We start from the raw sequence: 59081 nt of genomic DNA on the forward strand, positions 1-59081 counted from the left end.
GATAGAAATTGTGTAAAAATATGAAAGCGACAAGACTCGTACAATACCAACCACGGATCGAGGGATAGGGGGGAGCGGGTTATTGTGAAATGATGATATATCGAGAAACAGACAAATAAATTGTAAATATCAAGGGAATATGACAGACCTGTACCGTGCAAGACATACGTGAAGTTGAATGAATATGCAGTTGGTATAAAATCAAAGAATATAATTGAACGAAGACATTTATTAATAAAGTTTTTTCGTTTTGCAATCATTAGTTTCGATAACACGAAACACTTCAGTGTACAGAAATAAGGTAAGAGCACATTTTTTAACATTTTTTTTGTCCCAAAATTTGATTTAAAAAAAAGGGGGGGGGGGGTTCCTCAAAAACACCAAAAAAAATAAGGGGGGTCGACACCCAACCCCCCCCCCCCCGTCCCCCCTGCGTACGCGCCTGTTATGAATGCATGCATACATACAAACATAAATAAATACATAATTGTACATACTTTAGGCCTTCATAATATAATGGACAGAAACATAAACGGATGGAGATAGATGGATAAATAGATAGATTGATAGATGGATTGATAGATCGATAGATACGGGGAGAATCAGAATACCAACATCAAGATCAAACAAAATAAATGAAATGCATGTATGTCAGAAAACAAAATAGAGTGAGAAAGAGAAATATAGAGGATAAGGAAAAGAAAGGAGGAATGAAGAGAGAAGCGAGATTAAAATTAACTAACCTTTCATTCGAGTCGCCAACTCGGAGAAGCTTGATCCTGTAGATACATTCATCCTCACTCGTTCCTCCCATCCTCCTGCTTGACTATCACGAAGAAGAAAACTTTCACCTGGTTTCAAAGATCACGCCTTTCTTTCACGAATAATGTGCATCATGGATTATTGCTCGATGCAGTCTGATCCTTAATCTGAAGTATTGGCTTAAAATGTCTTCCTCATGTTTTGTATCGTATTTGTTTAATCACGGTAAAAAAAAAATCGCAAAAAAGCTTCTATTCAGCAATGCCGTGAATAAAGTTTACAAAATTAGTCTTAAGGTAATTACCTAAACATGAAGCATTCTCGTTAGATGATCATTGTTGTTTACTTTCCTGTATAGCAAAAATGTATTCCTTTGTCGTCGCGAACAATCTACAGATGAATCGTACATAAGCATATTCTCATCATCTATTCCATTATAAGATTCAATTTCCAGGATTCACGTACATGTATTCGACTTTCTCTTTGAAGATGACAATGCCTCGGGCGCTACATCGAAGTCTTACAATAATGAGCATGACTATCAGTCAGATGATACGATATTCCATGCATTAACACTAGCATCGCCAAGACAATGCTTCATTCAAACATATTATGCGAAACGGAGGGAGAAGAGAAGTACACCGCGGATACACCAAGAGAGATGTGAGTTGGTCTAGTGGTATATTACGCTCAGCTCTCTGCCTTCGTCCGCAAACTGAATCTGATGGACCTCGGTTCAAAACTGAGTCACATTTTTCGGATGGTGACGCTAATTCTCGCTCGTTATCATAATTGCATGTAGGTGATTGATACACGTCTGTAAACATCCATTCACAACTTACACAAAATATATGCACACCCACAAAATAATGAGGCAACATTAACAAAGCTCACTGTTAGTGGATCATCGGGAGTGGAAGACTTGGTTTCCGTTGAGGCTTCTGGATCAATTATGGATCTATGAGATTAAAATCAGTGGCTAGTAGGGGCGGCTCCGGGGTTTTATTAAAGAGGGAGTGGGTCCTATTAAAAATGAGGGGGGTCATCCGGTTTGGGGATGTTGACTTGAATGTCATCAGGTTGAAATATATAGAAATCCAACAAAGGGGGGGGGGGGGGAGGGGGTTCAGGAGACAAAATGATGACGAGCAAAAACAAAAGGGGGTAGTAGATACTGACGACTGTGATCGCCCACACTCGTGATCCTCCCCTTGGCGGTGTTTCATCAACTAAAATTGATTTCGATTTTAATTTTTTTAAATGGTTTTAAGGCCCAATCGATTTTTCTTAAAACTGATGCTTGTGAGCTGTATCAACATATCAATTCATCTTCAACGCAGAATATAATAATAATATTTCAAGATTAGAAACACCGACATGTTCCATAAACATTATAGTGTTCTAAGAAAAGAAGAGCAACCTTTGGCTTAGTCCTTGAAGTAAATTTAGTACCTGTAATCTTATCAATTTTTGCAATGAAATAAAGTAACAATGGTGCAATGGTATACACCTATAGTAACATCAACATTGAATAGCAAAAGTTATCCGCTATTAATAGCAATTTTTCTGTTGTTATGATTCTCCAAACAAATACGCAATTTCTGAGTCCATTGTGATTTGTTACCTGGTAACCATTTGAACATACTACATATACTGTAGGTTCAAATAATCCTCATGTAATTGAACTATAATAAATGGTTAGAATGTTTAGCGCCATCTCCAACAATCCAAAAGAGATCGAGTTTGTATTGGGCGATCATTTTTAGGACGATTCAAACCTCAATCTGCTTGTCTGTCAAAGGTTGCTGGGAATTCCCAGTCCCCAAAATAGATCGGCAAACGAAATACAAAAATGTATATACTACTTATGATCAGTGCACCACTACATCGAGAAGGCAAGGAGTATACATGTACATGTTTACTAATTTCATATAACCTAGGCCGATACGTGTAGTTACGGAAAAAGAAGTGAGTGTATTACAATGTCACTGCCATTTCCAAGAGAAATTTGGTAACATTTTTCATTATATTAGGCAAGCTCCCAAACACCTTTGAGGCATAGTTTGTATCTGGTTTATAAAATCATCATTTTCCTTCGACTGAAAAAAATACACTAGATCTAGCTCTAAATCACTGAAGTTTTCGCTTCATGGTATAAACATGAAATATAATTTCTCATTGCTAATGTAAATGTGACGATTTGGTATGCTACTGTGAGGCGAATATTGAATTTGTCACGAATGATTATTCTTACATGTTAATATGAATGCACAGGGTAAACATTTTAGTTAATAAGTGATTAACATTGGTGTCGTAGTAGTGAAGGTATAATAAAGTGGTTCATTCACTTGACTCTCAATCCAAGCGTTGACGTTTCGAATCTCAACCGCTAATTCTCGTGCACTAACATCATTTAGAAAATTGTGTATTGTGTGTGTGTGTGGGGGGGGGGGGTATAGAACATACATCCATTCAGACGCTTGACACACCGAGAATGAGGTTTTATTGGGCGATCTCAATCTGTTTGTCTGTCAAAGGTTGATGGGAATTCCTAATTATAAAAATAGACATTGTAAAGGCAAAACATACATGTTTTTTTTTAATTTGATATAACACCTAGACTGATATAATATAGTGATGAAAAGAAGAAATGTGGTGACATTTTTTGATATTTTCTTCTTATCGTTTCGGGATAGCCATACAATCAATTGTATGTGTGCGTATGTGTGTGTGTGTGTACGCTTACTTAAACGATACGTCGTGTAAAGAAACGTATATATAAACTAAACTAGGATATGGGCATCGTTTCGAAGTAGAACTCCATATTCACAGAATGTTTTGTGTCTGGACATTTTTTTTTTTTGGGGGGGGAGGGGGGGGGGACTGACAAAAAAAAAATCCGCATCACCCCCACTCTTACATGCAGGCCCTGCTGAACGTATTTCAAAGTGGGGTCTAGGGGCAAAGGGGGGTCAAGGGGTATGGGCATCAGTGGCGGATCCAGGAATTTCTTACCGGGGGGGGGCACAAAAGGGCATGAGGTGAAATATATGTAAGACGATGAAGCGACAGAGCGAGGCTTTAGCGGTGAGGGAGCGGAGCGACCAAGCGGGGATGGGTCTGGTCTCCCAGAGTAGGAAGCATTTGCAATATCAGAACCACATTGGACGCATTTTCAGGCACTTCCTGGAGTAATATAACGTAACATTTCTTTCTCCTACCCCCTCCAAGAGTAGGGATCTTTTGCAATTTGAGAACCACATTTGGCGCATTAATGTCCACCGGCACTTCCTGGAAAAAACGAGGCTTTCTGATTGGTTAGATGTTAGAGAAAAGTGATCTTCCACGTCGTGAGACGTTGTATAATTATGCTTCGTTGCTGCACAATGCGCAAAGACGGTGGTCCGGTACTTCACCAGTAGTACTTGCAAAAATTATCCCGAGTGTATAAACTGTTTTGTTATCAGGGGCGTCGTTAGACCTTTTTCAGTGAGGGAGGGGGAGGGGATGTAGAGGCCATCGATTACCGACAAAACGAGCCACCAATTACCAACAAATATATTTATGCCAATGTCTCAATGTCTACAAACTTAACCCTATAAACCCGGGGCCAGGAACTAAGTTATTTTTCAACACCAGCAGAAAGTTCTCAAGGATGTTAAGATTCGTGACATAGGGTTCATCTCTGATGATCGGCATGTTATACTTGATGGCTCAAACTATATTACAATGTACACACTAAAGTACACACAGTTGAATGTAATGTTTGAGACACTGAGTAACGATGAAGGTGGATATGCTCGATCAGCTCAATGTCCCAATGTCTACAAACTTAACCCTATAAACCCGGGGCCAGGAACTAAGTTATTTTTTCAGTTTTCCCTCTCCCGCGCGGAACGCGGAAGCTTTGACATTTCATTAAATTGTTAGAGAAAGAAGACGATCTGTTGTATCGTTCTCGACTCTTAATTCTTGTCTGAATTAAGTTGACCCCTCCCGCGCGAAGCGCGGAAGCTTTGCCGCTTCATTAAATTATTAGAGAAAGAAGACGATTCGTTGTATCGTATCCTTGTCTGAATTCAGTTTCCCTCCCCTCCCGCGCGAAGCGCGAAAGCTTTGACGTTTCATTTAATTATTACTCTTAATCCTTGTCTGAAATCATTTTCGCCCACGCTAACTGAGTTATTTTTCAGTTTTCCCTCTCCCGCGCGGAACGCGGAAGCTTGGCCGCTTCATTAAATTATTAGAGAAAGTAGACGATTCGTTGTACCGTTCTCTACTCTTAATCCTTGTTTGAATTCAGTTTCCCCACTGGGCCCCTTAACGGTACATGTGCAGTGTAATACATGATGTACGTATGGAACGTTCGTTCGCAAATCTGTGCATGAACAGCACGATTGGTCGAAGTAGCTTCTGGAAAGGGATTGTGTTACTAGCAAGCGCGCCGGAAGCAGTTTGGGATGGGGGGGGGGGGGGGGCAAACATTCCAGGGGGCTCACCTTCCAGGGGCAGTGACGTAATGAGAAAAAACGTTAGGAAGGGGGGGGGGCAGACGAAAAATCTGCATCACCAGAGCCTCGGCAGGGGGTCAATGGGCTGAGCCCCGGAAGCTCAGGGGTTTTAGGTATTTAATTACGGTTAGATGAGCATCCAGGGGCCCTCTTTAAGGCCATTGACGTGTTCCAGGGGAGGGGGAGCCCCCAGAAGCTCAGAGGTTTTAATAATTAACAACGGTCAAATGAGCATCCAGGGGCCGCCTTAGGGCCCTTGGTGGGATCCAGGGGGCAGACCCCCCGGAAGCTCGGGGGTTTTAGGTATTTAATTACGATCAGATGAGCATTCAGGGGCCCGCCTTAGGGCCCTTGGTGGGGTCCAGGGGGCAGAGCCCCGGAAGCTGAGGGGTTTTCTGTATTTAATTACGGTCGGATGAGCATCCAGGGGCCCGCCTTAGATCCCTTGGTGGGGTCCAGGGGGCAGAGCACCCGGAAGCTCAGGGGTTTTCTGTATTTAATTACGGTCAGATGAGCATCCAGGGGCCCGCCTTAGGGCCCTTGGTGGGGTCCAGGGGGCATAACCCCGGAAGCTCTGGTTTTTTAGGTATAATTACGGTCAGATGAGCATCCAGGGGCGAGGGGTTTTCTGTATTTAATTACGTTCGTAATGGCGTTATCACAGTTTTTCCTTCATAATCATTTTTGCCTTCGGCGTAGACTAGAAGGGATGAGATTGACGGCAGCGAGAGTTTAACACGGCTTGCAAGATTTTCAACATGGATGTCGATTTTGACCCATAATTTCCTTAAAAGGGACCATTAAACGGATTATTTCAATCAAGTTAGTAAGTGGAACCGATGTATTATAGCCTAGGCCTAATGTAAAATTGGATATGCACGAGGTAAAATGACATTTTGGGGGATTTTGGGGGCATAACAATACGGCCGTGGCAAGTTTGTTCATGTTTGTGGGAGGGGCCTAACGGCTAAAATCTAGCCGTGATATCTTCAACATAGGCTGGCATAGGCGATCGTTCAGTCTCTATAAACCGGAGGCGAATTTTTTTTCCGTACTCGAGAGAGCAAAAATCCCATGTGCGCATGCGCGTGGACTTATGATTTCTCTGCTACTTCCCATACGAAATGTACATGTATTCGCATGTACTGTGCACGATTCGCGTTCTACGAGTAAACGATGGCATAGTAGTCTTCAAACACAGACTCTGATTTGCCAGTTTGACAAATCAATATGCGTATGTGTCGCGATGTGCTTATTCAAGTCTGTGTAGTTGTATGATTCAGACCCAGTAGTGCATATGGAAATACATTGCAACTTGTATAGAATGGTATAGTAGTCTGCAAGCACAGACGCTAATCTGACAGTTTGACAACATACTAGTAGTGTGCTGAGAAGTACTTTATTCAAGTCGCCAACTTGTATAGAATGGTATAGTAGTCTGCAAGCACAGACGCTAATCTGACAGTTTGACAACATACTAGTAGTGTGCTGAGAAGTACTTTATTCAAGTCTGCGTAGATGTATGATTCAGACCCTACTGGTGCGTGCGTTAGAAATGCATCTCAATGTGTAGAGTGTAGTATAGTAGTCTGCAAGGACTACACAATATATTATTATGTCCTTGCAGACTACTATACTACACTCTACACATTGAGATGCATTTCTAACGCACGCACCAGTAGGGTCTGAATCATACATCTACGCAGACTTGAATAAAGTACTTCTCAGCACACTACTAGTATGTTGTCAAACTGTCAGATTAGCGTCTGTGCTTGCAGACTACTATACCATTCTATACAAGTTGGCGACTTGAATAAAGTACTTCTCAGCACACTACTAGTATGTTGTCAAACTGTCAGATTAGCGTCTGTGCTTGCAGACTACTATACCATTCTATACAAGTTGCAATGTATTTCCATATGCACTACTGGGTCTGAATCATACAACTACACAGACTTGAATAAGCACATCGCGACACATACGCATATTGATTTGTCAAACTGGCAAATCAGAGTCTGTGTTTGAAGACTACTATGCCATCGTTTACTCGTAGAACGCGAATCGTGCACAGTACATGCGAATACATGTACATTTCGTATGGGAAGTAGCAGAGAAATCATAAGTCCACGCGCATGCGCACATGGGATTTTTGCTCTCTCGAGTACGGAAAAAAAATTCGCAAACCGGAGGTCTAGTGGAACCAGACGTAGTCTCAGTGGAACAACCGACGGTATAGAGACTGAAGCTTTCGGTCTAGAAAAGGTATGACTTACAAAAAATGGAGAAAAAATACCGGAAAATCATGTCATAACAGCAACATTTGTAAATCACTGGTATCGAATAAGAAATACACCCCCATTAGTACGCCAGCGTTCAGGGGCTCATGTCTTCTCACCCCTATAACAAAAAAACAGACACGCTTTCCCACTCTCGCAAAATATGTCCACGATATGCGAGTATCGCTATTATATAGACCTCCATTGATAAATACCGTATAGGTGGCATGCGCAATGTTTATGAAATTTGATTCCTGTGAACTTTCCTTTTCTTTGAATGGAATTGTAAATGTGATTTAATTCAGGTTTTTATTATTGTTATGTTCTTCTGGGTTAAAAATACAAACCATGTTTACTCCTTTACTGCTTTTTTTTTTTTGGAGGGGGGGGGGGGCGTCTTTTTTTTTGGGGGGGGGAGGCAAACAAGCGTTTTATTGGTGGCCACTACAAGGTCCATTAGTGACTATAAAAAAACATACGCTCTTCCTGGCTAATTGGGAATGTTTGCAACAGAAATGGAGAAACTCGCATTTTGTTGAAAATCATGTGATATTCTGAGACTCATGTCTATTTTGTGTTGTTTTGAGTTCCACGGTGTACCTTTAACCACGGACTTCAACTGATGCAATGTAGTATGACTTACGTCAGAGATTTACAAAACTTTTGCTAGCATGACTAGTTGCTATACATGATAGATGTGTTGTGTTCTATTTTAGTGGATAGGTTGCTTGATTGTAAGTCACATGGTTCGCGGTTCGAGTCCCACCCCGGCACTTTGGTGAGACAGTTCGCTACCTTTGTCCCCGGCCTTTGTCACTCTCCTCCCATCCCAGGTATATATAGTGACAGTGAATGCTTATATGAGCACATTATCATGGTAGGTTGGCTATAAAAGCAAGTGTAGTAATAAGATTGCTGGGCCCTTGGGGACAACAGTATGTCTATTGATGAGGACTGGGTAAATAAGGCATCGTCATTATTATGATGATTTATACTTATTTTCTTGATATAAATATTATTATTATCATTATTATCATTATTTATATTTATTATCATCATCGTCATTTCCCCCTCATTATAGTTTATATAGACTAAAGAGCGACAAAGGAAACAGTTTAATTTTTTTAATTCATTTTTCACTTAATACCTCCTTCAGTTGATGAATGATATAAATCAATTTTGAACAAGATATAACGGAATATCATATTTTGTACGCGTTATATTCTGTAAGGAAAAGGCGTGAAGAAAATGATAAACATTCCTCTTTAACACGTTCAGATGAATCTTTATGTTTTTCCTTTTCTTTTGTCTCGTATTCCTGTAGAATTCGAATCATGGCTGATGCATTAAAGAATGTCATTGCTCAGAGTTTAGAGTGTCCTGTATGTCTGGAAACCTTCACCGATCCCAAGATCCTGTCTTGTTCTCACACCTACTGCAAGGCCTGCCTGGACAACCTCTTGGAATGCCATGGTAACGACCAGACGCTCCAATGCCCTGTCTGCAGAGCTGAAACCCAGGTCCCAAACCAAGAAGTCAGCAAATTACCAGCAAGTCTAGCTTTGAAGTCTCTCATAGAGGACATGAAGAATCAATCTCAGTTTTGCACGAATTGTAAATCCGAGGACAAGCCCCAAGCTGCTGTCTACTGTCAAGACTGTAGCAAGTATTTCTGTAGCACTTGCCATAACAAACACTCTCAGTGGCCAGACTTCATCAGTCATCAGGTCTTAGCCATGAGTGAGATCGTATCAGACGAGGTGTCACTACGTAGATACCGTAAATGCAGGAAACACCCCAAAGAGGATGAAGAGTGCTTCTGTTCCGACTGCAGAAGATTTGCCTGCTTCAGGTGTGTTGTCATGGAGCATAAAGACGAAGGACATCGGATCATTGAGGCAGCTGTTTATAAAAGCCGCCATTTGAAGAGTATCGAGGACCTCAAATCCAAGGCGGACAAGAAATGCCTTTGCTTTCAGAAATACGTTGATTTCATTAATGAACAGAAGGAGCATGTGAGCAATGTTCAGATGCAGTGTACACATGATATCAACAAAGCATTTGAAGAATCAGTCCAGCAGTTGACAGAGAGGAAAGAACTCCTTATTGTTGAAGTCAAGGGTAAGACCGAAGGAGTAGAGAAGGAACTGGACGAAATGAAGAATTCAGCTCAGGAGCACATCACTCACTTGACCACCATAGCTGACATGGTAACCAACAGGACAAAGGTACCGTCAGATATGGATGCTTTGGCTGCCCATGACACTCTATGTCAAGACTTACAGGATGCTTTGAAACAAGAAGATCCTGACTACAAGCAGCCAATCCAATCGAGCAGGAAGGGAAAAGGTGTCAGTTTTAAGGAGAACGTTGGAATGAACGAGCTAACTCTTGGTAAGATCGTAAATGCAGTTGCAAAGAACATCGCTTTGCCTACTAAAAATAGCATGGATGCCATGGTTATTACACCAGACGGTAGGATGGCAGTGGGATGTCACACAGGTGGCGTGGAGATCTTCTCTGCTGATGGTCAGCACCAGCAGAAAGTTTTGAAGGATGTTAAGATTCGTGGAGTAGGGTTCCTCTCAGATGATCGGTATGTTATACTTGATCACTCAAACAATGTCACACTGTACACACTAGAGTACTCAAAGTTGAATGTAATGTTTGAGACTCTTAGTGACGGTGAAGGTGGATTTGCTAAGCTCACTGTAGACGGGAATGATCAGATCTATGTAAGCTACTGGACAGCCAAGAAGATCCAGGTATTCTCACCAGCCGGTGGGAAGGCGATCAGGGAGATACCATGTGATAGGTATAAACCTTTGGAAATTATTAGTTATAATGATTATTTGATCACCGCATCTGGTGATAAAATACGATTGATTGACAAACAAGGTGTTGTAAAATATGAATTAAGGGGACTGGGTTATTTCCCATACGCCGCTGTGTCTCAAGGGAATACAATACTGATAGCCAAGGTGAAACACGGTGTAGGTTTGGTCAGCATTGATGAGTACACTAACGAGCTGAAGCATGTCCAGAACCTCGTCATTGATTACAAGATTGAGAAGCCTGGGAGAAACTGGTACTATCTCCAGCAGTACCGATCAGGAGAGATCGCTTTCTGCACTCCTGATAGACTCTATATATTCCACTGAAAATAATGGATGACTCCCATTTCTTGCACTGTATGGTATCACTATATCCAGGCCCGTATGGTGAGCGGGGGGGGGGGGATGAAATGTGCGACCGGACCCCTTTTATCTCGGTTAAACAGGCACCCTGACGAATTTAGAGTAACATGTTTTTAAAAAGGGGACCGCTCCCCAACCCCTTTTTTTAGGCTGGTTTTGCTATGACCTCAGTAAGGAAATATAGCATCCAGTGTATAAGTTGTATTTAGTAGTTGTACATGTGAATCTGAATTGTTGGTAACTGTTGTAAATGATGTAGACACAATTCAATTGTGAACTAAACGATTGTTTTACAGTAGGAGATAATCATCATAGTAAGAGACTCTCTATGTATTGCCTTTCAATATAATGAATATTTTTTCCTTCATTTTCTACGATGCGTTTCAGATCTCTTTCTGATTATTCAAACTATTTTGTTATATTTTACCAAGAATCATGAGAGGAAATGCCAATTTTTCATAATTATTGTTACTTCTTACAATTTCTCGAGTTGTGTATTAAGGATGTTAAGTTTTTTTAAACTCGACCTATTGATTGTAGTATAGTAAAACCAATCTTCAAAATGAGGGTTAATTTTTTTTTATCTGAAGGACTGTGATATCTTATTTCCTGTTTTCTATGTTTACTTTCCATCTGGCAAAGACAGTACATGGGAGAAATAGCATGGAACTTGTCGGATATACCCAATTAATTTATTGACTTTTAGGAGGTATTTAGTTTTGTCTGTTTCCATTTGTTTCAGTTTCTGTGCTTATTATAATGTTGGTAGACATTTGTGTCAATCCTATCGAAGTCCATAAAAATAAAATAGTTTGTATTAGAAAGGAATCTCACTAACTTTAACGAATGCAGAAAAAAGAGAGAAAGTGGTCTTTATAAGTTTGAGAAAAATATACTCTATCTTCGCTTTATACCAAAGATTTCATTAAACATCACCCAGCAATTTTTCTTGTCATAGCTATGGCCGAAATATAAAATTATAAACATATTCTTATATAAGTCCTGTGTTCAAAACGAATACTCTATCATCAAAACTTTATTTTTAAAGAAGATATTTTGGGAATATTTTCCATATAAAATAAACGGAGAGGCTGTCGCATTCAGAGTTGCCTATCTATAATGGGCTTACAAGTTCTACAATTACATTTTAAAAATTAAATTAATTTATTTATTCCCCCGTTTCTTACGTTTTTTCATCAATGTGATGGCATGTTTACTTTCCATTTTATTATGCATCCATGTTATTTTGATCATGACGTAATACATGAACATGTATTTGATTCTTAATATAAGGCATCTGAATAATTTGGAAAAACTGAAATTTGCTATAAACAAATATAATTAAGAAATGCTGACTGTTGTATTCAACCATTGATTATTACTAAGCAATGACATCTGTATTGGCAGTTGATTTTTTTTTTGTTTTGTCAATAATAAAATCCTTTACTTCCGTTCCATTATAAAGAGTTGCCCTGCATGGGCGACCTATGTTTCAATGTTGTCAATTCATTAGCTGACCCTCAAATAGTCACACCTCCGAACCGACTCCAAAACAACCTCACAGACCTTTCCAATTCGACCATTTCTTTTCCATTTTGTGTCTTAATGTCAATTCTCGTTCGGTCTCTTGTAGGTCTGGGTATCGTTTCACGAGACCGTTATAAGTACAAGTTCACCGACATCTCCTTGAACGCCTTTTTAATTGTAATACACGCATTTCAACTGGATTTCGGTGAACTTGTGCTAATGACGGTTTAACGAAACGTTGACCCGGATTTTCGTTTCATCTGCGCAATGGAGAGGAGTCTGTGTGTATGGTGTAATAACTTCGATTTTCCGACACGGTTAGATATTTTATCAACAGTAACAAAAGAAGTATGTTTAAGAAAGTTATCTTAGAGGGTTTATCAACTCAGATTCAAACCAAGATAATGACAATATCAAGATTTAAAACTGAGTACCAAAAGAAACATAACAAGTAATTAAAACATAAACAACATAAAGTTATTCTTGCAAATTATGAATCTTTATTTGAACCTTTATCTTCATTTCATTGATCTGTAATATTATGTCATGCACTGTGATGTGTATTTTCTTGTGGTAGTAATGTTGTGTTTTGTCGTCATTATAATCTGGTACAAATATTTAATTTTTAAGTATATGGCCACTTATAAAGGTCACCTCCTTTCTGGCTGCTACTTACCAAGCAATTTTGATATTTTTATACCAATGCATATACATATATTATATTATTGGTGGGTAACAGTGTTTTATTTTATGTATACGTATGTATGTTATTCTTTAATTTCAACATGATGAATTGAATTGGCTTGAAAAAAATATAGTTATTAATACGACATTCTATATAGTACAAATTATTATTTGTGATGTTTACATGTATTTAAAAAAACATAACATGACATATGTGTTGTCTACGGGATTATTTGCAGTTTGCAGGGGAGGGGGCGTGCAAGTGTGTATAACAGGGGGCAGCAGTTTTTACGCTAGATGGAGCTTGTACTGTGCAACATAATAGTTGTACCACTGTAATATATGAATGTGTACTCTGGTTTCTTATGCAGGTATAATGTCTTCTGTGATCGAGTTGTTATTCAATCTTTCTCAAAATTTAAACCTTTCTCCTAAAGCAATACGGTAGACACCAAAACTCTTATGAGGTATTGTAAATACTTTTATTTTGATTTCCAAATAAATTTTGATTCACATCGAATTCAGTCTAAATGTTACATCAATTTCATACATCGCACAGTTGAAAAAGTTGTCGTGCAATAGAGTCGCATTAAATCCACGCTATTTTCAGTCGAAATAGGTAACCCCAGACTATACCTGATTGGATACGATGTCTCCTCCTTTACGGATTAGCATCGCTTTCCCAAAGCCCCGGACTATTTTTACTTCTGTTCTCAATAATGGAGCGCCTAGCACCGCATTCCAAGAGTTAACACCCCAATGCTAACACTGCTTTTCCGGGGCCAAATAATCCTGTATAAGTATGTGTATTTTCGGTGGGGCTACCCCACTTTGGTAACACCGAGTGTGAAAACGAAGTGGACTAAGGAAAAGTTTACCAGTGTAAAAAAACTTCTCTCTCTCTCTCTCTCTCACTTTCTCTATCTCTCTCTCCCCTCTCTCTCTCCCCTCTCTCTCTCTCTTTCTCTCTCTCTCTCTCTCTCTTTCCCCCTCTCTCTCTCTCTCTCTCTCTCTCTCTTTCCCTCTCTCTCTTTCCCTCTCTCCAATGTTTCCCTTATTCCCTCCTTTTCCAGTTCAGTGAATATTATATTTTATTTCACTCAGATCTGTCACGTTATTCACCACCGAATGAATGACGTTTTTCTTCATCCCGAAACAATGCTACAATGCCTTCATCTTTAGGGCATAGTAATCGTTATAGTCTAACATTTTCATTCTCGTTCAAAATTATGGTATTGAAGGTTTCAAACGGTTTATTTAGAAATGTGATTGACCCTTTTAAATAAGTTGCATCGTAAACAGAGATCAGTAATATAAAAGCAAAAAGAACTGCTTCTAGAGAAAGAGGGAGATGAAAAAAGGAAATTTAATACAGTTTTGAAAGGAGATAAAATATGTACAGTTATACCAAAAATTGAATTATGTCTGAATGAAATCAAATCATGGTCCGCAATGAATGGTCTTAAGATTAACGAGGAAATGACTGAGTTGTGGCGTATATCATCACATTTTAGAACCAGAAGTCAGCTGCCACCTATAACGTTCAATGGACCTCCTCTTGAACCTTCAAGCTATGCCAGAAATTTGGGAATCATGGTTGATGATCAACTAACATTGAAAAGACATGTTGGCAATATTATGTGTCGGTCAGCTTCTAATGCAATTCACAAAATTGGCAAATTGAGACGTTACCTTGATCAAGCCACAACAGAAAAACTAGTTCATGCATTTGTTATGAGTCGTATTGACAATTGTAACAGTTTGTTGTTTGGTTTGCCAGATTCTCTCATAGACAAGGTCCAAAGAGTTCAAAATTGTGCAGTTAGAATTGTCTCACGTAAACGTAAACGAGATCACATTACTCCCGTGTTGTATGATTTAAATTGGTTACCTGTAAGAGATAAAATCATCTTTAAACTCTTAACAATTGCATATAAATGTAAACACAATGATACTCCCATGTATTTGCAAAATATTATTTCAAGTCATCTACCAACTCGCAATCTCCGTTCATCTTCAAAACACACCTTTAGTCACATCCACCAAAACATATGGGCACCGTGCTTTCCAGTATGCCACACCAGAACTATGGAACAATCTTCAAGAGTCTCTAAAACGTTGTCCTTCACTACATCAGTTTAAATCCGACTTAAAAACATATCTGTTTCAATCATGCCAGTCTTAAATTTAAATAGTAAACATGTGAATTTTGTAATTGATTTGATAATTGTAATTGCTAAACGGTGAAAGCTCAATATTCTTCATGTCTTTTCTCTCCTCTCTCTCTCTCTCTCTCTCTCTCTCTCTCTCTCTCTCTCTCGTATCTTAGCGCATAGAGACAATTTTGTAATATGCGCTATATAAGAATTGAACATTATTATTATTATTAAGAGAAAGAGAGAGGATGAGAGAGATTGCAGACGGACAGAGATATCCGCATACAGCAAGAGAGAGAGAGAGAGATTAGTATAACTGTAATCAAATTTGTATGCAAACATTTTCTCTTAAAGTAAATATTCATGAATTTATTAACTAATTTTATGTTCATTATTGCAAAGTTGAAACTTTGATTGGACAACGTTATCAGAATTCATGCTTGGAAACATTCGAATTAATGATTATTATAAATTACAAAACGCTTGTATAAAGCCCCGGCATAACACCTGAAGAGCTCTCCGAACGCTGCTGAGATGTGTGAGATCACAGTATGGACACGATTTGCACAAGAGTAGACGATGTCCCATGACATCTCACACATTTTCAGTGCCTGTGTTTTCATCTTTTCTTGAGTTCTTTCTCTTACTTCACTACCGTTAGGCTAAATGTATAATCTTATTGCCTCACTCTGAACCCCGCGCTTGGTTTTATTTTGATGACAAATGCAGCGATACAAAAATAAAGGAATCTGTCGCTTGTAAACAAAAAAAGAAGCCATTGTATATTCAGCTGGACACACCGCGTTATGTTCGGCGTTCCAAGAGGGAATAAATGCCGTCCTTAGTATCATTTCGGGGGGTTTTCAATTTGAAAGTCTATCCTGTGTATTTACAAGCAAAAGATTATAGTTATCAGAATCGGGTCATATCCCCATTTGAATGGTTTGACACGCCATTACATTTATATACATTAAACTCATTATAATTTGACAAATAATAGCTTTGCAATTATGTTCATTCTTTATGGGATGTCGTCTGATTGGGCAGGATTGGTCCATATAGTGACGTGATTAAAACATCGGGGGTTTTTCCGGCGAATCTCTCGTATATCCCATCTGCTATGGAGGTGGTTGTATTTTTATTAATCACCCGATATGTAGTTGACCTAAAACTTTTACGATGGCCATTCGTTAGCTTACCATTTTCTAGTGATACATTAGTTGACAATTTTCTTTGAATTTTCCTTTTAAGCTCTTACCTATAATAACAACATGTGATACTGCATGGGTCGCATTAATTGGCGGATGTTGTGGGCTGATTGTACGAGAAAAAACCTTTCCTTCCTTCCGCCTTTCAAAATATCATTCCGTATAATAAACCTAAAGAGACAGATCCCGACAATGAATAGCGACAAAAACGTAGTATCCACCATTCTCATTACCATGGTAACAGGGGCGTAAATCCGTACCGAGGAGTGGGGGGGGGGGGGGGATGATCTGCGATAGCCATCACATACTAGCAGGAGCACACGCCCACACTAATTTACGCAAGCGCGCGCGATCGCGCACGCACAAACACAACACACACACACACACACACACGCACACACACGCTCGCTCATTAGGGGTGTGTGGGTGATAGGCCTACCGCGCGAAGCGCGGAAGCTAAGACGTTTCCTTAAATTATTACTAAAAGAAGACGATTTGCTGTACCGTTCTCGACTGTAAATCCTTGTCTGAATTCAGTTCCCCCCTCCCGCGCGGAAGTTTTGGCGTTTCATTAAATTATAAGAGAAAGTAGACGATTTGTTAAACCGTGCTCGACTCTTAATCTTTGTCTGAATTCGGTTTACCCCTCCCGCGCAAAGCGCGGAAGTTTTGACGTTTCATTAGATTATTAGAGAAAGCAGACGATTCGTTGTTCCGTTTTCGACTCTTAATAAGCCCTATTTATCTGAATTCAGTTTCACCCTCTCGCGCGAAGCGCGGAAGCCTTGACGTTTCCTTAAATTATTAGAGAAAGCAGACGATTGGGTGTACTGTTCTCGACTCTTAATTCTCGTCTGAATTTAGTTTCCCCTTCCCGCGCGAAGCGCGAAAATTTAAGCTTAGACGTTTGATTTAATTATTATAGGAAGAAGACGATTCGTTGTTCCGTTTTCGACTCTTAATAAGCCCTATTTATCTGAATTCAGTTTCCCCCTCTCGCGCGAAGCGCGGAAGCCTAGTCGTTTCCTCAAATTATTAGAGAAAGCAGACGATTGGGTGTACTGTTCTCGACTCTTAATTCTCGTCTGAATTCAGTTTCCCCTTCCCGCGCGAAGCGCGAAAAGCTTAGACGTTTGATTTAATTATTATAGAAAGAAGACGATTCGTTGCACCGTTTTCGACTCTAAATAAGCCCTATTTATCTGAATTCAGTTTCCCCCTCTCGCGCGAAGCGCGGAAGCCTTGACGTTTCTTTAAACTATTAGAGAAAGCAGACGATTGAGTGTACTGTTTTCGACTCTGAATTCTCGTCTGAATTCAGTTTCCCCTTCCCGCGCGAAGTGTGAAAAGCTTAGACATTTGATTTAATTATTATAGGAAGAAGACGATTCTTTGCACCGTTTTCGACTCTTAATAAGCCCTATTTATCTGCATTCAGTTTCCCCCTCTCGCGCGAAGCGCGGAAGCCTTGACGTTTCCTTAAACTATTAGAGAAAGCAGACGATTGAGTGTACTGTTTTCGACTCTTAATTCTCGTCCGATCTGAATTCAGTTTCTCCTTCCCGCGCGAAGCGCGAAAAGCTAAGACGTTTGATTTAATTATTATAGAAAGAAGACGATTCGTTGCACCGTTTTCGACTCTTAATAAGCCTTATTTATCTGAATTCAGTTTCCCCCTCTCGCGCGAAGCGCGGAAGCCTTGACGTTTCCTTATCGTGACATACTCTATACGTGTAGGCTATACATAAACAAAATAACTCATTTCTCATGCATTATGCTGCAATTGAAACAATCACATTTTTTTCTTCTTCTTCTTCCTTTTTTTTCCTCTCTTTTTTTGGTAATATCAGGGGGGAAGATTGTACAGGCCATCCCCCTACTTCAAACCAGGGGGGGATGCAGCCCCCCCATCCCCCCGGGATTTACTCCCCTGCATGGTAACATGCCCCACACTATTGATGCAAAATTTGTATCCCTGTGAGGCAGGCTAAAATGTTCTTGCTGAATGCTGATTATCGGGGTTGATATGTCTCCCTTAGAATTCCATCTGTCTTTGGCTAGCTTGCAGGTAAGTGCCATCGGAAGAAAACAACATCAAAAGGGAGGTGACGCACAGACAGCACCTGAAGGCCATGGAAGAATCGTCATCCCCCCGTTTTAACTGAATCATAAATGGAATTGAAAACTTAATAATTATTGTTCGCCGACGGTCTTTTCTCGATACGCGTGCGACTGGTTTTCACTCCGCAAAATGATGACGTCACAATTTACAGGCATTTTCTAGCTTTTCTTTGGCGGTATAAAATGTCAAGGTCATGGTACCATTCTTCCTACGCGCTGTTGTTGGGAGATCTTTCAGGATTAATGAGTCAAGGTGTGAGATTCATGGGAATATAATTTATTGTGGGGGGGGGGCGGAGTTTTAGGGTCGTCTCTTCTAGAATATCCTCCACACAGATTCCAATATTTAGTGGGCAGTGTTTTTTTAAGGCTATCTCATTAATTCTTCAGGGTAACAGTCTCTGGTGGTGCATTTTTTAAGCCAATGCTCATAAAAAAACATTTTTAGTTAACACTACATCATGCCTCATCACTGGCTAATTTGAAGGAGGGACAAGGGAGGCAGTTAGGCCCTCCTGACAGATTGCCGACCAAGAAAAAGATATACAACTATTTATAAACTTATAGTTAGCAGGTTAGGGAATAAGGGGGTGCAGTCGCCATGGTCATATTCTCACAGTCATTTCGGGTAATACCCCCCCCCCCCCCTCCCTCGATCGGTGACAGCAAACCACACTAGGCACTCATAAAGTGAAATGTTGATAAAAAGAATTTTTACCCCTCCTGCACGAGGCCAAGGTCCGGGATGCACCACTGTGTCCCATCGAAAATAAACTAAAACTCGTGCTGGCAGGGTACGAAATGACTTTCGTCCTAAATGATAGGGGAAAAGGGAAGTACAAGACGTTGCAAATAAAGTCTTGACAGTAAACTCAAAGCCTACCAGCTCAGTCAAATGCAGAGTTCAGCTCGCTGGAAGAGTGGACATAGACATGACCGTCGATACCGGATCGAGTGTGTCCATCAACCCACAGACCGTCCTCGAGAGACATCTTATCAAAGAAGCCATTCAGCCAACTAGAGTATAAAGTTATCCGACAACTCTCAAGCTGACCTCCCAGTACTTGGTGCACGTACTGCACACGTCTCACCTCCCTGGTCAAAGTAGGCACTCGACAAGCCGATGCTACATGTTCCGCCGTACGTACAAGATGAACACTCCTCAGGATGGACCTCATCAACAAACTGCATTTGACAATCAAGGGCAGCACCGTTCACGTCGAGCGCGAAGTTTCGCAAGCTGTTCGCACCAGGTTTGGGGGAAACGAGAAACTTCAGGATGCAAGCTTAACGATCAAACAAATGTATAAATAAACACACATATATATACACACACCCACAAAATTATGAGGCAACATTAACAAAGCTCACTTTTGGTGAATCGTTTGGGATGAAAGACTTGGTTTCTGTTGACGTTTCTGGAGTAATTATGGATTTATCAGATTAAAATCAGTGGCTAGAAGGGGCGGCTCCGGGATATTATTAAAGAGGGAGTGGATCATATTAAAGGTAATACAAAGTTTTGGTATGGGATCATGAATTTGGTTCAAATGAACATATTGAAAATATATGCGATCCTACAATATTCAGTCATCGTTGTCGCGGTTGAAATCAAGTCTAAAGTAAGGAAATTGGAAATAACAAACTCTTTATGTTGTATAGCTCCCTCTCAAGGTCAAGATATTAATTAAGCTATAAAACAGTGTTTCTTGACTAAAATCTACCGATTATCTTCCCGTTTGGAAATTATATATCACAACTACATATTCTAAAATTTTCATGGTCGCAGCTACTACTGTACGGCCGTAGGCGCTATTTGAAATGTATCAAAATTTACCGGGAGCACCGGTAAATTTTTATATTCAATTTTTCTCGAAAGCAGAAGTATTTTAGAGTCTAAATTTTCTAGTGCTTATAATACATTCACAGGGGCATCCAAATATATTAAAATTGTAAAGAATCACTATCCACCCAATTTTCAAAATTGCCCAAAACTTTGCATTACCTTTAAGAAAGAGGAGGTCATCCGGCTTTAGGATGTTGACTTGAATTTCATCAGGCTAAAATATATAGAAGTCGAACCAGGGGGGCGTCCAGGACATAAAATTAAGTCGAGCAAAAAGGGGAAGGGGAAGGATAGTGACGACTGTGATCGCCCTCACTGGCGATCCTCCGCCTGTTTTTTTTTTATGAACTATAATTAATTTCGATTTTATAAATCAATCTAAGGCCGAATCAGTGTTTAGCTTAAAGCTGGTGCTTGTGAGCTATTATTATCATGTAAATTCATGTTTGATACAGAATAATATAAATATTTCAAGATTAGAAACACTGACATGTTCTATAAACTTTTAAGTGCTCAAAGAAATAGTAGAGCAATCTTTGTCCTTGATGTAAATTTAGTACCTCTTATCTTATCAATTTTCGCATTAAAATAAAGTAACAATGGTGCAATGGTATACAACTAGTAACATCAACATTGAATAGCAAAAGTTTTCTGCTATTGATAGCAATTTTTCAGTTGTTTCGATTCTTTAAAAAAATAAGCAATTTCTGAGTCCATTGCTATTTTTTACCTGGTAACCAACATACTACATATAATTTAGGTTCAAATAATCATCATGTAATTGAACTATAATAAATGTTTAGAATGTTTAGCGCCATCTCCAACAATCCAAGTGAGATCGAGTTTGTATTGGGCGATCACTTTTAGGACGATTCAAACCTCAATATGCTTGTCTGTCAAAGGTTGCTGGGAATTCCCAGTACCAAAAATAGATCGGCAAACGAAATACAAAAATGTATATACTACTTATAATCAGTGTACCACTACATCGAGAAGGCAAGGGGTATATACATGTACATGTTTACTGATTTCATATAACACCTAGGCCGATACGTATAGTTACGGAATAAGAGGTGAGTGAATACAAATGTCAGTGGTATATCCGAGAGAAATTTGGTAAAATTTGTCAATATTTTCGCGTTTTACATTGACGTAGATATCAATTCAAGGCAGACTTCCAGACACTCTTGAGTTTTTTTTTTTTTTAATCCGGTTTGTAAAATCATCATTTTCCTTAGAATGAAATAGTTGGGTCTGGGTCTAGATGTCTTTGAGGTGATAAATGGAGAGCGATTGAGCTAAGACCAAGACGAGGATGACGTGTGTTTAGTAAATGATATCAGTTTGGTAAACCATGAGGCATGAAGAAAGAAGGCTGCAACAATAAAAATATAAAAACAGAGCTTTGAAACTAGACCATAATAATTTAATGTCCTTGATCGTGAACCCGGAAGTAACTTTTGTCGCATTAAAAAACCTTGGGATCATATTGATATCGTTCACGCGTATAACTTCTCAGTGTCTGTTTGTCATAGGCGAAATGTGACAATTTTGGTATGTTATTGTGATTTAAATTACGAAGATATGTCATGAATTATTATTCTTACATGTTATGTAGATATGAATACACTTGGGAAATATTTCACGTAATTATGCGATTCTTAACACGGCTAACATTTCAGCTAATGTTTCTGACAAATCAGGGTAATATCATTGCCTCTGTACAATCAAAATAATCTTTTTTTTAAATAGTATATTCAAGTGTGCATAAGAACATGCTTATAGTACTGCTTTTGATACTTCATCAGCTTTAAAAGTAAAGTTCATCAATATATGTAAAGGAGGGATTAGACCACACTGCAAGGTCACTGGACAGGTGGTTATCTCATCACCTCAGCTCTGAAAAAACATAAGAAAAAGAGGATCATGGGGGACCAATGGTCACCGATTAGGCATTGTTTGTTATATAGAGGGCGCAAGTAGCTACAAGTAGTGCAGTGGGCCTTTAATACAAAATGTTGCCTATTAAGTTTAAGAGTCGTTCAAAACCTATTATCTTCATCATATCTCAATGTAAATCACGGATCATATTTGTTTTCGTTCAAAGTTACAAATTTCGAATAATTGGTATTTTGTACTTTTAAACACAGATGAATACTCGAGACAGATAATAAGCACACGTTTGATACTCGTTTGGTATAAGATTCCAAATCAAGTTTATTTCGCTCGGTGCATGCGCAGCTATTATTAATCATGGTATATGACATCATCATCATCACCATCAATATATATGACAGAAATAATGGAATTATTATTTTTCCAATGACAAATGAGACTTAATTTTTAAATGGTAAACTAGACTTCTGAGATTCATATTTAATTGTGTTTTTTTTTCCATGTGCTTCAACTGGTGCAATGTATTATGACTTCTATACGTCATATTTTAAAAAAATGTTCTACTTGCATAACTAGTTACGATACATGTAGAGGTGATGTGTTTTATTCTAGTGAATATGTTGCGTGATTGTGAATCACGTGGTTCGCGGTTCGAGTCCCACCAAAGCTACACAAATCATGTTTTTTTCCCTTTTCTTTTATCTCGTATTCCTGTAGAATTCGAATCATGGCTGATGCATTAAAGAATGTCATTGCTCACAGTCTGGAGTGTCCTGTATGTCTGGATACCTTCACCGATCCCAAGATCCTGTCTTGTTCTCACACCTACTGCAAGACCTGTCTGGACAACCTCTTGGAATGCCATGGTAACGACCAGATGCTCCGATGCCCTGTCTGTAGGGCTGAAACACAGGTCCCAAACCAAGATGTCAGCAAATTACCGGCAAGTCTAGCTTTAAAGTCTCTGATAGAGGACATGAAAGATCAATATCAGTTTTGCACGAATTGTGAATCCGAGGACAAACCCCAAGCTGTTGTATACTGTCAAGACTGTGGCAAGTACTTATGTAGCACTTGCCAAAATGCACACTCTCAGTGGCCAGGCTTCATCAGGCATGAGGTCTTACCCATGAGTGAGATCCTATCAGGGAAGATGTCAGTACGTAGATACCGTAAATGCAAGAAACACCCTCAAGATGATGAGGAGTGCTTCTGTTCCGAATGCAGGAGATTCGCCTGCTTCAGGTGTGTTGTAATGGAGCATTCAAACGAAGGACATCGAGTCATCGACGCAGCTGTGTATGAAAGCAGTCACATGAAGAGTATCGAGGACCTCAAATCCAAGGCGGACAAGAAACGCGTTTGCTTTCAGAAATACGTTGATTTCATCGACGAACAGAAGGAGCGTGTGAGCAATGTTCAGAAGCAGTGTACAGATGATATCAACAAAGCATATGAAGAATCAGTCCGGCAGTTGACAGAGAAGAAAGAAATCCTCATTGGTGAAGTTAAGGGTACGACCGAAAGAGTAAAGAAAGATCTGGATGAAATGAAGAAATCGACTCAGGAGCACTTCACTCACTTGACCACCATAGCTGATGTGGTAACCAATAGGACAAAGATACCGTTAGATATGGATGCTTTGGCTGCACATGACAATCTATGTCAAGACTTGCAAGAGGCTTTAAAACAAGAAGATCCTGACTACAAGCAGCCGAGGCAATCGAGCAAGAAAGGAAAAAGTGTCAGTTTTAAAAGAAACGTTGGATTGGACAAGTTAGCTCTTGGTAAGATCGTAAATGCAGTTGCAAACAACATCGCTTTGCCTACTAAGAATAGCATGGAAGACATGGTTGCTACACCAGACGGTAGGATGGCAGTGGGATGTAGTACATGTGGCGTGGAGATCTTCTCTGCTGATGGTCAGCACCAGCATACAGTTTTCAAAGACGTTAAGATTCGTGCAGTAGGATTTCTTTCTGATGATCGGTATGTTATACTTGATTGCTCAAACAATATCACACTGTACACACTAGAGCAAACAAATTTGACTGTAATATTTGAGACTCTGAGTCACGATGAAGGTGGATTTGCTAACCTTATTGTAGACAGTGATGATCAGATCTATGTTAGCTACAGGAAAGGCAAAAAGATCCAGGTATTCTCACCAGCAGGTGGGAAGGCGATCAGGGAGATACCATGTGAGGGGTATGAACCTGAGAAGATTACTAGTTATAATGATTACATGATCATCTCATTTGGTAATACAATACGATTGATTGACAAACAAGGTGTTGTAAAATATGAATTAGCAAAATTAGGTGATTTCCCATACGCTGCTGTGTCTCAATGGAATACAATCCTGATAGCCTCGTTGAATCACGATGTAGGTTTGGTCAGCATTGATGAGTACACTAACGAGCTAAAGCATGTCCAGAACATCGTCGTTGATTACAAGATTGAGAAGCCCGAGAGAGAGTGGTACTGTCTCCAGCAGTACCGATCAGGAGAGATCGCTTTCTGCACCTCTGATAGACTCTATATATTCCACTGAAAATGACGGATGACTCCCCATTTCTTGCACTGTATGATACCACTGTCTTCGGGCCCGTATAAAGAGCGGGGTTGATATGTGCGACCAGACTCTTTTTATCTGGTTTAAAAAGCATGTACGTTGACAAATTCAGAGTAATGTAATATTTCGTTGAAAGAAGGACCCCTCCCCACCCTTTTAACAGAAGAAGTCTGTTACAAAAATATATCTCAGAACGTTTATCAACTCGGCTTCTAACCAAGATAATGACAAGCATATATTTTAAACTGAATAACAAAACAAACATAAAAAGGAATTAAAACAAAATAACTTAAATTTATTCTTGCAAATATCGATTTTAATTAGAACCTTTTTCCCATTTCATTGATCTGTAAAGTTATGACATGCACTGTGATGCGTATTTTTATTTGTGGGACAAATGTTGTCTTTGGTCATGATACTATAATCTTCATATTGAACTGATTGTATTTTCCTTGGGTCGGCCACTTATAAAGGTCATTTCCTTTCTGGCTTCTACCTACCAAGCAATTTTCATATTTTTGTACCAATGCATATACATGTATGTTATTATTTTAGTGGAACAATTTATTATTCCATGTACACGTATGTATGTTATTCATAAATTTCAATGATGTATTGAATTGGATTGAAACAAAAGTTTAGTTAGTAATACGACAATTTATATAGTAGAAATATATGTGTTGATGACATGTCTTTACAAAACAAAATATAAAATATGTAGTGTCTACGAGATGATTTGCAAATGTGTATAAAAAGGGAAGCAGTTTTTACGCTAGAGGGAGCTTGTGCACCATAGTAATGTTGTAACACTATTATATATGAAATGTATTCCTCTACGTGTAGATAATTTTTCTGTTTTCCGGATATAATACAACATAGAACAATACGGTAGCCACCACAACTTTCATGGGGTATTGTAAATAGTTTTAGTTTGATTACCAAATAAATTTTGATTCACATAGAATTCAGTCTGAATTTTACATCTAGTTTAGAAATCGCACAGTTGAAAGAGCTTTCTTGCAAGAGAGTCGCATTAATTAAATGTTAATCTAACCTGAGTAATAATTTCATTTTTTTAACGCAAGAAATGAGAGAAACAGATGCGAGAATGATTGAAATAAATTTATAAATTTGATGTAAAAAGTATCAATAATATCTTAATTTCCCGTAAGTGCCTTCTCCCTTGGAAAGCGACTCAAAAGCACTCATTAAATAGGAAGAGAGGCACCCGAGAAAGTAAAAGGGATACAAAAGAAGGGCATTTCTCATACCTAATAACGGACACTCATCAGAGCTGAAAAGGGGCACTTAGGCTAAGAAGGGAAAACGCACTTATAAAAAGTAAAAGGGGAACCTATCAGATTTGGAAAGGGTCACTTATTAGAGGTGGAAATGGAGCATTTATAAGAAATGTTATTACAAAAAGGTAGTGGACTTATCAGAAAGCAAAAGGGACACGTGTCAAAGTAAACGAGGCACTTATCAGAGGTAAAAAAAGAGATACTTTCGGCACCTGAAAAGGGGCACTTCTAAGAAAGGGAAAGGGGAATTTACTAAAGGAAACGGGCACTTTTTAAAGTAAAATGGCGCCTACTCAAGCACCGCCGCCGCCATAAAATATGGCATTTTATTATAGTTCCTCTTAAAAATAGACCCCCAATCTTGTAGTTTGAGAAATTGACGTTTTTACTAATTTTTTGTGTTGCCAAAAATTGGAAAGTTGTCTGACGCTACGTGAGTGACAGCCAATTTGTATTGCCTATACGCAACGTGATTACAACTGTGAAATAATTTGGAAAATTTTCTTATGAAATAATTTTCTTATGTTTTGTCAGATTTCATTCAAACTTTCTTCTGTCTACTTCTCTGATTTGTCTGCTTTCTTTTATAGTTGGATTGCCCTTTAAACTTGAATGTGATTTTGGACTGACTATTAAAAAGTGATGTTCGAAAATTTTTCAGGCTAGCAAACTTTCGGAATATCATAAGAACTATAAAATACGTTTATTTTGTACAGCTTGTAAAACTAAAGAGAGGATTATGAGATACATGTTTATGACAAAATGTACAAGAGAATTTGAGGAACATTGATGATGTAGACATAAAAAGATAGAATGAAGGATATAGATGATTTAAGAAGAAGAAGGGATGGTCGAAATAGATGTTGAACAAGACGAAGAAATTGGAAGACTTAGTGGATGTGTGGGGGCTTTTATGAATAATATATGTGTGTTAGAGCAAACAAGAATGTGGGTATATTGTGGAAGTGGGTGAGTGCGTGTGTGTGCTTATATTAGTTTTAATTGTTTTTAGCTTCTTTCTTGTTAATTATTAAAGATATCTTTAAAAACTGCAAACTGAATTCCCTAGGAGATTTTGGCGTTTCATCTGACTGTTGTCATAGCAACTCTATTGCCGAAATCCCGTATCGCTAAAACCAAAGGCAAAAGTTAGAAGTACATGTATCTCGATGATCATCATCAAAAGAATTAAATTAAATATTACATGAATTGGTCAGTGCTTAAACATTTTCAAACTTAGACAGGGGACTTAATAACAGTAATGAGGGACCTGAAGTCAGTGTGACATCGCATTTAGCCCCATTTTTAATGTGTATACATCTGAAAATGACAGTTATGACACTGCCTCTTGTTTCCATCGTTTTTCTTCTAAAAACTTGAGAGAAAGAAATTAGAAAGTTTTTTTCTTCTCTTCTTGCCTTCACTGTTGGAAAATGTCAAAATCTGAGTATTGTTTCTTTGATTGTTAGAAAATTGTTTTGAAAACTACACTAGTTGGACAATTTTGCTTTATCACCCCCATCATAAATGGAATAGGGATGCACCAGGACTTACATATGGACCCATTGCAAGAGACAAATGCTATGTTGTATACGGCAGATAGATTTGTTCTAGAAAACATTCGTAACATTTACATATTCACATTTGGTATATGATTTCGTGTATTAAATCTCCATGAAGTTACAAGGATATACTCTGACTGGCATACCGATATAAACATACAAAAAAAAACATTTCATGTCGGCCCAGAGAGATACATCGATTGTACATTTACGGAGTTGCAGAATTTAGACATTACTTACTAACCCGACAAAAAAAAGTGAGAGAGATAGTTGAGAGTTATATAGGGGAACATATTCCGCGGTTCGAGTCCCGCCGCTGCACTAATGTCCTTTGGCAAGACATTGATCTACATTTGCCACACTCCACCCAGGTGAAGTAAATGGGTACCTGGTAGGAATTTATTCCTTGAAACGCAGCGCGCGTAACAGCTGCACTGCTAAAGCCAGGGTAATTATGTTGCATTATTGTAGAGCGCTTAGAGACTTCTGACAAAGTAAGTGTTAGTCGCTATATAAGCACTGTAATTATTATTATTATTATTATTCACCTTATCACAAATGTGAAAAGAAGATAGCTACGTTGGTTTGGGCGTGTAACTAGTTGGGAGAATATAGCTTGAAAAACACCACCTTGCAAGGAAGAACTGATGGGATAAGAAAGAGGGGTAGACCAACAAGGACATGGACTGATCACATCAAGCAGTGGACGGTCATGTCATTTGAGCAGCTATCGAGAACAGCTGAAAAGACGAAGTTATGAAAAACCTGTGTCAAAGGTCCATTTTCATTTAGACAAACAGTTTCATTCGAAACTGTTGGTAAAATGGTTAGTCCAATGCAACCTGTTAACAATCATACTCTGTTAAAATAATCTTCAGGTATTCCAAACTGTTTGATGGTCATACTCGATCTAACTAATTAAGGTCATCAGGGTTTCCAAAATCTTTGTAGAGTGGCCCGTCTACTAGGTTACCTGATGAGGTACACACTGCGAGACAGTCTCGTTCAGATATGCATCTTTTTGATGATGATGTTAGCTGTAACATACTTCACATGTCTTTATCTTTTAACACATATAATGGATACGCTTAGGACCTTTGTTGTTAGCATTTAATTGCCATTAATTTACATGTACAAAACTGTCAGGGTTTTTATGCGGCAGCTTTAAAATACCGCGCCATATCGGAACAAGTCTTTAGTCATCTTTAAGGATTTCAAATTGTTCTTACGAAGGATAGTCTATTATGCGGATCAGAGTATTTCAATACTTCTCTGGTATTCCGAGATAATTATACTGTATTGTTATTTTACACTGCTCAGTCCATTGCTATATGTTACCTGGTAGCCATCATACTATATGTAGGTTCAAATGATCTTCAGGTATCTTAAGCTAAAATTATATATCTTGTACGACTATGAAATTGAGGCAAACAGCCCCTAAACCACCCGAAGTTATAATAAATCGAACTACTTCTCAACTCCCTTAACCGGATGATGAATAGGCCAATACATGTAAAGGACTAAGATTTAATATTTTTCTTTACTTTCATTCTCCTTTCAATTGTAATCTCGAAGGTGAACTGTTCCTTTCCCAGAACTTTGGCAATAGTACGTTGACTTTTAACTTAATAGTGTTGTGTAATGGGGGAGGGGGTAATTCACACGGGTACATATTTGCTCAACAGACGCTTGAAAAAATGAAATAGAATTTTCATAGGTCGATCTTAATCTGCTTGTCTGTCAAAGATTGCTTGCAATCCAAAGTACCTAAAAATAGACTAAATACATATGTATATAATACAATTTATGATCAGTGCATCAGTCCATTGTAAAAGCAAATATTATATACGTGTTTACCGATTTCATATAACATCTAGACCGATACGTAGTTACGGGGAAAGAGGTGAGTAAATATTTTCGAGTTTTCATTGACGTATATTAGGCAGGCTCCCGGACACATTAGAGGCATTGTTTGTATCTGATTTATAAAATCATCATTTTACTTAGACTGAAATAGTTAGATTGAGTCTAGATCACTGAGCCCTTTGCTACATGGTGTATAATTCAGTGGTCTAGTTGTCTTGGAGGTGTTTAATGAGAGCGATTGAGCTAAGACCAATATGAAAATTACAGGTGTTCAAAAATTGCTAAACCATACAGAAACAGGCTGCCAAAAAACAAAACACCCCTAAACGAAACAGATCCATAAAACCAGACCATAATAATTTTTAATATACTTGATCGTGACCCCGGGAGTAACGTTTGTCACGTTAGCAAATCTGTGATCATAATGAAACAGTTAATATGTATAACTTCTCAGTGTTTGTTACATGTTGTGTAGATATGAATACACATGGTAAACATTTCATATTGCATGGTAATCATAGGTGTCGTAGTAGTGGAGGTGTAGTAGAGTGGTTCATTTATTTAACTCTCAGTCTAAGTGTTGAGGTTTTGATTCCCAGTCTGCCACAAACGTCGTTTAGAAGTTTTTGTATTGTATCTTCAACAGCTTGGTGTTCAAGGCATTGTTTCACTTATGCTTGACAAACTCAGAATGAGGTTTCATTGGGCGACGGATCTCAATCTGTTTGTCGGTCTAAGGTTGCTGGGAATTCCCAGTAACTAAAGATAGATTGATGAACTAAATACATACATGTATGTAGTACTCATCATGATCAGTGCACCAGTACATCGTAACGGCAAAGAGTAAATATGTTTACGGATTTGATATAACACCTAGACTAATACTTAATGCAAGGCCCGAATATGTTATTAGCAATTTTGAAATTCGAGGGGAGGGAGGTACTGCCCCTCCACCCCACATCTTGTAGGACTAAGCCATGAAGACAAAATAGTCCCTACACAACCTAAAATATAATAAGTCGAACAACGTATTAGCTTTTTCAACCAGACGATGGTCCGTCCAGTAAAGGTAAAGATCTAAGATCGAATATCTCTAACGATCTAAGCGCGATCTCTAACATTTCATCCACTGCGTACTGATGGGAGGGGTGGGTGGGTTTTGTCTAACCAGTGATTTACAAATGTTGCTGAAATGACATGATTTTCCGGGATTTTGTTCTCATTTTTTTTTTTAAATATAACTTTATTATGCATTTGTTAGAAAATGACGAATTCCCAAATCTACAATCAGGCAAAAGATATGCTCATAATAAAAGCCCACATGTCAGGGTCCGCGGATTGCCTGGGCTCGGGGGCTGAAGCCCCCTCCTCCCCCCCCCCCCCATTTTTTTGAAAAAAAGATATGCTCATCTGACCGTCATTAATTGCCCAAGGCCCGTGAGCTTCCGGGGACTCTGCCTCCTGGACCCAACCAGGTGCCTAAGGCGGCCCCTGAATGCTAATCATAGGGCTCAGCACCTCAGCCCCTGGACCCCACGTCAATTATTGACCTGCCATGCAATGTCACCTTGTTAAAGGTAGCAAAATATGGTCATCTGACCGTAATTAAATGACTAAAGCCCTTGAGATTCCGGGGGCTCTGACTCTTAACCTCCGCCGGGGCTTTGCCCCTGGACCCAAAGCTAATTTATGCTCGCTTAGCTAAACCTGATCGTAAATACTTTATCCCCCCCCCCCATATGAAAAACGTTCCGCGGGGCCTGCATGTAACATGTAAGAGAGTGGTGTGATGCAGATCTTTTTTTTTGCTACCTCCTCCCCCCCCCCCCCCCAAAAAAAAAAAAAAAAAAAAAAAAACGTTTTTGCTCATTCCGCCACTGATTCCAACTGTAATTTCGAAGGAGCACCGCTCCACAAGACTTTAGCAATTCGACTCTTACTTGACAATTTTTTTTAATGGGGGAAGGGGGTAACAGAAATATAATTCAAGTTTGACACGGGAACATGTCGGCCCGACAGACGCTTGACATACTGAGATCGAGGTTTTATTGGGCGATTTCAATCTGGATGTCGGTCACAGGTTACTGGGAATTCCCAGTCACTAAAATTAGAATGACTAGCTAAATGCTAACATGTATATTACCACATGTGATCAGTGCACCATTACATTGTAAAGGCTGAGAGTATATGTTTACTGATTTCGTATAACACTAGACCGATACGTACTGACGGGGAAAGACGTGAGTAAAATTTAAATGTACATGTATGTCATTTCTAAAAGAAATGCAGTGACATTTCGCAGTATTTTCGTTTTAAATTGTCGTATATGTCATTATAGACCAACTCCCAGACATGTTTGAGACTTTGAATGTATCTGGTTTGTAAAATTATCATGTTCATTAGACTGAAATAGTTGGATATGTGTCCAGATATCTATGAGTTGATAAATGGACACCTGTTGAGCCAAGACTAAGATGAGAATAACGGGTGTTAAGCAAAATTATATCAGTTTGTTAAACCATGGAGAAACAGTTTACACAAATAAAACTAAACAAAACGGAGCTTTGAAACCAGACCATAAGAGTTGAATGTACTTGATCGGGAACCCGGAAGTTACATTTGTCGCATTAGAAAAATTGTGAGCAAATTGATACCAGTATTGATATGTACATGAGTATACATGTATCTTCTCAGTGTTTGTTTGTCCTAGGGGAAAATGTGAAGATTTTGGTATGTTGTAGTGATTTGTAATAACAAAGTTGCCATCAATTATTATTCTTACACTTTGTGTAGATATGAATACACATGGGGAATATTTCAGGTTATTAAGCGATTTTAAACAAAGCTAACATTTCAGCTAATGATTCTGCCAAACTAGAGCAATATAATGTCCTCTTTTCATGCTTGATAATTTTTTTTAAATAGTATAGTATGTTCCCCTGTGCATAAGTATTTTGAAACTTCATCAGCTTTAAAATTAATACAAAATGTTTCCTGCTATGTTTTAGAGTTGTTCAAAGCCTAAACTCAATGTTAAAAACCGTGTCGGAAGTGAAAAATGAAATAGATGAATTATATACCAAAGGAAAGCTTAAAAGAGTACAATAATACGAATCATAAAAAGCTAATTAAGTGCCTGTCAGACGAGTAACAGCTCTCTGAAAACTCGAAATCTAAAGCTTTGAAAATCGGGAGTTGTCGACCTAAACAAACTAGCTATCGAATAGAATTGACATCATCTATTGGCTTGTTTTCATCAGCTCGAGATTGCCAACTATCCTGCTGTTTGAACTATTCCGATCGCAAATTATCCAGTTAATGTGCGTCTTCATCAGCCCGAAGTTGGGATTAGAGGGATATTTGGTCGAGATAATCATCCCTAGATATCTTGGGCTAGTTTGCACAATATCCTGCTATTTGGCAAAATATCCCGCTATTTGTCGGGTACGACTTCACCAGCCCGAAGAGTCGCACTATGCGCGAACGCCGAGCAAAATATTTCGAGCTACATGTAATTTCTCGAGCTCGAGTTTAAAGTTTCGTGGTCTATAGTCTCGAGCTGATGAAAGCGCGATTTATAACTTTGGGATTGTTTCCCAAATCAGAAATAGCGGGCTATTTGGCAATCTCGAGCTGATGATAACTGGCCTATTGTGGAGAACGCATATTCATAATGACTTTGCACGGCTCATCGCCTCAGCTATTTATTATATGCGAGCCGATCGGGTCCACATATTACGTCGTAACAGTAACTGCGGCAAATTTGACCCCTGTTGACCTGTTATTTGTAGAGGTGCGGAAAATAAGGTTTCAATTCGCTTTTGTGCAATACTTAAAGGGAAAATATTTTGAATTCCTCTACATTTGTATTCTATGTTCATTCAGCTTTCCATTGATAACAAGTTATAAATTTCAACGGATAGGGTAAGGTATGTTTATCTGCATCATATCTGAAGGTAGTTCACGGATCATATTTTTTTTTGTTCGAATTTAATGAATTTGTAAAACTTGATATTATGTTCTCTTAATTAAAGGTAATAAAAAGTTTTGGAATGGGGTCATGAAATTGATTCAAATTAACACATTGGAAGCATATGCGATCATTTAATATCCAGTGATCGTTGTCGCGGTTGAAATCCAGTCTAAAGTGATGAAATTGTAAATAATAAACTCGTTATGTTGTATAGCTCCGTCTTAAGGTCAAGATATTTATTAAGCCACAAAACAATTTTTCTTGACTAAAATCGACCGATTGGCTATTCCCGTTTGGAAATTATATATCACAACTACATATTCTGAGATTTTCATGGTCGCAGCTACCATTGTACCGCCGCGTACGGCGCGCCGTACGCGCAATTTGAAGTTTATCAGAATTTATCGGGAGCACCGGTAAATTTTGATATTCAATTTTTCTCAAAAGCAGAAGTGTTTTAGGGGCTAATTTTTTTATTGATTATAATACATCCACAGGGGCATCCAAATATATATTAAAATTGTAAAGAGTCACTATCCAGCCAATTTTCAAAATTTCCCGAAACTTTGTATTACCTTTAAAAGTCCACAAATGTATACTCGAGACAGATAATTGAAGCACGTTTGATATTATTGGTATGAGATTCCAAAGCAAGTTTATTTCGCTCGACGGAGAAGAACAGTATGTCTTCTGATGAGGATCGAGTTGATGAACAAGGCATCATCATTATTATAATGATTTTCTTTTTATCGTTGATATAATTATTATCAGAGTTATTATTATTATCATCATCATCATCATCATCATAATCATCATCATCGTCATTATTATTAGTAGTAGAAGTAGTAGTAGTATTATCATCAATTTCCCAAACTACAATGTACATTGACTGAAGAGCGACAAAGGAAACATTTTTTTATTTTTTTATTTATATGTCATTACATTCAGTTGATGAATAACATGAGTTATTATATCTAGTTTAAAGTACTTATATTAACCTACCAATGCTTACATTAACTAGCTCCTTTTTACCTTACCGAATTGCTAACTCCATACAAACCAGATAGAAAGCTACGTTCCAGTTCCAAGTCTCTGCTTTGTGTTCCACAAACCATGAGAAAGTCATATACGGGGAAAGGTCTTTTTCATATCTTACAGCCGTTTTTTGTGGAACAAGTTGCCTGAACAACTGAAATGTGGATCCTATAAAACCTTTATCGATTCTCTGAAGACAAATCTCTTCACAACTTCATAAATAATCAGAGTCATGAACGCCGTGCATTTTTTCCTTCTTTTTCTTAAAGTGCATAGAGACATGCAATTTGCAATTGTCTTATGCGCTATATAAAAAATGTTTAATTATTATTATTTTGTTTATATTTTTTTATCAAGATATTACAAAATATATAATATAATATTAGAAAAATGATAAACACTCCCTCTTTTATACGATCTGAATAAAAGCTCAATAGCTAATCGCTGTGTGTTTTCCTTTCCTTTTATCTCGTATTCCTGTAGAATTCGAATCATGGCTGATGCATTAAAGAATGCTATTGCTCAGAGTCTGGAGTGTCCTGTATGTCTAAATACCTTCACCGATCCAAAGATCCTGTCTTGTTCTCACACCTACTGCAAGACCTGTCTGGACAACCTCTTAGATTGCCATGGTAACGACCAGATGCTCCGATGTCCTGTCTGCAGAGCTGAAACCCAGGTCCCAAACCAGGATGTCAGCAAATTACCGGCAAATCTAGCTTTGAAGTCTCTCATAGAGGACGTAAAGAATCAATACCAATTTTGCACGAATTGTAAATCCAAGGAGGCCCAAGCTGTTGTCTACTGTCAAGATTGTGGCAAGTATTTCTGTAGCACTTGCCACAACAAACACTCTCAGTGGCCAGACTTCATCAGTCACGATGTCTTAGCCATGAGTGAGATCGTATCAGGCAAGGTGTCAGTACGTAGGTACCGTAAATGCAGGAAACACCCCAAAGATGATGAGGAGTGGTTCTGTTCCGACTGCAGGAGATTTGCCTGCTTCAAGTGTGTTGTCATGGAGCATACAAACGAAGGACATAGGGTCATTGAGGCAGCTGTTTATGAAAGCAACCATGTGAAGAGTATCGAGGACCTCAAATCCAAGGCAGACAAGAAACGCTCTTGCTTTCAGAAATACATTGATTTCATTGATGAACAGAAGGAGCATGTGAGCAATGTTCAGAAGCAGTGCACAGATGATATCAACAAAGCATATGAAGAATCAGTCCGGCAGTTGACAAAGAAGAAAGAAGTCCTTATTGGTGAAGTCAAGGGTAGGACTGAAGGAGTAGAGAAAGAACTGGACGAAATTAAGAAATCGGCTCAGGAGCACATCACTCATTTCACCACCATAGCTGACGTGGTAACCAATAGAACAAAGATACCGTTAGATACAGATGCTTTGGCTGCCCACGACACTCTATGTCAAGACTTACAAGAGGCTTTGAAACAAGAAGATCCTGACTACAAGCAGTCGATTCAATTGAGCAGAAAAGGAAAAAGTGTCACTTTCAAGAGGAACGTTGGAATGGACGAGCTAGCTCTCGGTAAGATTGCAAATGCATTTGCATTTAAGAACATCGCTTTGCCCACTAAGAATAGCATGAATATAATGGTTGGTACACCAGACGGTAGGATGGCAGTGGGATGTGACACGGGTGGCGTGGAGATCTTCTCTGCTGATGGCCAGCTCCAGCAGACAGTTCTCAAGGGTGTTAAGATTCGTGGAGTAGGGTTCCTCTCTGATGATCGGTATGTTATACTCGATTGCTCAAACAATATCTCACTGTACAGACTACAGTACACAAAGTTGAATGTCGTGTTTGAGACTCTGTATAACGATGAAGGTGAATGGGCCATTCTCAATGTAGGCGGTGATGATCAGATCTATGTCAGCTACTGGAAAGCTCAGAAGATCCAGGTATTCTCACCAGCAGGTGGGAAGGCGATCAGGGAAATACCATGTGATGGGTATGAACCTCAGCAGATTACTAGTTATAATGATTACCTAGTCACCAGATCTTGGGATGCAATACGATTGATTGATAAAGAAGGAGTTGTAAAATATGAATTAAGGGAATTAGGTTATTTCCCATACGCCACTGTGTCTCAAGGAAATACAATCCTGATAGCCAAGGTCAATCACGATGTAGGTTTGGTCAGCATCGATGAGTACACTAACGAGCTGAAGCATGTCCAGAAACTTGTCATTGATTACAAGATTGAGAAGCCTGAAAGAAACTGGTACTTTATGCAGCAGTACCAATCAGGAGAGATCGCTTTCTGCACTCCTGATAGACTCTATATATTCCACTGGAAATAATGGATGAGTCAGCCTTACTTGCCCTGTATGATAACACTGATAACCTTAGGCCAGTAGAGGGGGAGGGGATGTGTGCGACCGGACATATTTTTAGAATAAAACGAGAATACTGAAAAATGAAGAATAACATCTTTTTTCGTTAAACAAAACGGGCCCATGCCCGCCCCTATTTCAAAAGCTTCAAATAGGCCTTGTGTTTCTATATAAAATCCAAATGCATCAGTTAAATCTTGGACTAGGTGACATGGAGTTTGGGTGAAATGAAGATCAATGTGAATGATTGAACCTTTCTTAAATAAATATTAACCTTTCTTTTGATATATTTCTGACTTGTTAATCTTTCGAGATTTTGTCGTTGATAATTAATTTACATGCGAATCTGAATTTTGGTAGGTGTTGTAAATATACAAATGATGTAGACTTAATTTGATTGTGGACTAAAAGATTATTTTACAGTAGGAGATAATAATCCTAATTATGGAAACTATGTGATCGTATTGCTGTTTAATACAATGAAGTTCGACCTATTGATTGTATGTTGTATGTTGCAGAAGTATTGATAAACCAGTCGTAAAAATAAGGGTTTACTTTTCAATTTGATGAACTGTAGTATGATACTTTTTGTTTTCCATTTTTACCTTCCGTCTGGCAAAATACATGGAAGAAACAACATTGAAGTTGTCGGAAATATCAGATTTTTTTTTCTTTTTCAGATATTTCGTTTTGTCTGTGTTTCCATTTAGAGCAAATGGTCTTTATACGTTTTAGAAAAATCTGAAAAGTTGTGATTTTATAGCTACTCTCTGTTCACTTTGTACTAAAGATATCATTAAACATCTTCCTTCATTTTCTTTGTCATACTTGTATGTGGCCGAAATATAAAATTGTTACATGTTCCTATAGGGGCTCATCAAAATTGTATATAAAACAAATTAAGATATTCTTTGGAAATTTTCCATATAAAACAAATGTAGAGGAGATCGCAATTAGAGTTGCGTATCTAAAAGGAGCTTAAAAGCTTTACAACTACATTAATTTCTTCTTATCTTTTTAGATTTATTTCCCGTTTCTTATGTTTCTTTATCAACGTGATGTCAAGTGTACTTCCCCTTTTATTATACATCCCTTTTTTGGGGGAAAGAGTGTACATTAGTATACACCTGTTCATTTCAGAATGTTGTTATATCAATAACTTCTTATTTGTCTTTGTCTCTTTCAAATTATAAGTCATTGCTCACATTTAATCTAACAGAATTAGAAATATAAAGTTTCTTGAACGATCATGGCGTTATACTATGTACATGTATTTTATTCTTAACTCTATATATCGGGTGAACTGAACTCGCTATACACAAATATAATTATGAAATGCTGACTGTCTTATTTAATCTTTGATTATTACTAGGCAATGCAATCGGTAATTGGCAGTTGATTTGGTTTTTATTGTCAATAATAAACTCCTTTACCTCCCTTCCGTTATAAAGAGTGGCCCTACATGAACGACCTATATGTTTCAATGTTGTAATTCATTATTTCACCCCCATATGAGACCGTGATACTGCAGTCACACCGCCGAACCGACTCCAAAACAACCTCACAGACCTTTCCAAATCGACCATTTCTTTTCCATTCTCTGTATTAATGCCATTCCTTGTTCGGTCACTGGTCGGTCTGGGCGTCGTTTCACGAGACCGTCATAAGTACAAGTTCACCTACATCTCCTAAACGCGTTTTGACTATAATACACGCATTTCAACTGGATTTCGGTGAACTTGTGCTAATGACGGTTTGATGAAACGCTGGCCCGATGTATCGTTTCGGCTGTGCAAGTAAGAGGAGTCTGTGTCACTGTGAGTATGGGGTAATTACTTCGATTTTCCGTCACGGTTTGCTACTTTATCAACAGCAACTAAAGAAGTCTGTTAAAGAAAGATATTTCAGAGAGTTTATTAACACGGCTTCAAATCAAGATAATGACTAACCTTGAAGAATTCAAAGTGAATACCAAAACAAACATACAAAAATGAATTAAAACATATAACAGTTATTCTTGCAAAATATTAATCTTTACACGAACTTTTTTCTTCTTCATTTCATTGATCTGTAATTTTATGTCATGCAATGTGATGTGTATTTTTTCTGGTAGGAATGTTGTGTTTTGTCATGTCTTAATAATCTGGTACATGTAATTAAATGTTAATTATATTTTCTCTAGGTCGCCCACTTATAAAGGTCACTTCCTTTCTGGCTGCTACCTACCAAGCAAGATTGATATTTTGTACAGTACATGTATTATTCAACGTGCACGTATGTATGTTATTCTTTAATTTCAATGCTGAATTGAATTGGATTGAAACTATACTACATGTAGATCATTTATCTTTTTCTGTTTATAAGACAATATACAGCAATACGGTAGCAAGTCAAACGTTCGTGTGGTACTGTAAATACTTTTATTTTGCTTACCAAATAAATTTTGATTCACATCGAATTCAGTCTAAATTTTACATCAATTTCATTATTCACAAATTTGATTGACCCTTTTAAGTAACCGACATGGTGAACAGAGATCAGGAACGGACAGGAGAATGGGAAAAGAGAGTGGGAATGCATAGGAGACAAAGTCACACAGAGAGGGACAGAGAGAGAGAGAGAGAGAGAGGGGTAGAAAGAGAGGGGAAGAGGAAAACATATGAGAGAAAAAGAGAGAATGAGAGAGAATGCAGATGGACGAAGATATCCGCATACAGCAAGAGAGAGAGATTAATATGACTGTAATAAATTTTGTATGCAAACATTTTCTCTTAACATTATCCTTTTAAGTTTTTACCATAAACACATACTGGCGCGCATTGGCGGGAGCTGAGGGCTGATTAATCGAGAAGACCTTTCCTTCCGCCTTTCGACACATCATTCCGTATAATAATCTTAAAGGGATAGAACCTGACAATGAATGGCGACAAAAAAAGAAGTATCCACCATTTTCATTACCATGGTAAAATGCTCCACAATATTGATGCTAAACCTGTCTCCCTATGATGCATGCCAAGATTTTCATGCTGAGTGTATGCTACCAACTGTCTTTGGCTAGCTTGCAGGTAAGTGCCATTGGAAGAAAACAACATCAAAAGGGAGATGACACAAAGACAGCACCTTAAGGCCACGATGGAAGAATCGTCATCCGCCCGTCTGACGTCTGAACTGAATCGCAAATGGAATTGACGATAATTATTGTTCGCCGACGCTCTTTACTCGATTCGCGTTCGATTAATTTTCACTCCGCAAAATGATGATGTCACAATGTACAGGCATTTTCTAGCTTTTCTTAGGCAGTATAAATTGTCAAGGTCATGATACCATTCTACCTATATGTGCTGTAGTTAGGAGATCTTTCAGGATTAATAAGTCAAGGTAGTAAATCTACCAGGGGGGAGGGCGGGGAGCGTATCTTTCTAGAATATCCCCACACATATTCCGATATTCAGTGAGCAGTATCAACTCTTTTCTTCAAGGTAACAGTCTCTGGTGGTGCATTCTTGAAGCCAGTGCATACATAACATTTTATTCAATAATTACTAAATGCCTCATCACTAGCTAATTTAAAGGAGGGGCAAGGAGAGGGGAGGGGTAACCCCTCCTGACAGATTGCCGACCAAGAAAAGGAAATGCTGGAACTATTCATAACCTATAGTTAGAAGGTTAGGAAATATTTGTAAGTCAAAAAAGGGGGGATGCAGTCGCCATAATCATATTTTCAAAGTCATTTTGGGTAATACCCCCCTAGCTCCCTCGATCGGTGACAGCAAACCACACAAGGCACTCAAAAAGTGAATTCTGGATGAAAAGTATATGGATCACAATGAGCTAAGATGTTTTACCCCTCCTGCACGAGGCCAAGGTCCTGGATACGCCACTGTGTCTCATCGAAAATCAAGAAGAAAACTCGTGCTGGCAGAGTATGAGATGACTTTCGCCCTAATTGATAGGCCTATACTGGTCGGGGAAGTTCAAGACGTTACAAATAAAGTCTTGACAGTAAACTGATAGCCTATAACTTCAGTCAAATGCAGAGTTTAGCTCGCCGGAATACCGGATCGGGTGTGTCCATCATCCCACAGACCGTCTTCGAGAGACATTCCGTCAAAGAAGCCTTTCAGCCAACTAGAGTAATGTTACCCAACTACGTTCAAGTTGACTTCCCAGTACTTGGTGCTCTGCACACGTCCGTCAAAGAAGGCACTCGACAAGCCGATGCTACATAAATTATGTTACATTTAATAGTTATGATTCTGATCCTCTTTTAATTCAATGCGGTGTTCCTCAAGGCTCCATCTTAGGTCCACTGTTATTTCTTCTTTATGTAAATGATATTATCAATACATTCCCCCTTCTTTCTTTTATCTTATTTGCCGATGATACAAATATCTTTTATTCCCATCAAGACCTTAATTCGTTAAAAAATACTTTGAATTATGAAATAAACAAAGTATCAGATTGGTTTAAATCCAATAAACTTTCACTTCATACAAAAAAGACTCATTTCATGTATTTTAAACATCATTCTCATAATACAGAAACACCTATATATATTAAAATCGATGGTATGCTACTAGAGAAGAAAACTAATTCCAAGTTTTGGGGTGTTCTTATAGATGAAACCTTGACTTGGAATGCTCATTTACACCAAGTTACAATGTGCATTTCCAAAAGTATTGGAATAATCTCCAAGTTAAAGTTTATTCTACCCCATGCAACCTTATTCCTACTATATAATTCGCTAGTTCTCCCGTATATAACATATTGTAATAGTGTATGGGCAAATTGTGGTTCGACAAAAATTAATTCTATTTTCAAACTGCAAAAGAAAGCCATACGTATTTGTACAGGTTCGAATTTCTTAGCTTACACTGATCCTTTATTCTATAAACTTAAAACACTAAAAAAAATCGATCTGAACACTACTCAAGTAGCAGTTATTATGTTTAAGTACATTAATAATCTGCTTCCACCATCCTTTGATAACATGTTTAGGTTTAATAATTCCGTTCATTCATACTCTACTCGCATATCTGGAAACTTCCATCTTACAAACCCCAAATTATCAATAACACACAAATCTGTTAGACATTCTGGCCCGGACATTTGGAATGATTTACCCGACAACATAAAGTCTTGTTCAACCATCTACTCCTTAAAAGCTACACTTAAACGACAAATAATACAATCATATGCTCCCCTCTCTTTAAATTAGTATAACAAAACCGTGACTTATTTATTCTTTATCATGCAACTGCTCACTGCACCTGCACTTGCACCGCACCCTCTTGATCACTCAGTTTTTCGAAGAGAGTTATGTCGCCAATTCTTTTTACGAGGCCGCCATCCATCTCCAGCCTAACCGCTCACGATGGTGGTCTCCTGCGTTCCAAATTACCTCTCTAATTTATTGAAAATATTTCATATTTCTTATGTTATTGTATGCTTCGTACATGTTTATCGAATGATATAATTGTACATGATTTTTCATTTAATTACTTTTGTAAACATTGTATTCATTGTATTTGTTATTGTTCGAAATTTTGTACTTTGACTTTGAATTTGTATATTTTTGAACGCAGAAATAAAATCAATCAAACAAACAAACACTGTACGCCGTACGTAAAAGATCGGGATGGACCTCATCAACAAACTGGATTTGTCAATCCAGGGCAGCACTGTTCACATCGAGCGCGTCGAAGCCGACATGCAGCGAGGTCCGTTATCACCGAAGTTTCACAAGCTGTTCGCACCAGGTATGGGGAAAGCGTGAAACTTCAGGATACAAGCATCGAGATCAAACAAATTAATGTATACATGGAATATATCAGAACACGAAATAGAGTGAGAAAGATAAATGGAGAGGATAAGGAAAAGAAAGGAGGAAAGAAAAGAGAAGCGAAATTGGAAGTAACCAACCTTTCATTCCTACGATCAGCCGAGGCAATCAAGCAAGAAAGGAAAAAGTGTCAGTTTTAAGAGGAACGTTGGAATGGACGAGCTACACAGTTAAAAATTTAGTGAACATGTTGTTTAAAAGTTTAAACAACTGTTGATTAACGGGTGACCTGATCTAAGAGTTGTTTAAAATGTTAAGCAACTCGAGTTGTTTAAAGTTTAAACACTTAGTTGATCAACATTTTGAACAACTTGTTTAAAATCACAATTTAAACAACTGGTGTTGTTTAAAGACGGTTGTTTAAAACGGAGCTGTTGTTCAGTGGGGGTTGTTTACACCAACTGGGTTGTTTAAAGAAAGTTGTTTAAAAAGGAGCTGTTGTTCAGTGGGGGTTGTTTACACCAACTGGGTTGTTTAAAGAAAGTTGTTTAAAAAGGAGCTGTTGTTAAATAATAATAATAATATTGGATTCTTATATAGCGCACGTATCGACCTTGCAAGGTCCTCAAGGCGCTCCAACATTACCCGGCTATGCTAGGCTGCCATAGGACATTAGTTCCGCGGCGGGACTCGAACCGTGGACCTTGTGATCGACAGTCCGGCGACGTTTCCACTCATCCACGACACGTCTACAGCTTGGTTGGCCATGATTTGAAACAAATCTTTTAGCCAACGCGCACTTTACTGGCACGTGACACATGACGTCATATGTAAACAACACTGTCTAAAAGCTCTCGTATAGTAAATAAAGCAGTCATTAAATTTTAAACAGCAAATGTTTAACAAAATTACTTTCGTTTCGAGCAACATTGTTTACAATTTGTTCAACTGTTGTTTAAGATAGTGTACAACTGTAAGTGAACATCACTTTTTTAAGCAGCGTTTTTACTGTGTAGGTCTTGGTAAGATCGTAAATGCAGTTGCAAAGAACATCGCTTTGCCTACTAAGGGCAGCATGAGTACCATGGTTGGTACACCAGACGGTAGGATGGCAGTGGGAAGCTGTTTTGGTGGCGTGGAGATCTTCTCTGCTGATGGTCAGCTCCAGCAGACAGTTTTCAAACATGTTAAGATTCGTGGAGTAGGGTTCTTCTCTGATGATCGGTTTGTTATACTTGATACCTTTGGCACTATCACGCTGTACACACTAGAGCAAACAAAGTTGAATGTAATGTTTGAGACTCTGAGTAACGATGAAGGTGGATTTGCTCACCTCACTGTAGACGGTGATAACCAGATCTATGTTAGCTACACGAAAACCCACACGATCCAGGTTTTCTCACCAGCAGATGGGAAGGCGATCAGGGAGATACCATGTGATGAGTCCCAGATAACAATACGACGTTACGCCAACGTGGGGCCAACGTAAGCTGTTACGTTGGTCCAACGTCGCCAACATGATGTTGGGCCCACGGCTTTCTTGCCGGCGGGCCAACGTTGGCCCGACAGTGACAAAATGACATTAAGCCAACATCGGGCCAACGTTATGCCGACCCCTATCCGACCATATGTGCCGATGTCCTCCCGACATTGAACCAACGTTATGCCAACCTCTTTTCCACCGTATGCCGACGTCTTTCCGACATTGGACCAACGTCGTCCCAACCCTTTTTTAACCATGTGCCGACGTACGACCAACGTTATGCCAACCCCTATCCCACCATGTGCCGACGTTGTTCCGACATTGGATAAACGTTATGCCAACCCTTATCCCACCATGTGCCGACGTCTCCTCGACATTGGCCCAACGTTATACCAACCCCTTTTCAAGCATGTGCCGACGTCTCCACGACGTAGGGCCAACGTTATTCCAACCCCTATCCCACCATGTGCCGACGTAGTTTCGACATTGGACCAACGTTATGCCAACCCCTATCCCACCATGTGCCGACGTCGTGGGCTGTTACGTTGCGCCATCGTCGCCAATGTGATGTTGGGCCAACGGCTTTCTTGCCGGCGGGCCAACGTTGGCTCGACAGCGACGAAATGACATTAAGCCAACATAGGGCCAACGTCCCCCCGACGTATGACCAACGTCATGTCAACCCCTATCCCACCATATGCCGACATAGGACAAACGTAATGCCAACCCCTTGTACACTATGTGCCGACGTCTCCCCGACGTTGTCCTAACATAATGCCAACCCTTTTCCCACCAAGTGCCGACCCCTCCTCCACCATGTGCCAATGCTAGACCAACGTTAAGCCAACCTCTTCTCCACCATTTGCCGACGTAGAAGCAACGTTATGCCAACCCGTATCCCACCATGTGCCGACGTTGTACCTCCCCTTTCCAGTTCATGCCAACATCCTTCTGACATTACCAACACCAACTCAAAAACATATTCACACCAACATCAGTCGTCCGTTCATAAGAACATCGTCAAGATCATACTACATCGGACATGTACAATCATTCAAACACATGCATCACAACGTGACAAGGAATAGCCAAGTAGTTTAAGATTGGATTAAATAAATAAACAGAGCAAAATCCACAAAATGAAGATAGTAACAATTTCATCAAAATTAGACTGAATTTGAGAAAAGTTCATTATAGAACTCGACTTAGATCCCTCTGGAAGATATGTATAATAACAATATTGAAGCAAGAGGGACATGTTATTTTAATTTCGTCATGTCTATTATCTTGTACATTTTAATCACTATCAAAACTTGATAACAACTTATTTGTCCCATTTTAATGAAAAGTTCACCATCTTGCTTCTTAGAATTTGCTCTGAATACACCCCCCTCCCTCCAAAACAAAAGAACAAGGAAAATAAACTGATTTTGTGATAAAACATACTTTATTTTATGTGTAATAAACAAACTATTGTAAATGTGAATACAATTATTGTACATCTTTCTTTTGTATTTTCGTTTGAATTCGAAAAAGATGTAAACATAGTTTCAAGTTCAAGGTATCTCAATGTGTCACAATATAGGCCTACTTTCAATGAATGCTAGGACGATAGGAGCTGTTATAAAATGAATTGTCGCTTACACGTAACACAACATAACATACTGAAATTCATTGTACGAATATAATAAACAATCCTCACAACTTCCCGAGTAAAACAAAACAAACTTTCTGGCAGACGAACACGATTGCTTATGACAAGATTCCTCTACATATGTACAGCACAAAAATATAAAGAAATTAATAAAGTGTCCACCATTTGCATACCAAGAACTAGGCAATTAATGTAAACAATGTTCCATAAAAAATAAAAAATAAAATTCAGAGAAATTGCCAACATTTTTTATGCTTAAGCATTTCAGAGATGCTGATACATTTCGTCGCCATATCTATTGTTAACACATCTACAAACTGTTTTTTTAGGAGGGATAGTATACATTGCTTGAATGTGTGAAGTAAAGCAATCGCTAAATGTTTATATAACAAGAGAGGAAATTTGAAAGTGAAGTAAGAAAGAGCAGAGCTTGTAAAGGGAAAAACACAAGTTTCTTCACTCTGATATACCACTTTCAATATTTCTTTAAATTGAGAAGAAGGTAGTGCGAAAAACATTCAGTCACTTAGATATATGAAACATTTTTTTCTTACCTTTGAAATTCTTTATAGCATGCATTTAGTTGACACGTTATACAGGCATTCAAATCAATTACGACCTTCTTCGACTCATGGTATAGCTCTCTTTTTAAAATTGGGCCATTAGTGAAATTTCACCACAATAAATAACAAGTAAAGATGCATAGCACACTATTTAATAACAAAAGTTATTGTTTATGTTTGTGTACAAAACATAATGCCTGCAGAGCTGGCTAGCAAGCACCGTAGCTTGCCTAAGCGGAGATCGTTCTTGATATAACATCACTAATCCTTTGGTCAATCATTCCGAGGAACTCTGAGAATTGTAAGGGGCGGGGTCCACCATTAGATGAGCAACTTGGAGAGGTTTTCAAAAAATTGTAAAAAATATAAGGAGGCATTTATTTATGAAACAATTGTTATTATGTTGCTTTAAAAGGGTCTTGATACAAGACATAAAAGTTTTAATTTCCTAAGGCAATGGACCTTTAAAGAATGGGTTAGTCGGAATCAAAATCTTGTCTAGCTTGTGGTGGTACAACTTCGGCATCTGCGGCAAAAAAAAGAAGAAAGAAACCAAACAAGATTTAAAAGCAGATCATGGAAACATCACCTTGAAATAGTACGGATATTAATCAAATAGTACGGCATTCAAGGGAAGTAGTCCTGAGTGGCACATCCTCCCTAGTTTTGATGACATTTCATGGATAGAAGTACTTTGTCATGAAAATAACTTCGTTCAAACTTTAGAGCGAATGACCCAGACGTATGGAAATTAGAAAGGAATGGATTTCTTTTATTTTTGTCTTGTTTAATTAGAGTAGCATCAAACACTCTTCTTAACAAAGGAAATATACATTTGAGGTAAAATGGCAGTAACATTCTTCAATAGAAAGAACCAATTTATAGTATCTGTTTGCTCAGTGTTGAGATGCTTGATTGATAACAGTTTAAAGCCCCTCTTAAGTGTTGGATCCCAAAATTAGCCAAAGAATAGATGGCACAATCTCACTTAAATGGTATGATGTAAAAGAGGATGTCATTAACACCTGGACACTTCTGCAAATAGAATATTGCCCTAACAAATGTGTTTGAAGTAGAATATGGATGAAAGAATACAACATTTGCGTTTTCTGCATACAACACAAAACCCTTAGTTAGTAAGTTTGTATTCTTTCTAATTTTAGGACAAATGTTTGAAGAAGAGTGGCATTTTCTTTCACATCATTATAACATTGAAGTGAAATGTGATGCTCCCAATATTTTTTTTAGTATTTATGTAAGCTCCCAATACTTGAGAGAGCTCGAGGGGCTTCAAAGTAGAAACAAAAACACAAAGCTATATCGTTAGTTGCTTATACAAGAAACAAATCAATTGACTGTGTTTTGTTTTTTGTGGCACCCTGCATTCAGAATTGTTTCCAAAAAAATACTGCTATAAGCAGTATTTCATGATTTGTTGTTGTAGAATAGTTTTGTAAGTGATCACAATGCAGTTTCTCAATATAATCAGGAAAAATATTCTAGCATCCGTTAGCAGCTATGTCCTACACAAACGTACATTAATCCAGTACATTTGTACTTTGTGTGCAGGGCACAACTATAACGAATACTAAGAAGTGCTATCCTGTCTACATGTATAACTAAATACAAAATGAATAAAATGCCAAATGACATACCCATATTTCTGAATGTTGAGGTCAATAGGGTCGTTGGGGTCGACAGTGTTCTGGAGGTTGATGGGGTCGATGTCGAAGGGGTCCTTGGTGCTGTTGATGCTGTTCTGGATGATCGAGGTAGGGGTAGCTGGATCTGAACGGGTAGAGGAATCTGGAATTTGTTGTGAAGTTGACGATATGAAATGCAGGATTTAATATTTAAATTTCAGAATTGTAGGGATTATGGGAGAAAAAAGTATCGGGATTTGGAAGAGCTATATAGAATTGAATGTATTAATAAAGAACGTCAGAATTTTAAAAATAAATAATTAGAATATTTACCTTCAGTTCAAATTATAGCAATTTAATATACATGTGCATAAACAATAAAAACTAATTTGAAAATGAGAATAAAAATGCAGCAATAATCAAATTTGTGAATGAAAATTGTGAATGAAAATTATGGGATCGATCAGTGTTACCCCCGCCCCCCAATATTTTCCTATTTACTATTTGATCAAATTGAGGTTCTGGGCCAATTGCGACTTTAAATGATTGCAAATGCTAAAATGAGGGTAATTCCCACCAGCTACCTCTTTCACATCACACTCACAATCTACTAAATGTGTTGATACAAAGTTCTTGCATATTTTGGCAGACTTGGCACCCTTGTAAGATTTCAGGAGGCTAGAAACATGTACTAGCGGGATATCTTAATTCACAGCTCAATCTCGTAATTTATTCCTTTTCGAACTGAATCATCATCAGCATATATTGAGCTACTACAGAGTATAGTATAGACCTACTTCTAAATCTGAAAGTATCAGAGACTATAATATCATTTAGATATATGCATAAAAAAATGATGCGTCTTCCCATTCAGCTCTATTTGATTCAATTGGTCTTTCCAACAATGCATCAGCACCTTCAACACTTGTAACACCAACAGATTCACAATCATTTGATTCATGGTCGATATTGCATATTGGGATGAACATCGATCATCACTGTCACGGACGCTGCAACATGATGCATCAATACATCACCTAGGCCTAACTCTAAGTCAGGAACATATTAACATTTATCACGGCAAACACTCAATGCATCTGATGCCGACACTTCGGCCCCCATCATAGCCATCACTCACACTTCAATTGCACGCAGCGGGTGTGCATAAGCGTACGCCGAGCGGTACACTAGCTCGTACTCACTTTCATTTGGACAGGGAATTATCAATGATTACTTTAACAATTTCTCATGCTATTTCCCTCGCTTTGTGACTGGGAGTTCTCACACTATACAATTTATCAGTTTCACGCGACATGCTCACAAAAATAACGTTGAAAGAGAAAGAAAATCATTCATTTACCATGCAGTGTTGGTATTCCCCGGCAACTGATCCAGACAAATGGACAGGATATGGCTGACGTACGTTGCAATTGCATGAGCACATGGGCATGCGCACGCATGCAATTTTTTTTACCCGGATGTAGCGGTACTAGGTCGTATTTGCTACGTTGGCCCAACGTCATATAGCCAACCAATATATACATGCACTATTTATCAGTAAAGATGGAGACGATATAGACCAACGTTAAGCCAAGGTTGGCCCCCGGGTTGGCCCAACGTCGCGTATATTAGCCAACATATATCCACCATTTCTCAGTAAAATTTGAAACGATGGACCAACATTGAGCCAACGTTAATAGCCAAACGTCGAATAGCCAATTAACAGCCACAATTTATCAGTAATAATTGAGACGATGGACCAACGTTCAGCCAACATTGGCCCAACATCGAATGGCCAGCCAAAAGCCAACATTTGAAATTTAAAATTGAGACGATGGACCAACGTTCAGCCAACTTTAGCCCAACGTCGAATAGCCAACCAATAGCCACCATTTATCAGTAAAAATAGTGACAATGGACCAACGTTCAGCCAACATTGGCCCAACGTCGAATAGCCAACTAATAGCCACCATTTATCAGTGAAAATGGCGACAATGAGCCAACGTTAGCCCAACGTCGAATAGCCAACCAAAAGCCAACATTTATCAGTAATAAATGAGACAATAGACCAACGTTCAACCAACATTGGCCCAACGTTGAATAGCCAACCAATAGCCAACAATTATCAGTGATAATTGAGACGATGGACCAACATTTAGCCCACATTGGCCCAACGTCGAATAGCCAACCCAAAGCCACCATTTATCAGTGAAAATGGCGACAATGGACCAACACTGAACCAACAATAGCCCAACGTCGAATAGCCAACCAAAAGCCACCATTTATCAGTGAAAATGGCGACAATAGACCAACGTTCAGCCAACATTGGCCCAACGTCGAATAGCCAACCAATGGCCATCATTTATCAGTGAAAATGGCGACAATGGACCAACGTTCAGCCAACATTGGACCAACGTCGAATAGTCAACCAATAGCCACCATTTATCGGTGAAAATGGTGACAATGGACCAACGTTCAGCCAACATTGGCCCAACGTCGAATAGCCAACCAATAGCCACCATTAATCAGTGAAAATGGCGACAATGGACCAAAGTTCAGCCAACATTGGCCCAACGTCGAATAGCCAACTAAAAGCCACCATTTATCAGTAAAAATGGTGACAATGGACCAACGTTCAGCCAACATTGGCCCAACGTCGAATAGCCAACCAAAAGCCAACATTTATCAGTGAAAATGGCGACAATGAGCCAACGTTAGCCCAACGTCGAATAGCCAACCAATAGCCAATATTTATCAGTGATAATTGAGACGATGGACCGACATTTAGCCAACATTGGCCCAACGTCGAATAGCCAACCCAAAGCCACCATTTATCAGTGAAAATGGCAACAATGGACCAACATTAAACCAACAATAGCCCAACGTCGAATAGCCAACCACAAGCCACCATTTATCAATGAAAATGGCGACAATGGACCAACGTTCAGCCAACATTGGCCCAACGTCGAATAGCCAACCAATAGCCACCATTTATCAGTGAAAATGGCGACAATGGACCAACGTTCAGCCAACATTGGACCAACGTCGAATAGCCAGCCAATAGCCACCATTTATCAGTGAAAATGGCGACAATGGACCAACGTTCAGCCAACATTGGCCCAACGTCGAATGAGCCAACCAATAGCCACCATTTATCAGTAAAAAATGGCGACGATGGCCCAACGATTAGCCAACGTTGGCTTGCCGACTGCGACCCTGCCGACCATGGCCGACGTTGGCCCAACGCCGTATTGTTATCTGGGAGTATATACCTCAGCAGATTACTACTTATAATGATAACCTGGTCGTCAAATCCTGTGAAACATTACGATTGATTGACAAGCAAGGTGTTGTAAAATATAAATTAGCGAAATTAGTTGATCACCTATACGCTGCTGTGTCTCAAGATAATACAATCTTGATTGCCACAAGGGAGCACGACGTAGGTTTGGTCAGCATTGATGAGTACACTAACGAGCTAAAGCATGTCCAGAACATCGTCAATAATTACAAGATTGAGAAGCCTGAGAGAAACTGGTACTATCTCCAGCAGTACCGATCAGGAGAGATCGCTTTCTGCACTACTAATAGACTCTATATATTCCACTGAAAATAATGGATGACTCATCCTTACTTGCACTGTATGATATACCACTGTCTTCAGGCCCGTAGGAAGAAGTGGGGGGGGGGGGGGTGCGATGTCTCCGAACGGACCTATTTTTTCTGGTTTAAATAAGCACGCTGAAAAATTTAGAGTAACATAATATTTCATTAAAAAACAGACCCATGCCCGGCTATTTTTTTTCAAAAACATCCAAAAGGCCCGGTGTTTCTGTGACTTTATAAAGTGTAAAGATCTATAACATCCAATGGAGTCAGTTATATCTCGAACTTGGTGAATTTGAGTTTTCGAGACTGTTTCAGAAATTATATTCCTAAATCATGTCAGATCAATTTGAATAATTGAACCTTTTTAAAAAGTAAGCTTTCTTTTGATATACTTCGGATGTTTTTTATCTTTCAAGATTTTGTTGTTGGTGATGACTCTACACGTGAATCTGACTTTTTGATATATGTTGTACATCATGTAGACACAATGTAATTATGGATTAAACGATTGTTTTACAGTAGGAGATAATCATCATAGTAATAGACTCTATATGTATTGCCGTTTAATACAATGACTAATTTTCCTTTATTTTCTACAATGCATTTCAGATCACTGTCCGATTATTGAATCATGAGAGGAAATGCCACGTTTTCATGATAATGTTTACTTCTTACAATATCTCTAGTTGTGTAAGAAAGAGTTCAAGAGTTTTGAAAGTCGACCTATTGATTGCATGATATATGTTGCAAAAGTATTGTAAAACCAATCGTCAAAATAAGGGTTAATTTTTTTTATTTGAAGGACTCTGATATATTTTATGTATTCTATGTTTATTTTCCGTCTGGCAAAGTACATGGGAGAAATGGCATAGAACTCAATTGTCGGATATACCCGATTCATTTATTCACTTTTTTGAGATATTTCATTTCGTATGTGTTTTTTTTTCTTCTGTCTATAGACGTTTCTGTCAATCCTATCTAATCCCATAAAAAGAAAATATTTTGTATCAGAAAGGAATCTCACTAACTTCAACGAATGCAGAAAAATTGGTCTTTATAAGTTTTAGAAAAATCTGAAAATTCGTGATTTTACAGCTATATGTACTCTATGTTCGCTTTGTACTAAAGATTTCATTAAACATGCCCAAGCAGTTTTGTTGTCATACCTAGGGCCGAAATTTGAAATTGTTAACACGTTCTTTTTAAGTCCTCCTGTTTTTATAACACGTACACTATCATCAAAACTATTTTTTGACATTTTCCATATAAAAGAAATTGAGAGGCGATCGCATTTGGTGTTGCCTATTCATAGAGGGGCATTTCAATTACATTAATTGCAATGACGACCTTCGTCATTGCCTTGTTTTCGTTCACATTCTGCCCCATTAATATTCTCCTTTTCCTCCTTTTCCTTTTCCTTATCGTCAGGAAATCGCATTCGTTTTGCACGTAATGTTTGTTATTCCTAGTTAGGTGCTTTTCTCATGTCCTTTTCCTTTCACATTTCATAGGCATAGTCTCTAACATCCCTTCAAGGTCACTACATTCTTCGATTTTCGAAATCACTCATGCATAACCGTCCAGGCGCCATTTTGTCCGTTTCTGGTCCATTTTAAGGCCTTTCTTTCTTCCTTCCTATCTCCACTATCCTAGATCCTACACATTTCTAACAAATTCCTCTAGATAGTCTAAGAGATGTTCTTTTATCTGCGACGTATAACCTGCCCTTCAAAATGCCATCTTCATACTCAAAATTCAAATCTGAAACCGACTCCGTCAACTATCTCTCAAATTCTTGAAAAATTGACACCTAAATAATCTAAAACTGCCATAACTTTCTCATATAAATTCCGTTTTGTATTTAAATCTCACAGTATCCTTATCTCATAATTGCACATAGCCATGCCAAATTTCACGCTCCAATGACTTTGCACAACATAAATAGCGCCCTCTAAAGTTCTGGGAATTGGCTTTCTCTCTGTGGCCGTATCTCCATAATGGCTTGGCAAACCCGTACCCTTTTTTGGATTTAGATACTTGAAGATATGCCCTTTCCAGCCATATACAAAATTATATACCCTATCACTGACCAAATTTGAGAAAATTGCCCTCCAAATTCGCCATTTTCAAGAAAATTGCAAAATAACTTCAACTTGCTCTAAAATTACGATCCTTTGACCTACGTCAATAAAACTTGGCACACACATGTATTTATATACGTGACAACTGTCCGCAAAGTTTGGTAAAATTTGATTATGTCAGCGCAAAGTTATCTCAAAAAATGATGTATTTACTATGCATTGCGTGATAGCGCGTTAAATGCGTGCAATACATTGCGCGAAGATAACAATGGTGTCAAACTGACCGCAATGAAGTGCCCTTTCGAATGATACCAAGTATAGTATATGTTCACACAGAAAATTGTGAATAAATCGCATTTGAACAAAGATCACTACACGAATTCCGCCGAGTTTCCGCCCGAATCTAACACGTATCGGCTATGACGTCATTTTTTCAGACTGCTTTTCGCCCCTTAAACGTCCTTTTTTTTCCTTGAAAATTTGCAGTGACATGCCGAGTTCCAATACGCAGGGCACCTCATGGCCGGATTTTTAAAATTGGTCAATGTGGCTATTTAAGACGCCATTTTGTCCTATAAATCTATTTTACATCACGTGTTTCGATAGGATTATCATGGGAAAAAAGAGAGTGGTTTACAATAACATTCATGAAATTCTCTTTCTAATGATACCAAATACGGCTCATAAAGAGACATAAAGAGAGAGAGAAAAAACAATTTAACTCCGGTCATAATACAGATCCTGTACGTTTTCCGCTCATGCATTACACGCATTGTCTATGGGGCATATCGGGTTCACGCTTTTGACCCCCAGAACGATCTTTATTGCAATGACGAACATGCACCAAATCCCCTTGGTTTTTGCACGCAGTGCTTGCGAGCCCTTTCCACGTCCTTTCCCATATCCCAATTTCTTTCAAACTTCGTAGGCATAGTCACTACCATCCCATCAAGGTCACTGTTGAGGCCTTTCTTTCGCCCTACCTATCTCCAATATCACAGAAGCTACAGACTTCGTACAAATTGCTCTGGATAGGGCGAGAGAAGCTCTTTCGTTTGACACGTAGAAACATGGCGTCATTGCACGCACATCGTTGTGACACGATTGCATTTCTAGTTTCTTCTTGTTTTGTTTAGACTTATTCCCCGTTTCTTACGTTTTCTGCATCAACATGATGTCAGGTGTACTTCCCCTTGTATTATCTATCCCTGTTATTTTGAAAATAGTATAGTATTAATGACTGCTTTGAGAGAAATAGTTGTTTTTATACGCTCAAGGGAAGGTTAGAATTGTGCTATTGCCCGAGGCGTGCCGAGGGCAATAGCCCAATTGTAACCTTCCCGAGAGCGTATAAAAACAAATATTTCTCGAATATTAAAGCAGTCATTAATACTTTTATATGCCGAAAACAAAAGAGTCAACTAATGACACCACCTTGGCCTTTCTATAGTTTATCTGCACGGTTGTTTTTTATGAGAGTATCTTTGAGAGTAGACTAGATCTAGATTCTAGTCTAAGCAAGATATTTTTACAATTTTGGGGATGGGCCGGCCCTGTGGGGAAATAGGAGAAGAACCTGCCTCTTCATATGACACCTCACTTATTGAGTATCACTTTCAGGATCACAACAGATAAAGGTTTGAATCCCGAATTGAAAAAAAAAACTTTACTTTTTTGCATGGTCTTGCAATGCACGTAGACTGCACGTAGACTGCATTGCGTACAATCTCTATGGGAATAATTTTAACACACAACATCGGGTGCGCGATCAGACACCCTGGCAACCGTTCTTTGAGAGTAGACTAGATCTAGATTCTAGTCTAAGCAAGATATTTTTACAACTTTGGGGGTGGGCCGGCCCTGTGGGGAAATAGGAGAAGAACCTGCCTCTTCATATGACACCTCAATTATTGAGTATCACCTTCAGGATCACAACAGATAAAGGTTTGAATCTCGAATTGAAAAAAAAAACAACTTGACTTTTTTTCATGGTCTTGCAATGCACGTAGACTGCACGTAGACTGCATTGCGTACAATCTCTATGGGAATAATTTTAACACACAACATCGGGTGCGCGATCAGACACCCTGGCAACCGTTCTTTGAGACTTAATTGAGAGTATACTAGATCTAGATTCTAGTCTAAGCAAGATATTTTTACAATTTTGGGGGTGGGCCGGCCCTGTGGGGAAATAGGAGAAGAACCTGCCTCTTCATAATGACACCTCACTTATTGAGTATCACCTTCAGGATCACAACAGATAAAGGTTTGAATCTCGAATTGAAAAAAAAAACTTTACTTTTTTTGCATGGTCTTGCAATGCACGTAGACTGCACGTAGACTGCATTGCGTACAATCTCTATGGGAATAATTTTAACACACAACATCGGGTGCGCTGACAACTAGATCTATTTTCGTCTAGAGTCTATACGTCTATGCTTTTTCAGCAACTAAACGACCATGTTTATGGATAATTTCACGTACCCTTTTTGTTGTTCGTGCTGTCAGCGAGTCTTGCATTTGATAAGTTGAAATCTTGGGAGAGATTCTTGAGCCATTTTTGTCTTGTTTGGAATTGTCTTGTCTTGTATGAAAATACCGACCAATTTTTCGCACACATACGGTATCCTCGATCGCTCAAACCATTTTTTAACATGTAAACCTATGGGGTAACCATGGAGACTGACCTATTTTCCCAATAACCATGGTTATTGGAAAAATAGGTCTGTTTTAACCATGGTTACTGCGAATTTTCGGGAACAGTTAAAGTTTATGAATGCAATTTCGACCAATCAGATTGCTGGATTACTTAAGTGAGGTATATAATGTGCATTAGTATCCACCGGGAATGCTGTTCATTTCAGAATGTTCTTATATCCATAACTTATTATTTGTCATGCACTGTAATGTATATTTTGTCGTGGTAGGAATGTTGTATTTTGTAATCTAATAATTATAATCTGGTACATACACTGAACTCTTTCTTATTCAGGTCGGCCACTCATTAATGTCACTTCCTTTCTGGCTGCTATCTATCAAGCAATTTTGATATTTTTGTACCAATGCATATACATATATTCTATTTTTTTCAGTAACAATATATTATTCCATGTACACGTATGTATGTTGTTCTTTAATTGCAATGATGAATTGAATTCGGTTGAAACAGAGTTATAGTTATTAATTCGGCATTTTAAAATTATTAAATGTATTTTGATGACATGTACAGGTATTTACAAAACAGGATATGAAACTTCTAGTGTCTACGGGATTATTTGCGGGGGGGGGGCACAATTCAAATTATCTGATATACATCCCCCAAAGAGTAATTTCGTCAACTTTAATAGCGGGGGGGGGGGGGCGTGCACATGTGTGTATAAAAGGGGGCAGCAGTTGTTACGCTAGAGGCCGGGAGCTTGTTGGGAGCATTGTTGTACCACTGTTTTATATTAATTTGTCCTCTGGTTTTTTATGCAGATATAATGTCTGCAATGTGATCAAGTCGTTATTCCGTCTTTCTCATTAAGCACGTATATAACCTTTCTCCTTACTCCGTGTAGATTGTTTAACTTTTTTCTGAATATTACACAATATACAGTAGCCACAGTAGCAACCCAAACTTTCACGAGGTATTATAAATACTTTTATTTTGTTTCTAAATAAATTTTGATTCGCATCGAATTCAGTCTGAATTTTACATCCATTTCATATTTCGTACAGTTGAAATCGCATTAAAGGGCAATACAGCTTTATTAATAATTCAATTTTTGGAAGCAAGAAATGAGAGAAACAGAATGAAGAACGTTTGAAATAAATAGGGTAAATTTGATGTACAAAAGTATCAAAGGGGAAAAGGGGGGAAAGGGGGGAATTTACTATAACGAAATAGAGTAAAATGAGCGCCTATCTGAGCACGCCTCTGACTAAAAATACATTTTGAATTGCAGATTAGTATAGGTCCTCTTAACAAAAATAGACTCCCAATCTTGTAGGTTGACAAATTGACATGGTTGTGTTGAAATAAATTTGTAAGTTGTCCGGCGCTACGTCACAACCAATTTGAATTGGCCATACGTAACGTGATTATAAACTTGAAATAAAATATTCATGAATTTGGTACGTTTTGTAAAATTTTATTCAAACTTTCCTCAGTCTGCTTCTCTAAATCTTCTGCTTTATTGTACAGTAGTTTGCTATTAAGGTTGGATTGCCCTTCAAAATTTAGTGTGGTTTTGGAATTACTAATAAAGTTAAATGTTGGAAATGTTTTCAGGCTAGCAAGCTTTCGGAATATCATAAGAACTATGTAACACGTTTATTTTGTACATCTTGTAAAACTAAAGAGAGGAATTGTGAGATACATGTTTATGACAAAATATACAGGATAATTCGAGGAACATAGATGATTTAGACATTAAAAGATAGAATGAAGGAAATAAATGATTTTAGAGAGGATGAAAGGGAAGAAGGGATGGTCGAAATAAACATTGAACAAGATGAGTAAATTCGAATGCTTAGTGGATGTGTGGGGGCTTTTATGAACAATAAGCATGTGTTAGAGAAAACAAGAATGTGGGTCAATTTTGGAAGTGGGTGAGTGCGTGTGTGTGCTTATATCATTTGTATTTGTTTTTAGTTTCATTCTTGTTAATTTTTAAAGATATCTTTAAAATCTGAAACTGAATTCCCTTGGAGATTGTGGCGTTTCATCTGACTGTTGTTATATTGCCTACACCGTGACCCCGTATCGCTAAAACCAAAGGCAAAAATTAGAAGTACATGTGTCTCCATGATCTTCATCAAAAGAATTCAAGCACATATTACATGAATTGGTCAGTGTTTAAACATTTTCAAACTTAGACAGGGGACTCAATAACAGTAATGAAGGACCTGAAGTCAGCGTGACATCGCATTTAACCCCCTTTTTAATATATAAATCTGAAAAATGACAGTTATGACACTGCCTCCTGTTTCCCTTGTTTTTCTTCTAAAAATTTGAGAGAAGAAAATGAGAGTTTTTTTTTTCTCTTCTTGCCTTCATTGTTGGCAAATTTCATAATCTGGGTATCGTTTTTTTTTATTATTAGAAAATTGTTTTGAAAACTACACTAGTTGGAAAATTTTGCTTTATTACCCCATCATAAATGGAATAGGGATGCCCCAGGACTTACATTATGGACCCATTGCAAGAGACAAATGCTATTTTGTATACGGCAGATAGATTTATTCTAGAAAACATTCGTAACATTTACATATTCATATTTAGTAGATAATTTCGTGTATCATATCTCCATGAAGTTACAAGGATAGACTGTGGCAGGCATGCCGATATAGATATTCAAACATTTCATGTCGACCCAGAGAGATACATGTACACCAATTATTGTACATTTACGGAGTTACAGAACTAT

The 59081-nt window shown here is 38.4% G+C and overlaps 3 protein-coding genes and 1 long non-coding RNA gene across 4 annotated transcripts; 3 read left to right on the top strand and 1 right to left on the bottom strand.

Annotated features, from left to right (window-relative positions):
- Positions 1-2446: 2446 nt before the first annotated feature.
- LOC105441963 (tripartite motif-containing protein 45-like) lies at positions 2447-10773 on the top strand. Its single transcript, XM_030991352.1, has 2 exons — positions 2447-2730; positions 8874-10773. The coding sequence occupies exon 2, from the start codon at positions 8884-8886 to the stop codon at positions 10708-10710; it is 1827 nt and encodes a 608-aa protein (XP_030847212.1). The 5' UTR covers positions 2447-2730; positions 8874-8883; the 3' UTR covers positions 10711-10773.
- Positions 10774-23313: 12540 nt separating this feature from the next.
- Positions 23314-24738, top strand: LOC115926489. Its single transcript, XM_030991244.1, has one exon. The coding sequence runs from the start codon at positions 23314-23316 to the stop codon at positions 24736-24738; it is 1425 nt and encodes a 474-aa protein (XP_030847104.1).
- Positions 24739-31664: 6926 nt separating this feature from the next.
- On the top strand, positions 31665-36822 carry LOC105439112 (tripartite motif-containing protein 2-like). The gene is made up of 2 exons (XM_011667700.2): positions 31665-31728; positions 34980-36822. The coding sequence occupies exon 2, from the start codon at positions 34990-34992 to the stop codon at positions 36820-36822; it is 1833 nt and encodes a 610-aa protein (XP_011666002.2). The 5' UTR covers positions 31665-31728; positions 34980-34989.
- Positions 36823-45611: 8789 nt separating this feature from the next.
- Positions 45612-49844, bottom strand: LOC115926832. The gene is made up of 3 exons (XR_004065287.1): positions 49341-49844; positions 47993-48143; positions 45612-46863 (listed from the first exon to the last, which is right to left on the bottom strand). It is a non-coding gene; the product is annotated as an uncharacterized LOC115926832 (long non-coding RNA).
- Positions 49845-59081: the final 9237 nt, after the last annotated feature.

The sequence above is a fragment of the Strongylocentrotus purpuratus genome, unplaced genomic scaffold (assembly GCF_000002235.5).
Source record: "Strongylocentrotus purpuratus isolate Spur 01 unplaced genomic scaffold, Spur_5.0 spur5_scaffold_2, whole genome shotgun sequence".
NCBI lineage: Eukaryota > Metazoa > Echinodermata > Echinoidea > Camarodonta > Strongylocentrotidae > Strongylocentrotus > Strongylocentrotus purpuratus.

What these genes read in the sequence shown, in the direction of transcription:
- LOC115926489 (XM_030991244.1), top strand. Translation starts at nt 23,314, where the DNA reads ATGAGTGAGATCCTATCAGGGAAGATGTCAGTACGTAGATACCGTAAA.
- LOC105439112 (XM_011667700.2), top strand. Translation starts at nt 34,990, where the DNA reads ATGGCTGATGCATTAAAGAATGCTATTGCTCAGAGTCTGGAGTGTCCT.
- LOC105441963 (XM_030991352.1), top strand. Translation starts at nt 8,884, where the DNA reads ATGGCTGATGCATTAAAGAATGTCATTGCTCAGAGTTTAGAGTGTCCT.